Raw genomic sequence first — 72,089 nt, forward strand, 5'->3', positions numbered from 1 at the left:
TTCATTATGATGGTGACATAGTATATGACGAAAAAAGTTCTATCGTATTTAGGTCTGCTCAATCAGCGATTGTACACATGACATCAGAAGTTATCAGTTTAACCGCATTGAAGAATTTAAGAGTAAAACTCCTCCCCGGTCCCTAACCATTTACGAAATTGACCTGGTGCCCCCTCACTATTGGAAATTAACAACGTAGTCCTTAACCATTCTCTTTGTGTGACCAAAAAGACTCTCTTACCGGTACTTCCAGTTAAGAGGGTCCTTTCGGTCATACAGAGAGAATAGATAAGGACCGTGTTGTTATTTTCTAATAGTGAGAGGACCGGGAAGGGATTTTACTTAAAATTGGAAAATAAATAAATAAAAAAAAGCATTGTTTTAAGTTTTGCATCTAATGCATTCTGCCATATTTTACATGTGAACGGAGAGCAAACAACGTCAAATTTAATAGATAGCACGAAATCATTAACAACGAGAGTTAACACAAAAGTGATAATTATTTGGGTTGATTAAGCATTATTATGTCTTGGATTTACGGTTTTAAGAACGACATGTATGTTCTATATTGTTGAACCTAAAAAAAAAATTAGTTCAAGATTATTATTCCATACACCTTTTTCTAGAAAAATTAAATTGCTTTTCTTATTAGTGAAATTAAATTCATCAACCATAATTTTAATAGTAGAGTTACACGTAGAGACTAAATATTCTTTTTAGATTTTTAGAAGTGATATTTGTTTCATCCAAATGTTCGTGATATGACTAATTAATTTTAATTTAATTTTACGTATTTTAATTTTGTTTATTTAGTTACTAATTTGAATTTTATGTCAGAGGATTTAGAGTTTTCTTTATTTAATCTAAAGTTGAGTGAGTTTCTTCGATTTAATTTCCAAACCAGTGAACAAATTATATTGAGGTATTTCTTTCTTGTTGCATCAAGTAATTGAATACAAAGAGAATTAGTTGATCTTTTATTCAATTTCTTGATGCAACAAGAAAGAAATACCTCAATCTAATTTGTTCGTTTGGAAATTAAATCGAAAAAACTCACTCAACTTTAGGTTAAATAAAGAAAACTCTAAATTTTCTGATATAAAATTTAAATTAGTAACTAAATAAACAAAATTAAAATACGTAAAATTAAATTAAAATTAATTCCTCATATCACGAACATTTAAATGAAACATAAGTACATTTGAATGAAACATACATTACTTCTAAAAATTTAAAAAGAATATTTAGTCTCTACGTATAACCTTACTATTAAAATATTTAGTCCCTAACCATCTAGAAAAGGACCTGGCGCCCCTTGACCATTAGAAAATAACAACACGATCCTTATCCATTCTCTCGTGTGACCGAAAGGACCCTGTTGTCGGTTTTTAGGTAAAAAATAACCGGAAGTACCGGTAAGAGGGTCCTTTTGGTCACACGGAGAGAATGGTTAAGGACCGCGTTGTTAATTTCTAATGGTGAGGGGGCGCCAGGTCAATTTCGTAAATGGTTAGGGATCGAGGAGGAATTTTACTCAGAATTTAACATTGAATGCTATTGGTCAACAACATACGAAAAGAATAAAAAAAAAATTACTACTGATATCCGTCCGAACTAGATAATATTTTGTTTTACAAAAGGTATGTTGTGGTTATTGCCATTCTTATTTTTGTATTTTTTGAATTATAGATGAGGTTTTTGAGAATATTTTATGTTTTTTTATTTAGGTTTGAGTGTGACATAACCTTTAGATAAATGTTCATCTCTTGAAATTATTCGTTATCCTAGTTGAGTTAGGTGGACGGGGATGCGATGAACTTGGTGAAGTTTCCAAAAAAAACATATTTTAAAATTTAAAGTTGGGATAATTTATTTTCGAAAATAATAATTTTTTTTATTTTGTTTCAAAAAAAAAATCTTACGATTTTGTTGCACATAAAAGAAAATATTTCATAGTTAAAAATTATATTGAAATTAAACTGTGAAAATTGGGCTATCTAATTTTATTAAGTTGTTTGAAATCTTGTATTAAGTATTTAATTGCTAGAATGCAAGATATATAAACTTAAAAAACTACTTAAAGTAAAATTAAAACCATCTTTTATTAGTGAAGACAATGTAATTTTAATGGAAAAAAAATACAGTTCATATACTTTAACTAAGTTATATATCATGTTAGAATAGTTTCCGTTAATTAATAAAAGTTAAACATAAATGTTAATTTTGTTTAACATGTTTAATCATTCCCATGTAAAAATAAAAAGAAAGCAAACTAATAAAATGTTAAAATGTTTATAACAAATTAACAATACACATTATAATTAATTTTTTAATATATACTTATAAATGAATATTTAACAATTTTTTATATATCATACGAATACTATTTCTTTATAATTATCATTTAAAAAGTTGTGAATAAAGACGTAAAGAAGAAAAAATAAAAAAATGTATTATTATTGTTTAAATGGTTATACATGTATTATTTTACCGTCATATAAGTAGAAATTATTTAATTTAGTAGTATATTATATTAAGAAAAGAAAAAAGAAAATAAACTTGAGTCGATAGTCCAAAAAAAGCTAGGATCATTGTATTGCTTGAAAGCTTTCTTTGGTGCATCTGACTAATAAGAAAAAAGAAGCATAATAAATCTTAGAGAAATTATCCACGTACAAGTGTTTTATTATATAAGTATTTATAAGTGTACCTTTTTCTTCTTGCGCACGTTCTTCTTCCTCTTCCTCTTCTTTTTCTTCTTTTTTTTCGTTTCTTGTCTTCTCTTTCTCCTTCTTCAACCATTACTGCACGTTTTCATTGCACCTTCTTCTTCTTCTTGCTGCACGTTCTTCTTCCTCTTCCTCTTCTTCTTCTTCTTTTCTTTCGTTTCTTGCCTTCTCTTTCTCCTTCTTCAACTGTTACTGCACGTTTTCACTGCACCTTCTTCTTCTTCTTCTTCTTCTTGCTGCACGTTCTTCTTCCTCTTCTTCTTCTTCTTCTTCTTCTTCTTCTTCTTGCCTTCTCTTTCTCCTTCTTCATTTACGTATTTTTCTCTCTGTTTTCTTTCTTCGTTATTCTCGATTTCCATTATTTTTAGACATCAAGCTCTGAAATCGTTTTTGAAGAAGAAGCAGCAGAAGATGAGGAGGAGAAAGAGAAAGAGTTCTGAATTATGCATAAAGTGTACGAATTTTGGGTGTATTTCTTAAATCCTTTGGGTGTATTTCTATAATCCTTTGGGTGTATTTCTATAATCATTTGGGTGAATTCCTGTAATCGTTTGAGTGTATTTCTGTAATCGTTTGGGTGTATTTCTGAAGTTTCATTATCTTCAAATTTGGCAAGAAACTCGTTTTCATAGAGGAAGAAGAAGAAGAGTCGTTTATAATGCATGGTGAGTAGCGCGCTTTGGAAACAGGAAGTGGTTGAATAACGTGCGTTTATTTACTCTTGAATGTGAGAGTGTAATGCGTATTTTTTGTTGGGTTTGTGCCAACTTGTAAGACTTGTAAGACAAAAAGACTTATATGTGTAGCAGACTTTTAAATTTTAACAATTTTTACCTGCTGCGTCAACCATTTTCAAACAGAATTAGTAATTAATATTTAATAATTTGTAAATAATTGTATCGTATTACAATTACGGTCTTTATATTTATATTAGAACTCCGTATAATAGAAAGAAAAAGGACATATATCACTCATTTTAACTACAATATATTTATATAAAATCTGTATAGAGTGAATCTTTACACTAATGTGACCCAAATAAATAAATAAATACATGTTTCTAAGGAGTCATTAATTTGATGTTAATCAATAGCAAATGAAAGATTACTGTTATGCCACGTGTAGGTTGATATAACAAAAACAAACTAACTGTAACGTTTTTTTTTTTTTTGGACAGGCAACTGACTGTAACGTTTGACTTGGCATAATTTTACACCAAAATAAATAAGCCAGATGAAAAATGGATTTTTTTTAAATAAATTAAATAAATATTTTATTTACGAAAATAACGTTTTGCAATTTTTTAATGAAAATATATTGTATGACTTATTTCGTTTACAGTACAAACGAAATAATAGTATACATATTTTATTTAAATTGTAAATAAAATAAAGCTAGCATGCTTAGATGTGTGTATTTTGTTTATAGTGTAAATGAAATACTATACTATTATTTTTTTTTTGTACTGTAAACAAAATATGTGGAAAATTATAATATTTACAGTGTAAATGAAATACGTTACGACAAATTTTCAGCCACTATAAAAGGATGTGTAACCCTTTGTATTCTTTACAAAAATTTCACTACTTCTTCTAAACATTTTTCTTTCGCAAATTAGCCATAATGTCTAGTAGTAGTGGATATTTGGTTGTATGTGTGTATCTAGGAATGGATCAAAAAATATTATTATGGGGGGTCAATTACACATATAATATTAAAAATTACGTAAAAAATTATATAATATAAGATGTATTACAAAAATATACCGATAAAGAATATATTTTAAAGTACAAAAAATATGTGTGTACTTTTTACTAATGAAGTGGTCGATTCTTCGTATCATAAAATTCATCGATAATAGAATTTGTGTCAAATTTTTTAGCAATTTTCTTTTCATTATATATATAAAAGACAATTAGTAAGAAATTCATCTTTTATTTTATTTCTGAGTTATTTTTCACAATATTCATAGTTAAAAAAGATCTCTTAGTTGTAAAAATTGAAATATAGAGAACTAATACCAAATGAATAAAAAAAGACGGTCACAAGAAGAAAAAGAATTCACTTTATAAGATTTGAAAATTTTTATTTAATTAAAAAATATTAGTAATAATATATTTTTTAGATTTTTTTAATGTTGTTACTTACTTTTTAGATATTAAAAATCATTAATATTTAAATTGGACTGGACTTTTATTTATACTAGACTAAATATTAAATATTTTTTTAAATTAAATTATACGTAATAACTTATTACTATTAATTTTTTCAAAAAAAGTTGGGGGGTCGAGGCCTCCACTCGCCCCCCTTATATCCGTCCCTGTGTGTATCCCAATTACCTTATGAGAAATGGTGATAATGGAATCATTTTTTAGTGTGAAAATTTCGTTTGTTGCGTACACGGCAAGTTACGTCGTTGTCGGAGCTGAAGAGTTTGATATTGAGTAGCGTTTCTGGTAGTGTGTGGGAGAAAAGATATCGGACGGGTAGGGTATAGGCTGCTAGCACCGATGAGAAATGGAGTTTTTCGGTTTTGTCTGTTTTGGCTGCAAGGCGACAAGCATGTGCGGCTGATGTTTGACATTCATGGAAGAACCATGGCCGAACAAGTGATGGAGCTTTCTGCGGAGGTTGGTGATGTTAGTGGCGGTGGATCTGGACAGTCGGACTTTGTGTAGGATGACCCACCTTTCGCACCACCACCGATACACGTTGCTAGTATGTTGGATGACATGGACGTTGACGGTGAAGACTAAGATAAGGAGTATGTTGCAGATAGCAACGAGAGCGATTCGTCAGAAGATGATGACGAGGAGGAGTTTGTGCCGGAGATCCCGGTAGAGCCATCACGTCGATATCTTCTGCCTACCCCGCACCTAATTCCAGCGTTGTCGTCGGTACCCAGTCACTATCATACATTGGATATGGACGCGATGCAAGAGAAAAATATATTTTCCAACATGGGTGAAGACGATTACAACTTAAACGGTGGTTTGGAGTTCAGGGTTGGTCACAGATTCAAAAGCAGAGATGCAATACTGCAGGGTTGAAGAATTACAGCATCGCAGAAGTGCAAAGTACCGAGTTCTGGAGTCGGATCAATTAAAGTATCATGTGTGTTGCCGACAACACAAAGTAGGCTGCCCTTGAAATCTTCGAGTCGCTCTCCGACAGAATCTCGGATATTGATAAGTTCAAGTTTAATCGTGATCTATATTCTCAGTTATCATTTTTATGGTTGGTGTACATGTAAAACATGGTTGTTATACTTCTTTAGGGATGTCCGTAGGGTGGGAGACGCGCACACGTGTTTAGCACCCACCAAGTCTCAGGACCACCGACAGTTGGACAGCAGTCTCATCTGCCGTATCATCTTCCGTTTGATATAATCCACCCTGTCTGTGAGGATATCTACCCTACAAGATGCAGTTAGGCAAAACTATCACTTCAAACTCTCATACAGAAGTATGATCGTGCACTCACCCCACGGCATGTGAAATGTGTGGGTCTCTAGATGTCAACGCTCCACAAATGTTGTGATCATGGAGTTATCGAAGACGAAGTCTCTCAGTGACATGGCGTCGCCAAATCCAGCCTCCCTCAAGTAAGGGAGAATGGCGTCCGGTGATGGCAATCTGTGGCTAACTCTCCTGAGTAAAAGTAGGTGACCGAGCTGGTAAACAACAAAAAACTCATATCAGAAGTCTGTCAACCTATAAAGCTATAAAAACCTTAGTTTACATAATTCTAACAACAAATTTTTTTAAATAAATTAAATAAAATATTTATTTAATTTAATTTAAAAAAATTTTCCCCAACCAACAGACGTTTACATAACAACTCAAATTGAATTATAAAATTAAGTTAACAAATAACTAAACCTACATATAATCTACATTGTAAAATCATTTAAATAAAATCAGTTACTTATTGAATTCATAACTAAATTAATAAAATTATATATAATTAAATTTAAATAAAAACATCTTAATAAAAAATTCGTAACTAAATTGGCAAACCTCTATGTAATTTAAAGTAAATAAACACAATCACTTAAACAAATAACAACAATCTTCATTTTTCATCTAATTCATAAGGTAGATTATGTAAAACATTTACTAAAATAAGGAACAATGACTACAACATTCAACTTAGTAACTTAATCTAAGTTATAACAACTTCAGTATAAAAATTCATGAATTTTTTTATTGAATAAATATAAACCTCTACATATTCAGACGTAATTAAGTTTACCAAAGTTTTTTTATTACCCTTTTTTATAACTAAAGTCGTTAAAAAAAAACTTAATCACCTACATCAAAGAAAAACAAACCGAAATAAATATTTAACTACTAAATTCATGTGAAAGTATGCCTAACATTCCATCGGGTCGTTCAAACCACTTAGAACAATATATTCCTATGCCTAATATCTACTGCACACTACTTCTGTGAAGGTACCCACACTATGACAACACATTTCATGTTTAACATAAACATTAAATGAAGAATAAGACCAACCTCAAAGTCGGCTTCCGCGGCAACGTGCCATATGACGTTCAGCCTATTAATGTCTGCATCGTGCTGATCGGCACGCCATAATCTTCAAGTAACTCGTAAATTTGATTAGAGAAGGGTAAAAGTGGGAGAAAAGTGAAGGAAACAAACGGTTAAAGGCTCTGCCATGCGCTGTGAATGAAACTCTTATATATAGGGCACTCTTGGTCTTATTTTGTTTACAGTGTAAACGAAATAATTCTCCACGTATTTCATTTTTATACTATAAACGAAATAAGCTCGTTACACATCACGTGTGTAAACGTCATACGGCCACCATGTTTTCAGTCTTATTTTGTTTATAGTGTAAACGAAATACGTGGAGAATTATTTTGTTTACACTGTAAACGAAATAAGTCATACGATGTAATTTCGAAAAAAAATCTGAAAAACGTTTATTTTAATAAATAAAATATTTATTTAATTTATTAAAAAAATTCGATGAAAAATGATGTGAATGCTTGCGTCCTACTCCTTCCTGGCTCCTGGGTTTATGATATTCTCCTTTTAATTTCTCTATTTTTAAAATCTTTTAGACTTCTCTTTTTTCTGTTAATTTTCTATTTGTGCTGGTTTTATTATTAAATTGATTTTGTAGTATTTAAATTATTATTAATCCTCTGTTTGTTCTATTTTTTTTCTCTTTTTGTAATTGTAATAACCAGAAAAAGTAAATAAATAGATAAGACGGTGGAACCCACTCCTAGATATTTTTCTTCTTTCTCTAACCCTAGCCACACACTCACTTACTCACTCACTCACCTCTCACCACCGCACACCCTCACTCGCCTCACACCCTCTTCCTCACAGCACACACACCCAGACTCAATGGAAAAAGAAAGAAAGAAAAGGGAAAGAGAGAAGAAGGGAGACCGCGAGAAGAGAAGGGGGGAGGAAGGAGGGAGCTGTCCACGTCGAGCCACCACGTGAGGAGAGAGAGAGCCGTGCCTCGTCACTGCCGGCCTGGAGCTCGCCATTCGTGTCCCGTTGCGTCGCCGCCAGCCGCGTCCAGCTCGCCGCCGTCGCGTCGCCATCAGAGGCCAGAACCGAGAGAGATGCGTCCGAGAGAGGGGACGAGCGCAAGAGAGGAGACGCGGAAGAAGGAATGCCATCGTTCTGCCTCGTTGCCGTCAAACTACTACAGCCACCGTGCCTTATCTCCGTCGCCGCTGAGCTTCAACCGCCGCCATGCCAAGTCGTCGTTGCCATTGTTAAGAGAGAAGAGAGAGCTCGAAGAGAGAGAAATAGGATGTGCGAGAGTAACCGCCGTGAATAGAGGGATGTTTCGTCACCGCTGTTGCGTCGCCATTCAGGTGAACCTTGGTTGCTACTGGAGCTGTTGGTGCTGCTGGAGCTTAACTGTTCCTGTCACTAACCCAAACTATCACCAGCTCCACCTTGTCGCTACCCCCCAAATTCTGCGCTCATTCGTTCCATTCTACTTCAATCCTCCTCACCTTAGATTTTGGCACTCTCGGTTCGGTATCTTCGGTCCTTTGGGACCAAGTTGTGAGTAGACTTTACATTTATAATTGTTTGATTGTGCATCTATAATTATTTTGACATATATCTGTTATGATATTTGAATTATACTCACTATATTTGTCTTGAACGATTTTAAATTGATTAAAATAATTGATTTATTAGAATTAAATAATTCGTTTTTATGAAGTTTTGCATATTCTAAAATGTTTGATTTTACTTGAATATTTGTTTTGAAGCATTGAAATATTTGTTGGTACTCACTTATTTTAAAGATTGTGAAATATGTTTGGAATTTCTTATGATTGAAAAAGTATTATTAGAAAAGATTTTTTACGAGAAAGTATTATCTTATTTGATTTGATTTGATACCTTATATATTTAAAATAACAAAGATTTTTTGTATTTGAAATCATATGTTTTGAATTGATTTGGGAGACTCGTATTAGAAAACCGTAGTTAACGGCGGTTATGACGTTAACTTAGATGCATCTAACTCAGACCCCAGCTAGCAAGGGTGTTGCTAGCCTAACGTGTAGGCCATGTGTTAGATCTGTTATTCTGTTAGGACACACAAGAGGAAAGGGCTACTCATAGAGGTGGAACCACCCAAGTGTGGACTTTTGATTTGATTTCTGTATGAGAACTCCCTTATTGATTCACTTATTATTATCAACTACTATTTTCTAATTAAAGTTACTTTAATAATAATGTTTATATGGTCTCATGTCGATTATAGATGTATTGTCTAGTCACTGAGTTGTAAAACTCACCCCGTTTTTCTAAAAATATTTTTCAGGAACAAATACTTGACTATGTGAGACTTTCTATTCAAGAGTAACGATCTGCAATGAGTATCTAGTCTTTGTCGAGTTCCTAGATGTATATGCTCCATATGTCACAGGTAGGATCCAACCATTCTTAATTATCTTAATTTTGTTAAAAATATATAATTATTTATTTTAGAATTTGTATAATATTTGTAACTTTCTTATTCAACTTATATTTGAGCCGATTAGGCTTCTTAGGGGACTATTTTCTTGAGCACCGGTCACGGCTCATTAACAGTAATATTTAAATTTCTTTTGTTAGTTGTTTTTAGATGTTAATTTAAAGGTTTAACAATGTCAACATCATATCTTGTTAAAGTGCTTAATTTATATAGGAATTCTCTTATTCCAAAGACTGTTGAAATAACTGTTTTTCACATGAACTCTTTTCAAGTTCTGGGTCCTGATGGGTTTCAAACTTTCTTTTTCAAAGAATATTGGGATATCATTGGTCTTGAAGTTTGGAAGTTAGTTAAGCAGGCATTCTCCAGTGTTGCTCTTGATCCGAGAATGATGTGGACTTTTCTGGTTCTTATTCCAAAGATTGAATCGCCGGTATCTATGAAAGATTTCAAGCCGATTAGTCTCTGCAACATAGTTTACAAAATCATCGCGAAGGTCTTTATTAATAAGCTCCCTCCTCATCCTGCGGGAGATTGTTGGCCAGCTTCAATGAGGATTTATTCTTGGATGAGGAACTCCTGATAACATCATTATTGCTCAAGAGGTCATCTACTTTATGAAGAAGACTAAATCAAAGAAAGACATACTGGCCTTTAAGATTGATCTGGAGAAAGCTTATGATAGAGTTGACTAGAGGTTTTTAGCTCATACCCTTAAGAGCTTTGGTTTTTCCAGTCCTACAATTAATTTGATTATGAATTGTATCACTGCTTCCTCCTTATCTATTCTTTGGAATGAAAATCGTTTGAATGACTTTACTCTTAGTCGAGGTCTTAGACAAGGAGACCATATGTCATCCTATCTTTTTGTGTTGTGTATGAAGAGATTGGCATGTTTTATTAGTCATCAGATTGATTTGGACTTGTGGGAGTCGGTTGCTGTTTCTAGAGGGGACCAAGAGTATCCCACTTAATGTTTGCAGATGACTTGGTTTTATTCTGTAAAGCTACAAAGAGGCAAGTACAAAATGTGATGTTATTTTTAGAGACTTTTTGCAAAGCATCTGGGATGAAGATTAATGTGGAGAAGTCTAAAGCGTTTTCCTCCAAGAATGTCTCTGCAACAAGGAAAGAGATTTTTACTGTGATGTCCTCTATCAGATTTGTCCAAGACTTGGGTAAGTATCTTGAAGTTACCCTTAGCCATTATATCTAGGGTGACCTGTTCATCTTTTAATGGTGTATTGGATAAGATTCGGTGTAGACTAGAAAGTTGAAAAGAGAGTTTACTCAATCGGACAGATAAAGTCTGCTTGAGTAATTCTGTTGCAGCCACTATTCCCACGTATCAGATGCAGGTCTCTATTTTTCCCAAAGGGATCATTAGTAGATTAGAGTCTATGATGAGGAATTTTTTTTTGGAAATGACAAGTTGATGGAAGAGGATTGAATCTTGTTAGTTGGAAGGTACTGGTTACTCCAAAAAAATATGGAGGTTTGGGGATTAGAGATCCTTATTGTGTGAATATTGCTCTTCTTGAGAAGTTAGTTTGGATTTTTTTCCATCAGCCAAACAAGTTACGTGTCTAATTATTGGATACCAAATACCGATCATCTCTATATGACTGTTTTAGTTGTCCTAAGAATAAGGCTCTCTCATTTGGAGGAGTCTTTGCAAGGCTTGAAAAGTGTTGAAATATGGGTTTGCTTGGTGTATTAAAGATTTGAACCAGAATTTTTTGTTTTCTAGTTGGAGGAGAGAAGGGCAATTATCTAATGAGATGGATTATATTCACATTTCTGATTTGAACCTCTAGATACAGGATATCTAGTCGGTTGGTAGGTGACATTTGGATACTATTTATTCCCCTTTATTTCAAAATCTAAAAGGTAATATTCTTTCTTACAATCTAGTTGAACAAGCAGGTCCGAAAGCATCTATTTGGTTGGGAAGAGCGGGAGAATTGACTTTGGCTTTGGCACCAGCTTGTTCCGGAAAAGCACAAGTGTTTAGCTTGGTTGTGTCTTAAGGAGGCTCTTCCTAGTGTAAATTTTTGCTTCAGAAGAGGGATGTCATTATCAAATAGGTGCCCAAGATGCTTTTTTAGCCAGGAATCGGTTTTACATTGTATTCAAAATTGTCCAAAAGCTCAACTTGTATGGCATAGGTTGGATATTTCTTGTCATCCTCTGAATTTGAAAAACTGGTTCTTGTATCATAGCAGAGAGCATCCGTTCAGGTTCTTTTTGGGACTTTGGTGGATATAGCGAATAAGGAATAATGACATCTTTAAAACTCATGAGACTTGAGCTCCAAAAAAAAGTGATTTGTCTGGCATTAGCTTCAGAAAAGGAGTTTAGGAGTATTCTTGAATTACAATGTATGTCCCTCTCCCCTATTCTAAATGATTCTTGGAATCTCCATCTATTGGTACTTTTAAGATTAATTGTGATGCTAGTTATCCCGGTTCTGATGATAGTGTTGGTTTTGCTTGTGTTATTAGAGATTGTAATGGGAGTTGGCAAATGGGGTGTTTGGGATTGATTGGGAGTAATAATATTATTTGTTCCGAGGGTTACCTGAAACTGGAGGTCGATCTCGGATGAGATCTTCGGTACTGGTCAGAGATGACGTGTCCGGCTGGCTGGTGGCGGCCGGAGCTGTTGTGTCCAACTTGTTGGACTTGCTGCACTGCTGATCCTTGGCCACCGGAGGGTGGGGGTACCTGCAAGAGACTCCGATGCTTAAGTTAGCATGGGTATTAAGCAGGTTTATTGTAGAATCAGAGTACGAGTTATACCTGGGTGCTCCAGTGTATTTATAATGGTGAGAAGTGACCTTCTTAGATAAGATAAGTTAGTTATCTTATCTTATCTTATCTTATCTTTGGGCGAGGTCAGCTTATCTTCAACGGAACCTCCCTTCTCTCTGTAGGCTTGAGCCGTCTTTGGATTGGGCTGTGTTCCTTCTATTTGGGCCCTTATTGGGCCTCTGTAGCATTTTGGCCGAGCTCTTTGTGAAGAGGTCGGTCGGCTTGTCGCTAAACATCCCGGGTCGGACATCTTGACCCAGGGTATGAACAGTGCCCCTGCTTGAGTTTGATCTTTCCGTGAGATCGAGCTTCGATCTCTTTGGAAGTCGTGCTCAAGCATCTGTCTGGCTTGTTTCTTCATTGCTTTGCAATTTTGGCAGATTTTCTAGAGGTTTGGTACTTCACAGTTCGTCCTCTTTTGAGTGGTAGTGTGGGTTTTCTACCCTTGCCTTCTGGATCACGCCTTGCTTTTGTGTTGACAACCCTCTGCTTTGGCGAAGTTATCCTTGCGGCTTGATATTCGAGCTTTTAGTGACTTGTCCGATGACTTTTTAGTGTTCTTTATATAGAACCTTTTTAGTCTCGGATGACGTACGTAGCCTTGTTTGAGATTGTGCCTTCTTTGAGTGGAGTTGTATCCCTTTTAGCTAAGAACATTTGAGCCTTAAGTTGTTTCTCAACCTTTTGGCTTGTTCTTTTTTGAGATCGTACTTGTGCCTCTTCTTAGCTTACGTCGACCTGTACGACTTTGCCCCTGCTTGAGTTTGGACCTTTCCGCGAGATCGTGCTTTCGGAGCTTCGATCTCTTTGAGGAACTCGTGCTCAAGCATCCTGACTTTGGTCGATCTTGAGTAGTTTCTCCTTTGTGCGAGTCTGGTATTGCCTTTTTTAGTTTGTTGAGAGGTCTTTTCAGCTTTTTTTCGACTTGTTTGTCTTCACTGTTCGGGCTTTTTAGTCATAATCCAACAACTTTTTAGGTATAGTTTGTTTGGACGACTTTTTAGCTCCGTCTTTGAGGTCGTGCTTTTCGCTTTTTAAGTAGTGTCTTTTTTCAAGACTTCGTACCTTTCGGCGAAGCATTCCTGGCCTTCCTTTGGCCGTTTGTGAGATGTCTTTGTCCTCTTTGTGGATCTTTGTAGAGTGTCGGTACTTTGTTGTCTGACCTCTTTTGATCACTTTTGGTTTTGTCCACTTTCTGTTTGGTCGAGGTGGTCCTTGGGGCTAACTTGTCTGACGACTTTTTAGTGTTCTCGTAGAACACTTTTTAGTCATTCTGAACAATTTTGATAGCCTTGTCGTGGAGCCGTGGCTTTTTGGGCGGAGCTATGTCTGTTTTAGCGCACGTTTTTCGTTGGTCCGACTTCTTCTTGTCTGTCCAAGCTGTAGCTTTCGTTGGTCCGACTTCTTCTTGTCGGTCCAAGCTGTAGCTTTTGTTGGTCCGACTTCTTCTTGTCGGTCCAAGCTGTAGCTTTTGTTGGTCCGACTTCTTCTTGTCGTCCTTTTCCAAGTTATTTTTGTAATCCTCTTTCTTGGACCTTGGTCAGGTCTCTTTTAGGGATTACTTTTATAACTTGTTTTTTTTTTGTAGGAGACCGACTTCGTCATGTCGATCTCTTCTAAGTTATTTTGTAATCCTCTTTCTTGGACCTTGTTTAGGTCTCTTTCAGGGATTACTTTTATAACTTGTTTGTTGTAGGAGACCGACTTCGTTATGTCGATCTCTTCTAAGTTATTTTTGTAATCCTCTTTCTTGGACCTTTGTCAGGTCTCTTTCAGGGATTACTTTTATAACTTGTTTGTAGGAGGTCGACTTTTTTGCGTCGTTCTCTTTCTAAGTTATTTTTGTAGTCCTCTTTTTTGGACCTTTGTCAGGTCTCTTTCAGGGACTACTTTTATAACTTGTTTTTTTTTTTTTTTTGTAGGAGACCGACTTCGTCATGTCGATCTCTTCTAAGTTATTTTGTAATCCTCTTTCTTGGACCTTGTTCAGGTCTCTTTCAGGGATTACTTTTATAACTTGTTTGTTATAGGAGACCGACTTCGTTATGTCGATCTCTTCTAAGTTATTTTTGTAATCCTCTTTCTTGGACCTTTATCAGGTCTCTTTCAGGGACTACTTTTATAACTTGTTTGTTGTAGGAGACCGACTTCGTTATGTCGATCTCTTCTAAGTTATTTTTGTAATCCTCTTTCTTAGACCTTTATCAGGTCTCTTTCAGGGATTACTTTTATAACTTGTTTGTAGGAGGTCGACTTCTTTGCGTCGTCCTCTTTCTAAGTTATTTTTGTAGTCCTCTTTTTTGGACCTTTGTCAGGTCTCTTTCAGGGACTACTTTTATAACTTTTTCATTTTGGGTTGACTTTGTCATGTCTGGCCCTTCTAAGTTAAAGTAATCCTCTTTAATAGGGTTGGCCAGACCTCTTTCCATGGTTTACTAATAACTTGGGTTGACTTGGTCCGACTTCTTAACGTCGGCCAGTCTTTAAGTTATTATTTTAGCAATCCGTAAGACCTCGTCAGGTTCTTTTTTGGATCACTTTCGATAACTTCTTACATTATTCTGTGTTCATCTTTGCCGATTTGTAGAAAGTGGTTGTCATCTCTAGATCGTCTTTTGGGTGAATCGCGTTTTCACCTTTATCGGACGATTGTCTTTATCGTGATCGTGCAGTGAAATTATTTTTCACTTTCTGCCGATCTGTTGCTTTATAATCGGACGATGAATGCTTCAGATTAATGCGTCTTGGTATAGTAGTGAACTTTGTTTTCACTTTGTCAACCTTTGTCGAAATCAAACGATGAATTCGGTTTCCATCGTGGTCGGGTGGTGAAGTTGGTTTTCACCTTGCCGACTTGTCGCTTTGTAATCGGATGATGAATTTGGTTTTCATCTTGCCGACTTTGTCGTGATCGGGCGGTGACTTTGGTGTTCACCTTGCCGACCTGCCATAGTCGGGCGTCTTGGTAGGAAACTTTCTAGGGAATCTGCAATCTTTTAAACAATAAAATGAAGATAAGAATGTGTACATGTTAGTACTTACCTTTCTAGGTCGGCAATCTTTTTGGATCTTGGCCTGGCGCCCTTTTTAGATTGCAGGCATGCCATGACCTTGGTAGCTCTTGCCTCTCGAGGTTGGACACTTTGTAGCAACCTTTCCCCAGTTCTTCTGAACAATTTGGTATGGTCCTTTCCAGTTGGCTGCCGACCTATTTTGATGTCATTTCGGATTAGGATGAGATCGTTGTTGTTAGATTACCTTCTGATTATATCTTGAGGCCATTTGACATTTTAACTCCTCTTCCTTGATCCGAGCTCTTTCTCGGGTTTTTGGAGGTAGGTCGAGTTCTTCCTTTTGAAGTTGGGAGTTGGCCTCTTCACTGTAGTAGATCACTCTGGGCGATCCTTCTTTGGCCTCCATTGGGATCATTGCCTCCATTCCGTAAGCTAATCGGAAGGGTGATTCCTTTGTAGTGGAGTGTGGGGTTGTCCGATATGCCCATAGGACTTGTGGGAGCTCTTCAGGTGGGGCTATAGGGAAGTTGGCATGTAAAGCTTTGACTTTGTATTTGCTCTACAGAGCTTTGGTTCTTTCTGCAAAAAGTTTGCATCTTTGATCGTTTGTTGTCACTTTTCTTTTGTCATTCGCCTTTGAGAAGAATGTGTGCTTTGCTTAGGGTTTGGTTGTTGTTCCTGTTTCTTTTCATCGTTGCCTGACTCCTTTTGTACAAAAGTTCTAGCTTTTGTTTTGAACTTTTGTTTGAGAGGTGTTCGGACTGTTTGGGTATAGATTGTAGACTTCTTTTCTCTGTGTTCTTGCCCTGTTGTTGCCTCCAAAGGGTGCCCCTGGACTTTCGTGTGAGTCCTGGGGTTTCCCTTTTACTGCCACGTCTGTCACTTGATGTTCTGCTACTATTGTCCGAGTTGTTTCCTTATTTGCCCGAGTTGTTTGGTAGTAATCCCATAGTCGACCTATGTCTTTGAGATGTATACTAAGATCCCGGACGGCATGTCTGATTGGCTGAATTCCATAGTTTTAATGCGTGTTACTGTGGCTGACCCTGAGTACATCCCTTATACTGCCTTCGAGATTGACTTGTTGTGGTCTTGTAATGTAGCCTGGATGAGGCTTCTGTTATTGCCCCCTGGTTTGGTGTTGGCTAGTTTTGAAAATGCATCAGCTCAGGCATTCTGCATCCGAGGCATGTGTCGGACCTCATATCCCCGAATTGTCCGAGCTGTTGGTGCTGGCTGGTTTTGAAAATGCATCAGCTCGGGCATTCTATGTGTCGGACTTCATTTTCCCTGATTTGTCCGAGCTATTTTCTGTTTTTGTCCAGGGTCCCCCGAATTATCCGAGCTGTCCTCTGTAGGATTCTTCCAGCTAAGTTTTTTTTCTGTAGGATGCCTTTTATGGGCTGGTTGGTCCGAACTCTGATAGTGTGAGCTTGAAAGTATGGGTGGAGTCATTGAGAGGTGAGTATGTGGGCTTAGGCAAACTTTTTCTATCTTTTGATAGTTTAGTTCGGCCCCTTGTAGAGCTTTGCTGATGAAGTAGACGGGTTCTTGCCCACTTCCGTCTTCTCTGACTAGTGCTGAGGCTATTGCCCGACTTCCCACTGCGAGGTATAATATGAGTTCTTCACTTTCCCATGGTCTGGAAAGAATGGGTGGTTGCCCCAAGAATTTTGAAATCTCGGAAGGCTTGTTCGCACTCCGTTGTCCTTTTCAACTCGTCTGACCTCTTTGGTGTGAGGTGGACGTTTAACTCGTCCGACTTCTTTGGTGTGAGATGGACCTTCAACTTGTCCGACCTCTTTGTTGTGAGATGGACCTTCAACTCGTCCGACCTCTTTGGTGTGAGGTGGATCTTCAACTCGTCCAACCTCTTTGGTGTGAGGTGGACCTTTAACTCGTCCGATCTCTTTGATATGAGGTGGACCTTCAACTCGTCTGACCTCTTTGATGTGAGGTGGACCTTCAACTCGTCCGACTTCTTTGTTGTGAGGTGGACCTTCAACTCGTTCGACCTCTTTGGTGTGAGGTGGACCTTCCACTCGTCCGACCTCTTTAGTGTGAGGTGGACCTTCAACTTGCCCGACCTCTTTGGTGTGAGGTGGACCTTCAACTCGTCCAACCTCTTTGTTGTAAGGTGGACCTTCAACTCGTTCGACCTCTTTTATTTTTGATTGGGCGAGGTGGTGGGATCTTCTCCGTGTTGCATATTTCTCGGTAAACCTCCACAAAAGACACCTGAAGAGGGGTGTAATTGCGGTATTTTCTAGGCTTCCCGGGTTGATCTTCTTTTTTCTTGGACTCTTTATCCTTGTCCTATGGTGGGTTAGGAGAATTCGGTTTCTGAGCTCTCTCCTAGTCGAGAGTTCTCCTCCATGTTGATGTGTTTCTTTGCCTGTTCCTGTACCTTGTTTAGAGATGTTGGGTGCTTCTTGGATATTGAGTGGCTAAAAGGTCCTCCTCGTAGGCCATTGATGAGACCCAAGATATCTGCTTTTGTTGGCAGACTTTGTATGTCCAGGCACGCTTTGTTGAATCTTTCCATGTAGTTGCGAAGACTTTCCCGATCTCCTTGCTTGATTCCTAATTGACTAGGGTGTTCTTAGCCTTATCTTTTTGAATGGAGAATAACGGATTGCATCTGAGGCCTCCGTGAGATACATCCTGCTTCTGAAATTGCTAAGATGATGGCTTGGATCTGATGTGCCGTCGTACGGGGTCATGTTGGGAGCTTTGAAGTCCTTTGGGACTTTAGCTTTCATGATCTCTTTGGTGAATGGGTTTTAATCTTTGTGGGGGCTGTCTTCGTGACTGGATCGAGTTGTTTTGGCCTTGAGATCTGCTTCGAGTTTTAGGAGCTTGTCCTTTAACTCGCGGCGTTGCCTTACCTCTCTTTGTAGATCCTTGCCAACTTCTCGTTGATGCTGGCTTTCTTTTTCAAGTTGCTTTAGGCGATCTTGAAGCGCTTCTGTTACTCCCGGATGTGATGAGTTTTTGTCTCCGTTAGATTCCGGAGTATCTTTTGGTGTAGCGTCCGCGTTTTTGTGCAGCGTTCTGTCCTCTAGATCTGAATCGTGGTCGTTGTCATGGTCGTCCGCCATGGTGATGGGATGACTTCCAGGTTCCCCGACAACGGCGCCAATGTTCCGAGGGTTACCTAAAACTGGAGGTTGATCTCGGATGAGATCTTCGGTACTGGTCGGAGATGACGTGTCCGGCTGGCTGGTGGCGGCCGGAGCTGTTGTGTCCGACTTGTTGAACTTGCTGCACTGCTGATCCTTGGCCACCGGAGGGTGGGGGGTACCTGCAAGAGACTCCGATGCTTAAGTTAGCATGGGTATTAAGCAGGTTTATTGTAGAATCAGAGTATGAGTTATACCTGGGTGCTCCAATGTATTTATAATGGTGAGAAGTGACCTTCTTAGATAAGATAAGTTAGTTATCTTATCTTATCTTATCTTATCTTTGGGCGAGGTCAGCTTATCTTCAACGGAACCGCCCTTCTCTCTGTAGGCTTGAGCCGCCTTTGGATTGGGCTGTGTTCCTTCTATTTGGGCCCTTATTGGGCCTCTGTAGCGTTTTGGCCGAGCTCTTTGTGAAGAGGTCGGTCGGCTTGTCGCTAAACATCCCGGGTCGGACATCTTGACCCAGGGTATGAACATTATTCAAGGAGAATTATTTGCTATTTGGAGAGGATATCTCTTAGCTTGGGATGTGATTCAACGAGATGTTATTTGTGAGACGAATTTTTGTGGAAGCGTTTAATCTTGTTACTAATCACCAAGATGGTTTTGGGTTTATTGATCTGTTGGTGTTCAAAATAAGGGATATCATGCATTGGAATTGACGTGTTGACTTTCGTTTGATTATGAGATATGCAAACACGGTGACAGACTCCATGACAAAGATGGCGATGAGATTACAACTTCATCAAGTGGAACTTCTTTCTCCTTGGAAGGAGTTTAAGAGTAATCTTAAATGGGTCTGTCCCTTTATTTAAGCAGTTCCTTTGTTTTTTTAGTTTTTTTTTGTTTAGTTTATTTAAGTCATAAAAAAATTGTGCATAAAATTAGTTTTGATCCACTTTTTTGCCAATTAATTTTGAAGAGTGCTTTGAAAAATTTGAAAAACTTGATAAATGTAATGTTTTTTATAAACTACTAATATTTATAGTTTAATTTTACTGCTTGCTAACATGTTATAAATTACTAATATTTATTGTATTTTTTTGTGTTATAGAATTTGGGCCAATTTCTAACTAATAGATGAGGAAGATTTTGGTGATGAATTTTATTAGTAAATGAGTGTATTATGTTGAATTTGCTTGTTAGATTTGTTAATAATTTTATAAAGATTTGTGATGAATTTGTTTTTGCTGAATTTGTGCTACAGCAATAGTTTTATATATATTAGAGGCTTATTTTTTATTTTTGTATTAGAGACTTATTTTTTATGATTTATGTATGATATTATTTTAGCATTTTATATTGAACAGTGAAAGTTTTTTCTTATTTAAAAAATCATAAATCTAAACTGTTTGTAATCGGAAGGAATTTTCAAAAAAAAATTATCCAATTCAAATTGTATTGCATATAAATTAAATGTTTAAATCGAATAACTTTTTATTTTAAAATTGAATCAAACTGCACCACAAATATCCTCACTAATTAGCCAACATAATATTATTGTAACATGCGTGTAGGGCTGAAAGTGAGTCAAGTCAGCTCATGAGCTAATTCGAATTCGACTCGTTAATAGATCGATAAGCTGAGCTCATGAGCTAGTGAGCTAAGTTTGAGCTTGGAATTGAGCTCATAAATTAAATGAGCCGAGTTTGAACTTGGATAAGCTCAGCTCATTAGCTCGTGAGCTGACTCGATTATATATATACACATATTCTATATGCATTTAATCTATATTTTTAATATATATATATATATATATATATATATATATATATATATATATATGAAATAGTAATATATATATATATATATATATATTAATGATCTTAATTATTTAAAATTTTATATTTATTTTTTACATATAATTTTGATGAAGGACATAAATAAAAAATGTATAATTTATTGATAGATAGAAATATATAAAATTGATCTTTTTAAATATTTTTTAAAATATATAAGTTATAATTTATTGATATGAAATTATAGATTACGTATTTATGTTTCTATAATTTGAGCCAGCTCGTGAGCTTTCGGTGAGTCGAGTTTGAACTTAAGAAATATGCTCGATTATTAATGAGCTAAGCTCAATTTTTGTGAGCCGAACTTAAACTTGGTCTAGTTCGACTCACTTTCAGCCCTACAAACGTGTAGCCTACTGATATTATTTTAAATTATCTCAGTTCAATAAACAAAAGTTCCAGCGACATAAACAACAATATTCCAATGTAAATATTTTTGCATGAGGCAAGATAAAAATTCATAATATTTTGAAGTGTAAAATGTTCCTAAAATTATTTACGCAAATATATTATAAAATATTGTTTTATTGATGAAAGTACTTAAATATTTTACCATCTCAAAAATTATAAACATAACAAATACAACAATAGAAATAAATATAATAAAAAAGAATTAGGTGGTAAAAATAAAAATCTAAATAGTAAAATAACCATAACGGGGACCATTGTTTAGGGAAGGTGTGAAAAAGATAAAATCATAATTCAGGATTGAGGAAGAAAGAAAAAAAAAAAAAAAACATACGCATTGCACGTGGCCGAGGAAACGTATATTAATACGCATAACGCATTGCACGTGGACAAAAATACTAAGGTTCAAGGGTATTTGTGTAATTTTGAAATTTACAACGCTCTTCTCAATTCTCAATTTCTCATGACTCATCCAGATCTTGGACCGGTTTCTCGAAGTAAACGCCCACCAGTCACCACATCCCTTTTATAATTTTTTGTAGAGAAAGTATTGAAACCAATATTAATTGTGTACAATGAATTAAAAAAAATTAAAATTAATATTCAAATCCATTTATATTATGTACGGTTATTTCTAATCTTACTGTAATCTCCAATACACGTTCAAAACGCACCGTCATTTTCTCCGGTTCTCATCTTGCATCACTGAATTTTTTGTCAGCCATACCGAGGCCGCTACATCCTCCCACCGACATGTCCTCACCTCCGCCAGTCAGCCCGATGCGCCTCGTCCTTCGACGCTCAGCCTAACGTTGCTATCGCTGTTTTCGTGCCTGTCTTTCGAACTGGCTTCGCTTTCTCCCATTCCTTCAAGCCTCGATGATACCACTATGCTCTTCTTTTTCGGATCCAAGCATGTTAGCTTCTTTCATGATTTGAGCCGTATGCTCACAACAGTGTCGCTTTTGTCATGATTAGTCCTTTAAAATTATGTTTCACCACAATAATAGTTTCTTTTGTTTATTCCTCTTCTTCTTCTATTTTAATGGTCAATTTAGGATGATTATTTTAGTAGGTATACAGATGGTTATTTTATTTTTATGTAGATAATTATTTTGATTGGATTGAGTTTAGTTATATATAATTAAAATATGTTAGATATTCAATTCATTAGGTATGCGAATGATTATTTTTATGATGGTTATTTTTATTAAGGGTGAGTGGCGTGTGGCAAGCTAAGTAGCGACGATGAAATAGGATGATTAATTATGAAGGTGGGGTGGCCGCCGGTTGAAAAAGAAGAGAGTATTGGAAGATTTCATATGGTTATTTTTTTTGAAATAACTAACTAAATTTTTTAAAAATTTAAAATTTGAAATTTAATGTGAAATAAGTGAATAAGAGTTTTTAAATTTATTATTTTGTGGGTAATTTTCATTTTTAATTTATATTGAGTTAAATAAGCAGCTCATTATATACATTGAAATACCCTATTGATTCTTAGCAGGACTCTTTTTTTGTAATTTTTTTTAGGATTTAATTTAATATTTAATACATTGTTGGTATTGTAGATATAGGAAAATGGTTATAAAATATATTTTACATTAAAAATAATTGCATTTATAAAAAAATTCATATAGTATTGTTAATATAAAATTTTTTATATAGATGAGAATAAAATGCTTGTTATTGCTTAATGGTTGACTAGCGACATTAATAATTTGTTCAAAATAAATTATATATATTATTGTAAAGAAAAATATCTACTTGATTAATTGTATTATTTAAAAATTCCTGTAAATATAAGTTATAATACATAATAGTATAAAAATCTTTTATATTCGTAAATTAACGATGCATAAAAAGTTACTTTCTCACAAAGATTTTATTCAAATATCTACAAACTTAAAAGTTATATTTTAAAATGATCAATTTTTTTCTAACTATAATGTATCTGAGAATTGAGATGGATGGTTTCAAATAGCAAAAGTTTGTTGACTTTGTTCTAACAATGTAAATATTTAAATTCTAATAAATTACAAGCCCGTTATTCTTTTTTTATTTTTTTATTTTGATGATTATCAAGATTGGTTCGATCCTAGTTTACTAGTTTAGAACTTGGGATTTAAAGTAATTTGATGTGAAAATGATAGTAAACTATTATATTATTTATAAAATTTAATTATATTATCTATAAATTTTCTGTATAAAAACACGAATAAAAGTATAAAAAATAATATTAATGTTTTTGTTTATGAAAAGTTGGTTATATTATTTTAAAATATTTATTTATGCTATTATATAAGTTTGATATTTTCATAATTGATCACTTGACTAGCTAGCAAACCAAAAATATATGAAACATATAAATTATAAATTATATACAAATAATAATAACTTAGATTCATTTATTTTAGTTCATAGTACATTTTTATTTTAATATTAAAATATATAACAGAAATCAAATAATTATTCATAATTTACTATAGTTTTTATTTTTCAAAAATATAGCAGCTTCCACTTTCCTCCCCCCTTTTTCTTAACCTTTATTAATAAAGAAAATATCCGAGGTATTTTCTCTTGTCAATTCTATTTGTTACAAAAACTTCAAAATATATCCATGTTCATACTTAGCTATGACTTATCTTTTATTATGGGATATGGAAAAAACTCGTTAATGTGAAGAGATTGATATTTGGTAGGAGGACAAAGAATTTTAACCACCATTAAATTTATAATTTTAATATATGTATAAATTTCATTATCTTAATTTAACATAATTAGACCTTTATTTATTCATTTTATTAATCTTTTATTTTAGAAAATTTGATCCATGAGATACATAATTTTTTAAATAAATCAAAAATTATATATTTATCATTTTGTACAAAATATAACTATTTACTATTTTACATATTATTTCTCATTTTCGCAACAAGTGTAAGCGAAATTGAAAATATATATTTTCTATTCTAATTTCACAATCACTACCAATGAAATTGAGAAAAAAAAATTACAATTTAGCTAACAATATCGATATAATTTGAACAACAAAAAATCTATCAATTATTTTAAACATCTTCCACTATTTTCAACTGTTTATTTATATTTTTTAAAAGCATATATGCTATTCTAAGATTTATTTTAAAAAAAAAGTCTATAAATTAGTGATATTTTTATTTGTAGAGATGCTACACATCCATGTAACCATGTAATCAAATTGGTCCAAACCCAAAACAACTCACACGCTTCCAATCTTATTAAATAAACGTGACTTCCACGCGCCCTATACACACGAAACCACTATCTTCATTCGCGCTTCATTATGAAAAAACGTTCTTTCTTCTTTAAAACGCACGAAATCGCTCCTTTTCTTCGAATCTCTCTCAAAATCACTCAAACTTCAGTCACGTTCTCTGCGAAAACCACTACTGCAGAAGAATCGCGAGAAGATTTGGCAAGGAACTACCACAAACGAATGAAAACAGCAACAGAGACTACTAAAGGTATGAGAAAAACTAATGTTCATTTGAAATCTTACAATGTCACGTTTCTCCTAATTGCATTTTAGGTTTACTGGATTGATTTGTTTCGTTTAGTAGATCGAACTATTGTGAATGCATTTTTACAGTATAACTATGGCTTGGAATGAAATTTGTTATTATTTTCATTCAGTTCAGTGGATAGTGTAACTAGGGCTTTGAAATTGGTTGTTACTCTGTTCAGTACTTCTTTTGCATGGAGAAATACTATTTTTGATGATTAAAAGTTGAAAACAATTTATTCTTCACATGAACATTGTTCAGTTCAGTGGCATTCTTTTTCTTTGTTTAGGGTTTAGGATTACTGTGATTGAATTTTTACAATATAACTAGGGTTTTGAATGAAATTTGTTGTTATTTTCATTCAGTTAAGTGGATAGTTTAACTAGGGCTTTGAAATTGGTTGTTACTCTGTTCAGTACTTCTTTTGCATGGAGAAATACTATTCTTGTTTATTGAAAGTTGATCACCATTTATTCACCACATAAACGTTGTTCGGTTCGGTGGCCTTTGTGATTTTTATTCACCAAATGAATGTTGTTCGGTTCGGTGGCCTCCTTTTACTTTGTTCAGTGTTTAACATTATTGTGATAGCATGCAAGAATCATTTCCTAGTATTTTCATTATTTATGATGTTTGATTCTGTGCATGAATGAGTTTCGGTTCGGTGGCTTGTGGCATTTTAATAGACTTGATTAAGATATACATGCTTGTGCTTATCGGTGTATTGAGTGAAGTATTAATCAAATTTTTTCAGTGTTTAAGATTATTGTGATAGCATGCAGTAATCATTTTCTAGCTGTTTCATTATTTATCATGTTTCATTCTGTGCATGAATAAGTTTCGGTTTGGTGGCCTGTGACATTTTAATTGACTTAATTAAGATATACATGCTTGTGCTTATCGGTGTATTGAGTGAAGTATTGACCAAATTTTTTCATTACAGTAAAACAGAACAAGACAATGGTGACAATGAAGGAGAAATCGCACTATAACGTAAGCACATTAACTGATTCAGGAATTTGGAGCAATAAGACTCGCAAAGCCATCTGCTGCCTTCTCCAGCCCTTATTGTAAATTCTCATCTGGGGATTTAGATAGTAAATAGGACATACTATGATTAACTGGTTGTAATTAACAATATTTTGTTTAGCTTGTTTAAAAAAACAAACAATGCTTCTTTCAAATGTATATATGTCAATATTAATGTAAATGTTAATGTATATATCTATTCTTAATATCAATGTATATATCAAATATTAATATTTATATCTGATTCAAGATGGATTATTCCTTGTTCTGTCTGTTGGAACTGTCTGGTTGCTGTTTTGTTCCAGGTTCTCCAGCGATTGGAATCAGTGTATTTACCAATACATTAAGAATACCAAAAAACACAGTGAACCGAAATTAATACACTGGTCGAACCGAAAATTGCAAACACACTGTACAGAAATTCAGAGAGCTAATTATAAAAAAATGTTTCTATCAGTATTCAGTTTTAGAAACACCTAAACTCTATGACATAGCACCATAAAGAAAAAAATTGACTTTTGGAATAAAGGATTTCACAAAAAAAAGTGACTATTCATTAAAGACTAACAACAGTCAGAAATTAACTCACCTATAACTTCGGTGAACCGAAATTAATACACTTGTCGAACCGGAATGTGGTCATGGGTGAACAGAAATATCTATTAATAAAAACTAAAACTCGTATAATCCTCTCTTGGATAATTCATATCTGGTGCATTGTAAAGACTGGAGCTTAACTGAATCGATGATCCAGCGTCTAAAATGTTCAACTACAAAAAAGACATAATTAATTGTATATTAGCAAAATGCACAACTGAATTTTTACCTAATCGAAAACAAGTTAATTTTACCTCGCTTAGAACTGTCTTTTTCTTTTTTTTTTTCATGACATTTGAGATCTTTTTTTCCAAGTTTGATCCAAGTCTGTTCTTGGACTGGCCTCTTGTTTTGACGCGTGGCGGGCTTTGAAGGTCGTTCACATCGCTCAACGTCGCTTCTTCGTGGGATAACAAACTTTTTCCTCTAAGTTTTTTTATAGACTCCTTTCTGCATACCGAACCGAACACATGCTCATGGTGAAACAACTATATAATACTTACTGAACCGAAAAGTTACTCACAGTAAACTAAAGATAATCCATTATATAAAACCAAATTCGAAACAACTCTGTCTACAATTTAGATATTATCAATTCAATTCAGATTCAGATCACCTCCGTCCCTTCAATTCAATTCAAATAAAATTAGCAATTCCATTCCATTGAATTCGATTCAAAATTCAATAATCCAAACCTCATCAAATTGATGCGTTCGGAAGAATAATCCAAATCGCACTCGTTCAACTGATTTGTAGTTGATTCATTCATTATTTCAATTCAGAAGTCCAGATCGAAGAAGAAGAAAAACGACGAAGCTAATTACGTCAAACTCAATCCAGATCCATAATGCAGAGAAGAAAAACGCGAACAGAAGAGAATAAGAAATTTTATTAGGTTGAAGAAGAAGAACGAAAATGCGAGAAGAGAACAAGGTTTACATTGAGAAAGGTTTATCACGCATCAGAAGATTTACGTTATATACGTTATATGAGGCGCGTGTATAACAAACGACTGAGGTGGAAGAACGCGCGTGTGGAGGAAGTTACTTGGATAACATCCATGTATTTTTTACATAGACTTAGAATTTTTCTCTTTTATTTGCAAAAAGTTAGGTAAATTCAACTTCAAGATTATGATCTAACTTCTATTTTCTATCTATTTTGCAGAAAATCGCAATTGCCAAAAACCAACCATATCATAGAAAACCCCATAGTAGCAAAATATGTTGCTTTTAATTGCAATTGCCAAAAACCAACCATATCATAGAAAACCCCATCGTAGCAAAATATGTTGCTTTTAAGAAACAAAACTTCCAACTTAGACAGAGCCCAAAAAAGTAAAAAACTAAAAACAACAAATAAAATAAAATAAAATAAAGAGCACCTAAAAAACATAGACACAGCCAAAATTGTAAAACCCAGAACCCTTTATATATTATATATTTTTTTTTCTTTATCGCAAATAATGGAAGAAAATAATTTCCATAAAACAAAAAAAAGCAAAAATAAATCCTTAAAATAACACTGTCAAGAAAAACGGAAGTCCTACCTTTTTTACTGTGAAGAAATTCAGGACAATAGCGATCTACGCTGCTGAACGTGAAACAAAAATCTTTACTTTTTTTTCTTTTTAATTTTTTGGATATAAATATAAATAGTTAAAAAGTGTAAATTGTAAAAGATTATAGTCTCTCTCTCTCTATATATCTTTATATTTCTTTCTCTCTCTCCTTCTCTCTGTATTTTTCTCTCTCTTTAACTGGTTCTTCGTCGCAGGAAGAGAGAGGCTTGTTTGGGTCCGAGGTAGAAAAAAACAGAGCGAGATCTGAACTTTTTGGAGAGACCCTTTCTCAAAAGAGGGTCTTCTTCTTCACTGTCTGGTATTCTCTCCATCTTTTTCTGGTGCAATTTTTCTTGCTCGTTCTGTTTCTTTGGTTTTGGTTTTTCTGTCCATTTGCTCAAAGATTTTGTCTTTTATGTTGAATAAATTCTGGGTTTGATTCTGATCATTCAAATGTATTCAGATCATATATAACCTTGTCGAAATTTTCGTGCTTGTAGCTCAGTTTTCTGGGATTTGGATTTGCATGTCAAGTTTTCCATTTTGATGAGGCTGTGGTTTTGGATGCATAAAAAGATGATTTTTATCGTTTATATCATCTGGGTGTTTGTGATTTGTTTCTATTTCATGTTAAAGGTGGAGATGTTATAGCATTTTAGATCCCTATGTTGATTTTCTCATGCTCTGATCAAATTTGATGGAATTCATGTACTGATTGATGAAGTGAGGTGTTATATCGTCATCGTTCATTCGACTTCGGCCTGCATATATTTTTCATTTTTTGAAATTTGTTAGATAATTAACAATCTCTGTGAATTGTTTGCAAAAAGGATTTGTTTTTGATTCGTGGTTTAAGAATTTTGTGCCTGGTTTATTGATCATGTGGATCAGAATCACTGAATTATTATACGCTTGCTCCGTATTTGATTTCCCTCAATAGTGATTTTCTCTCCTAATATTTTTATGTTCTTTTGGGAATAAGTTTCTTTAGTTTTGTGAGGGTGTGTTGTAATTGGAGCCATGGCGGTCGAGGTTGTCGGATTTGAGATGGTTCAAGGACCAATGGATACTGGTGCTGAAGGAGGCAAACCTATTTTGAATGAAAAGGAGCATGGCAAGCTGGAAAAGGATTCCAGCGCGGCCATCAAATTCGGCTCACATGGAGATGAATCTGCTAAAGGGGAAGGGAATAAAGCTTCTGATTCGAGTGTTCCGAAAGAGGCAGCGGAAGAGTGGCCTGCACCTAAGCAGATTCATTCCTTCTATTTTGTTAGGTGCCGGCCTTATGAGGATCCACATATTAAATCTAAGATTGATCAGCTTGACAAAGAGATTACCAAGAAGAATCAAGCCCGGTATCAGGTCACTGAAGCACTGAAAGCTAAGCGGGTGAGTTCTAAATAATCTGTCACGGCTACTTGTCTTTTAGTTGTTGTTTATCAAAATTTGAAAATGACAAGAGGATTCAAGGTGAGAAGTAGGATGTGTTCGAATATGGGGTTGGTTTCGGTGTCTGAGCATATGTGTTGTTCCTAATGTTAATAACTGTGATGGCAAGGGTGATAAAAAAAAAACTGTTCATATGTTTCAAAAATAACTAGTTGCTGATTTTTCCGCTGTTTACTGTTGTTTCTTTTGACAGAAAATCTTAATTTATTGTTCACCATAAATCTACGCTTGACTAGCTTTGATTTTACATGGAGCACTATTGCAAGGGAGTCAAATATTTATTCTTTTGATAATGCATGTCTTTATTGAATTGCGCATATTCGGGCATTTATTCTGGATTTATCGAGTCAAAACAACTTTTGCTAATATTAGAATAAAATAAAATAGAGAAGTATGTGACAAATAGCATTACATCTATTTATAAATTGAATGCACAAACACCAAATTAGTAGCAGAATATATAAGATTATGAGGTTCAATTTACAAACCCCACTTACCCTATTGCCCTACACTGCTTTCTTACACGAGAGTTAAATTATGTCTATTTTATCCCGTGTATCACAGATGACAGGTCACATCACTCTTCTTTTTTATTTTATTCATTTATTTTTTTTATAACTCTAGATTAGTTTTCCCAAATCTTCAGGATGTATTATTGAGTATGTTCAATTCAATGACAGATGATGAGAGCTTAATGCAAATTTGATTTGGTCTTACTCTTGCAGTCGGAACGGGCAGAGTTAATTTCTCAGATCAAGGCTCTAAGAGGTGACAGCAGGCAATTCCAGAGTATTGTGGATGAGAAAATAAAAGAGATCGAACCTCTGCAACAAGCACTGGGCAAGCTTCGTACCAACAACAATGCTGGTCGCAGTGGTTTATGCTCATCGGAGGAGGAACTCAATGATATTGTGTGTTACGAGTTCGATTTCTTTGAATTGCATATTAATTCCTCCATCTATTGTCTATTAACTGACCACTTCTTTGTGCTTCGATTGATGCAGATATATAGCTTGCAATACCGCATACAACATGAGAGCATTTCTCTAAACGAGGAAAAGCAAATCATGCGAGAAATCAAACAGCTTGAGGGGACAAGGGAGAAAGTTGTTGCTAATGCTGCCATGAGGGCCAAGTTACAGGATTCTATGGGACAGAAGGAAGCCATTCAAGACCAGGTTAAGGTAAGATAATTTTGCTTTATTGTTCTGTTGAGCTTCTTTTTATGGAGTGTCAGGGTGCTTTTGTTATAGCTTTTTCTGGCAAAAGATCGCTTGTTTTAACCGAAAAACTCACTTTCCATATATTTGTATGAATATAGAATAATCCGAATTTTTCAAATCTATCAGTTTTCTGCTTTTTCTCTTCAAAAAGTTGAACAAGTAACATTTAAGAAAATCATTTTGTAGCTTTTTCAATTATATAGAAGAATCAAGTTTTCAAAACTTTTTTGAAGGTGAAAGACAAAGGCACCCTGAATATACTTGAAACGTTTACTATTCAATGAGTTCATTGGAGATTAATTGCCTTCGAATTATTGCAGGCTATTGGTGGGGATTTGGATGGAGTGAAGAAGGAGAGACAAGCGATTCGGTCCAAAATCAAGCAAATTGATGATGAACTGAAAGTCATCGACAAGGATATCCAGACTCTGCAGGACGAACTGACAGCTATCACTCAAAAGAGGGAACAGGCTTATGAGAGTATTCAACAGCTGAGAAAGAAGCGTGACGAGGGGGTATGTTTTGCATTTTAATACTAGCATTTTCTAGCCCTCACGGCGATTGTCTAACATGAATGACCACCACTCGGCAAAAGTAGAATTTTGTCATACTGTTTCTTAATTAACATGATGTTTTGTCAGTCGGAATCGGTTCTAGTAACTACAATCATGATTTCTTGGCTGAATTGTTTTCCCAGTCTCGTGTTTGCACTTGATTGTTAATTTTATTTATACTATCTTTCTCAGAATTCCCATTTCCACCAATCCCGTATAATTCTGAACAAAGCAAAGGAACTTGCTGCAAAGAAAGATGTTACTGCTATCGAGGAACTTTCACAGACAGAGGTTTGTACTCATGATATTCATTCTTTAAAGCACCGTGAGATTATTTAACAATGACATTGAAATTTCTCTTGCATCTGTTTATTTTTTTTCTGGGTTATGGATGCGATCTTACTTTTATTTTATATTTTGTTATTTGCGTTTTTGGTTCCAGGTCGAGAAATTTATGTCACACTGGAACAGTGACAAAGCTTTCAGGAACGATTATGAGAAAAGAATCCTTCCATCATTGGATATGCGTCAGTTGAGTAGGGATGGGCGGATGAGGAACCCTGACGAAAAGCCAATCCTGGAAGAGCCAAAGGTTGTCGAAACTGTTGCACCGGCAAAAACAGTTGCAAAACAGCCAAAGGAGGAGCCTAAGCCTGCTCCTCAGGAAACCTTGGTCACTCAAGCAGTTCCAAAAGAAGCCAAGAACAAAGGGAAAGACTCAAAATCCAAGCTGGCAAAGGATATAGAGGAAACTGATGAATATGACTTCGCGATACCCGTAAAGGAGACTCCCAAGGAGCCCAAAGTTGATCCAGCAAAGCTGAAAGAGATAAAGAGAGAGGAGGAAATTGCGAAGGCAAAGCAGGCCTTGGAAAGGAAGAAGAAGCTAGCAGAGAAAGCTGCCGCCAAAGCCGCTATCAAGGCACAAAAGGAAGCTGAGAAGAAGCTCAAGGTAACTGCCACACAATTCTTCTTTCGATGTATGTTTTTCGAATAAAAACATTTTAGTATTTCGCATATATCTAAATATGTTGATATCTTTAGGACCGCGAGAAGAAAGCAGCAAAGAAGAAAGGTTTGGCAGCAACTGACGCGAATCCCGAGGAACAACCAGAAGATTCATCAGCAGTGGAGGCCACAGAGCAAGAAAAGGAGGATGATGTTGAAGCCCCAGCTCCAGTGGCAGTGAAGGAGAAGGCCCTGAAGGAAAGTAGTGTTAGATCCAGGAGCCGTGCCGCGAAGGGCCCTGAATCGATTCCAAAGGCCATTCTTAAGCGGAAAAAGTCTACCAACAATAACATGTTGTATGCCTCAATCGCCGCCTTTGTTTTGGCAGTTCTGGTGTTGCTGATTATTGCATACATCTATCTTATCTGAAGAAAGAGAGAAAAATAAAAAAAAAACCAAAGGTTTAGATCTAGAAGAGAAGGAAGTGTATACCAATTTTCCTAGTGGCTGGCTAGGTTTGTTGAGGGGTAGCCTTTTAAGTTACTAAGATGGATCATGCAAAACTCCTGTGCTTTTAGCTTCTGCTTTTGTGGGGGGAGAAAACTTGATACTTTTTTAGTTTGACTGTACCTTTTTATCAAATTTTGTTCAGCTATCTTTTGACATGTTTATTACTGGATTCTTGAGTTTGTTTCTATAGTTTAAATTAACTTGGTCAGAGGAATGGCACCATGGTATGGTAGGCTTTCAAACTTAATCTTGAGAGTTTTGCATTGCTGGTTATGTAGTCTTGAATCTTTTGATGATTTAGAGCACTATTCCTTCCAAGTCCGAAGTGATTGACTTGGCTTCAAAATCACTCTCTTTTCATAAATATTTTATGTACTTTATAAAAAAAAGGCTTATAAAGTCTTGGATTTTGTCATTATAATAGTTCACTTTTGTAGTGATAGTTATTTCAAGATCTTGTAGTTCATTATATTAGTGTTTATATTAAAAGGAATTATGTTAAGTGTATATTATAATCAGTCACTACAATAAAATGCACATTATAATGTTAAATATACATTAAAAATAAATTAAATTATACATATATTTATACATAAATATATAATAGTTGATTTATAATTGATTTAAGTGTATAAATAGCATTTGTATTAATAGTTAGTCAATTGAAAAGGGTTATTCACGGAAAATTGTTACTATTGGTTATTGGAGGGTTTTGACAAGGTGGTCTAGTGAAGTGTTGTAGAGTAGAACTATTGAGATGGCAGAGGATGATATATTATGAGTTGGTGAATTTTATGGTGTCTAAATTGTTTAATTTATTTTTAAAGGTAAAAAATAAAATGTTTAAAGTATAGTTATTAAAATCGGATCGGATTGACTGATTTACCGTTTGAAATTTAAAATTTTCTCAAAATGCTTGATGTGGGGTTTAAACCCCTCTCCTCAACAAAAGAGATGCCATTCACAACCATCAAATTGTCATACTTATTAATATATATGCAAATTATAATACATATAGATATCTTTTATCAAATAGTTTATTTTTATTTAATTTATTTTAATTTTAGTTATAAACTCACTCATTCTTAAATTAATTATATTTTTATTTAACAATAATTATAAATTCACTTATTTTTTCTTTTCATAATTATATAATATCTATTAATATTTTTTTCAATAAATACTTGTAGTATATAATAGTATAATAGATATAAATTAATTAATAAATTATTGAAATTTGAAATAGTTATTTTAATATAAAAATAAAATAAAAATATTTATGATAGATTAAAAATAATAAAATACTTATATATTGTTTTTGTTCCATATTATTTTAGAATAGCTAGATATTCTTAAAATATTAGTAAAAATATGTATTTTAAATTTTAATTTTAAATTTTTTACTATTTTTTATTTATATAGGATCAGGTCAACCGGTTCAACCCGTGATCCACCGGTTGAACCAATAACCCAGTGATCTAATAGTCTGATCGGTTTGATCACCGGTTCGATTCTGACAACTATGGTTTAAAATAAAAAATAAAATATTTAAAATTTATTAAATATTATCTATTTGTTTTTTAGGAAGTTAGACACAATGTTAAAGGCACTATAGCATTCATCTTATGAGTTTTGAAAGATCAATATTTGAAAAAAAGTCATATAAAACTTGGAATTTTTTTTAAATAAATAAAATAAATATTTTATTTACCAAAATAAATAATTTGTAGCATTTTTACAAAATTGTATCGTATCTCTTATCTCGTTTACAGTGTAAACGAGATAAGGCACGAAGCACTAGACGTGTTTATTTCGTTTACACTGTAAACGAGATATGTGAAGAATTATGACGTTTACAGTATAAACGAAATACATTACGACAAATTTTTAGCAGCTATAAAAGGATGTGCAACCCTTTGTATTCTTCACAAACATCTCACTTCTTCTTCACTTCCGTTTTTTTTTTCGAAAAATAAGCCAAAATTTCTTGTGGTGGTGGATATGTGGTTGTAAGTGTGTATCCCAATTGCCGTATGAGAAACAGTGACACCGAGGTCATATTTAAGTGTGATAATTTCATTATATTGCACCTGGCGAGTTAGTTCTTTGTCCGAGTTGAAGAGTCTGATATTGAGTAGCATTGGTGGAAGTAGGAGAAAAGGGATTGGAAGGGTAGGATATAGGTTAATAGCACCGATGGAAATGGAGTTTTTCGGTTTCATCTATTTTGGCTCCATGGCGACGAGCATGTGCGCCTCATGTTTGACATTCATGGGAGAATCATGGCAGAAAAAGTTATGGAGCTTTCTGCGGAGGTTGGTGGCGGTGGATCTGGCCACTCGGATTTTGTGCAGGACGACTCACCTCTCACACCACTACCGATACACGTTGCGAGTCCAGTGGAAGATATGGATGTGGATGGTGAGGAATCTGACGAGGAGTATGTTGCGGATAGCAACATTAGTGGTTCTTCTGAAGATGATGAGGACGAGGAGTTTGTACCCGAGACGCCGGTGGAGGCATCAGTTTGGTATCTTCTTCTTGTCCCGCACCCAATTCCAGCCTTATCAGCTGTATCCAATCACTATCAAATGTTGGATCTGGATGCAATGCACGAGAAAACTCTGTTTTCCAACACGGATGAAGATGATTACAACTTAGACGATGGTGTGAAATTTTGGGTTGGCCACATATTCAAAAGTAGAGATGTAGTGATGCAGAATGTGAAGAATTACAACATTCGCAGAAGTGTTGAGTATCGAATAGTGGAGTCGGACCGATTAAAGTATCATATTTATTGCCAACAATATATAGCTGGATGCCCGTGAAGTCTCTGTGTTGCCCTTCGACAAAATCTCAGATATTGGTGATGCCTCGTTTAATTGTGGTGTAATTAATATCATCTATCACTGTTATATTATGTGTAAATTATTTCGTTAAGGAGGTCTGTAAGATTGGAGGAGTGCATACGTGTTTAGCACAAGTAATAACAAGTAAGCCATCAACTTAATAACTTAATTTAAGTAACAACAAATTTAAATAAAATCATTTATTTAAATAATTAATAACTAGAATTATAAACATCTTCTTACTTAATTAAGTTAACCAAAAATATTTAGTTAAATAATTAATAACTAAATTAATAAACATATGCTTAATAACATAGTTTAAAGAAAAACAAACCTAAATAAACATTTAAATAACAAATTCATTTTACTAACATCTAAAATCATACCCTATTATTTCAACCATTGCTAACAATATATTCATTTGTCTAATATATACTACACACTACTTCTATAAAAGTACTTTAAGTATAGCTACACATGTATGCTTTAACATAAACATAAAAAAAAAATAACACCAACCTCAAATCGGCTGTCTCAGTGATGTACCATGTCACGTTTAGTCAGTTGATATTCGCATCATGTGCATTGGTGCGCGCCATAATCTCCTAGTAATTCGATAATATGATTAGAAAATGGTAGAAGTGAGAGAAAAGTTGAAAAAATGGATGTAATAAGGACTCCAATGACGCTGTGAACGAAATACATATATATAGGTCTTCTCCACTCTTATCTCGTTTATCGTGTAAAAGCAATAAGAGTGCACGTATCTCATTTACACTGTAAACGAGATAAAGCCGTTACACACCACGTGTATAAATGTGATACGATCACATTGTTTTGTGTCTTATCTCCTTTACACTGTAAACGAGATATGGTAAATTTTTGTAAAAATATTATAAATTGTATATTTCGGTCGGAAATTATTTTTCTTTTGGAAAAGAAGTTGGTGTTTTGGCAGGATATTGGAGAGTAGGGTGATTTACCAAGCGGTGGAGCTGCCAGTCAACACGCAGGGGGCGTGGTGTCCCTGCTCCTCAGCAGCGTGTCAGCATCCCAGCAACACGTCGGGGGGCGTGGTGGAGCTGGTGTCGCAGATTCCCAATGTGGCCTACACCATGGGGTGGGCGTGTTGACCGCTGCCTCCATGCAGGGAACATGTCTCACCCCAATAAACAGCAAGTGTCGCCTAAGTTGCTCTATATAAAGAGCCTCCCCAAGTTCAATCTGATATACAATAGTGTGTTAGTGGGAGAGAAGAAGAGTTGCGTTACACCATCAGAGAGGGGAAGGGGGTTGCTGCTCCACAAAGAGGGGAAGGGGGGTTGCAGGAAACAAAGAGAAAGGGTGGGAAAATAGGGGAAAAAAATATATCACTTTGTATTTATTTTAAAAAATGGTTCGTAATTATAGTGCTACGGAGGAACATATTATAAACTATTTGGATCATCCAATTTATGTAGGTTGGTAAATTATATTTTTATTGTGTATTTAAATTTCTGTTATTTTTTGTTATTTAACATGTTAGAATATAATTTTTTTGTTAATTTTAGATTAATTTTATGTTATAAAAATACTATAATAAAATATATATTATACTACACAATATAATAAAAATTTTATAAAAAAATATATTTTTTCTACGATAAAATATAAAAATACTAGAGTAAAATATATATTCTGTAAATAAATATATATGTTGAACATATTCAAAATTTTAATATATAAATATTAAAGTAATAAATAAATAAATATTAAAAAAATAATACATTGTTATTAAATATTAGAGAAATATATATATATATATATATTTGACTCACGAAAAAAATTATTTTAACTATGGTACTGGTACTGGTAATGCACGTCAATTATTTTAACAAATAAAATATTAAAATAAATAAATATTTAAATATTATTAAATGAATACATACATTTTATAAATAAATATGCTAATATTTGTTTATTAATAAATGAATATTTATAACTAATATAATAAATATATTTTTCTTGATACAGCCTAACAAAAATTTGTTGGTGCATAAGCTCGATCTGCCACAGACGTGGAATTCGATGGTCGAAAACTACTTACGCGCCACGGGATTCTATCACGTATCTAGGATTGGGGTGATAAGAGGATTTCACCCCTTATTAGCTGCTCTGGTTGAAAGGTGGAGGCCGGAGACTCACACTTTTGTGTTGCCGATGGGTGAAGTTACAGTGACATTGGAAGATGTCGCTCATATATTTGGCTTACCCATTGATGGAGAGCCTGTTAGTGGATGGACTGACAGTAGTAGTGACTTCGTTCAGAGTCAGAGCATGGCAATATTCGGACGTGAACCAGTACTCAGTGGTAATTCAAAATCCTATATAAAGCTTGGTTGGGTTCAACGTATCAGAGATGCGGAGCCGTTGGACACTGAAGAGTCCATAAGGAGATACGTGAGATGTCAGATTTTCTGTATGTTAGGGTCGACCCTATTCACAGATAAGTCGACCGCATACGCCCATGCAAAGTATCTACCGTTGCTTCGCGATTTCGAGCAGCTCCATACTTATAGTTGGGGGTCAGCATGTCTCGCACATCTTTACAGAGCACTATGCTGTGCATCACGATATGATACGAAGGAGATGGATTGCCCTCTTAATCTGTTGTTTGTTTGGGCATGGGAGCGAATGCCGTGTATTGCGCCCGTACCGAGACATACCCTTCCACCTGCTGAGATACCAGTTGCCATGAGGTAAATATTTATGGTTCTTGTTGGAGATTATATTTACTATGCATGTTTAATTTACGGTTACTTATGTAAATTTTTTCAATGTATCATGTTTCAGGTGGAGTCATTCGGAAGGGACCACAGCGTGGTTATCGAAGACCGTAGCGAGATTTAAGCGTGGTTATTGAACGGACCACAGCGTGGAAAATGCTACATGCAGGAGGTAAATATTTATGGTTCTTGTAAATCCTAGTTCCAAACATTAATGTTAGGGTTATGACATACGAATTATATGTGGCAGTTTGAGTGGCGGCCGTACGAAGGAATGATCATATGTGTGTGATACCGTTGCTCCGTTGTTGTCGTTCGAGTGTATCGAATGGCACCCTACGGACCGAGTGATGCGTCAGTTTGGGTTCGCACAGCCTCCCCCGCGAATAGCAAGGGACATTCCACTGGACCAGCATTGCATGGCTCTTCGCAGAGTGCAGCTTCATGACTGGACAATTTTGCATGGGGTATGGATAGCGGAGTAGGGCAACAGGCGAAACACTCGGCTGTGGGATTTGCACCCCCTTCCGACCTGGGACTTTATACCGATCATGGAGTATCAGGATTGGTACGTGGGCTCGTTCAGACATATGCTGAGATTGTCGGAGTATGTTTCTGAGGGCCCAGTTGCACCTTAGCCACCTGCATCTCAGGTCCAACCTCAGCATGCAATGTTTGAGCCGTTTCCTTATTATGTACCACAGCCACTGGACCAGAGTCATGGTAGCCATCACAGTTATCACAGTGCGTCCAGCCACCACTCTCAGCACGCTCAGCATAGCGACCACTCTCGGCACAGCCACCACTCTCAGCACTCTCAGCACAGCCAGCACCCTCAGCACAGCCACCCGGGCCAGTCCAGCCAGTTGCATAAGCCCATACTGATGATTCCATCCGGTCATGATTGGTTTGACTTTTCTGTCGGCGGTCACAGAGATCAGCAACTACAGAATTGGGCCAATGCTAGTTTGGGTGGTTGGTCAGATTTTAGTGCTATGCATTCACCGTCAGGTTTGGCTGATCCACATGGGGCATCAGTCGGTATGAGCCATGGTTTGCGGGGTCCTGCTTCTGACCACACGTCAGAGGGTGTGTCGTGTGATAGTGGATTCCTTCAGCGGACATACACAGTTGTTGACGAGTACAACCCCGGTGCATCCGCTCCAGCAGAGGCAGGTGGGTCGGCCCCTCCGGTAGAGGCGGGTGGGTCGGCCACTCCAGGTGTGGATGACTCAGTTCCAGGTCACCCATATGACCTACGGACGGGGCGAAATCTGCTTGATAGGTATACTCCGTCGCGACTAGGTCAGGGCATGATGGGTTAGGCACTAAACTGGATGGCTCGTAGGAAGTGAGCATTGGGTTGGGGTTTTTAGATTTAATCCTAAGATTTAATGTAATTCGTATTTAATGTTCTGTATGTTGGTCGATGTTATTCGTAGTTAAAAATTTGTATATTTGCTTCAGGAAGGCAGTAAATGTTAATATTAACCTGGTGTTAAACAGCAATGGATAATCTCAAATTTAAAAATACAAACACGACTAAGATAAAAAAAATTCAACTAACAAAATGTAAATTTAGAAATACAAACACAATGAAAATAAAAGTCATTCCCCCGCATCACTCGGTCTAGCACGCTGAGGACATCGACTCCGACTATGACCCTAAGCACCACAGAGACGGCATATCCGAGGACCACGCATGTCACGTGAGTCCATTTCATTCAAGTATCTGGTCAATTTCGGGTGACCTTTCGACGTTCGCCTCAAGGCGGGATTAGTGACCAATGTGGGGCATCACCTAACGGTGTGAACTCGAATCTATATACCTTACGAACCTCTGTTATCTTGTACACGTCATGCACATACAGCTGCCAATCGAAACGCTGGTTAGCACAGCAAGCAATAACATGGCGACATGGTATTCGTTCCACCTGAAAGTGCCCACACTCACACGTCCGTCGCGCAAGATCAACAACTAACACCTTTCTGCTAGTCATTTCGCGCACCTCAAATACCTCATTCCATCTGTCAAAACGGTGCACAACTATATTCCCAGCCTGTTGCATATTTGCCTCTATCCGCTGTTGTGCGAATACAGAATAAGTATATCGAGCACGCTTGCGTTCGTGAGTCTCGGCACTCTTCCGCATAAAAAGTTCATTTAACCGATAATATGTTGCTCAAACTAGTGCCAACACAGGTAAATTACGGACACCCTTCAACACTGAGTTAATGCACTCGACAAGGTTCGTCGTCAAATGGCCCCATCGATGTTCCTCGTCGAATGCCAATACCCAATGTCTAAGTCCAATGGCGTTGCACCACCTGGCATATGCCTCGCCTCGCTCTTGGAGCCTCTTATAGTTGATGTTATACTCCTCCACCGTTCTTGAATACCCAATGTTGACCACAAGCTTTTGCAAGTGAGGGACTTTGAATACTCGTAAGAAGTTGCTGCCGATGTGCCTTATACAAAATATCCACCATGCTCTTGGAGGTTGCCAGTTACCTCCGGAACGATTTACTGCTGCCCAAATTGACTCACGCTGGTCTGAGATCATTCCCACACCATCTTTTCTGACAACATACATTCGCAGATTCCTAAGAAAGAAGTGCCACGCATCAGCTGTCTCCCCTTCCACCAAGGCAAAGCGATAAGCATAATGTTCTGGTTCCCATCCTGTGCAACAGCGACCAGAAATGTACCTTTGTACTTTCAATATAGGTGTGTGCCGTCAACTTGAACTAGGGACTTGCAATACCTAAATGCCCTAATGCATGGATTGAAACTCCAAAATATGCGATGCAGTATTTTTACCCCTTGCGCCTCCTCATTCCCATTGTACAGTGGGCGTGTTTCTATTTGGACAACTAACTCAGGCATCTTCTGAACCATAACCGAGAGCCACCATGGCAAGGCTTGGACACTCTCCTCCCAATCATCAAAAACTTTTGCTATGGACTTCTGCTTTGCCAACCAAGCCTTTCGGTAACTGATGGTATAGTTGAACCTTGACTGGACTTCGGCTATTATATATTTCACCTTGATGGACGGGTCAGTCTCGACCAATGGCCATATAGCCTCAGCAACTGTATCCGAGTCCAACATGGAATGATCTTGCGAAATCACTCCCGTTGTGCACGTGTGCCTACCGTTGTATCTGTGTATCTCCCAACAACCTTTTTTCCGTATCAAGCTAGCTCGGATAAGCCAATCGCACCCATGCCCATACATCTTGCATTTTGCATAGAACGTCTGTGGCTCAGACTCATACACGTCGTAGTCAACTCCTCTAGCGATAGTGTAACTTCTAATTGCTACCACGACCCACTTTCTAGAACTGTATTCCATACCAATCCAAAATTCTCCGTCCTCAGGATCAGCAACGCCTACAGAAAGTGCCCATCATCATTTATTAATCAATCCAAACTCCAAAGTATAGATAAAAAAAAATGTATTATTCAGTCATCACGTACCTATGTTTGAATATTCGGAAACTCCGGTGCATGCATGACGTCGAGATCCAACTCACGCATAAAAGGTGGCACGTTCATCGGTTGACTAATCGAGGGGTGAACCACTACATTATCCACTGCTGTCTCAACTCCCACATCACCATCCTCGTCTTCGTCGCCGGCTTCATAAGTGGCTTTGAAGTCCTCTTCGCTGTCACTATTCATTCCCTCGTATACTGTAGCTTTATCATCCTCCACCTCTAAATCATTTTGAATCCCTTCCGCCTCTACGGTTTCAAATTCAACATACAGCTCAATCTGTGGCTGTCGCATCTGAGTCTGCCGGTGAATTTGAAACATATTCTGCATAGTCACTTCGTCAGTGATTGGCATGGTATCAAACTATATTAGACCACCAAAAACTACAATCGGATTCTAGTACAGAATTCTGTTCACTCTCATTAACGTACCTTTCTCAATACTTTGACAGAGATCGTTTTGAAGCTCCATTAACGTCATGGTGCATGGAACCACATACGAAAACGGATTCTGGCACACAAACCTCACTCCCTCATGAGTATTACGTATTATCTCACTGTCGTGATACACCACCAAGTTTGCGGTACCCTCCATTACACTAGAAACACACTCAAAGAACACTCACACACTCTTCCTCAGAATGAAATGGACCCGAGCACTTCCTTATATAGAGAGAAGCATTCACTACGCCCCCCCACGTGTTGATTGCCTCAGCCAATCACATTAAGCCACGTGTCAGCACGCCCCCCCACGTGCCACGTCAGCACGCCCCCCACGTGATGCCTCCGTGTGCCACTCAAGCTATGCCACGTCATCTCGCCCCCAGTGTGCTGAGTCATCACGCCTCCCGCGTGGTCCATCTCCGACGAATCAGATGGCGCCACGTATCTTCTCGCCGCCACTTGTAGCAGTCAACACACCCCCTGCGTGTTGACCATGCATCTCAGACGTCCACAATTGGGTAATACACATTGTTCCCCCATTTCTGGCCAAATCACCACCTTCTTTCCCATATTGAAATTCTTGAGCCTATTTCGGTAAATAAAATATTTATTTTATTTATCTAAAAAAAATCCTAAGACTTGAGACTTTTTCACTATAATAGCTTAGCCTTTTAGGCTATGATTTTTCGAAGTCTAGCTTATTACAATTGACTCTGGAATCACATGGATGGGTGTTACACTTATACCTCTTTCAAAAGTAAAGAAGTGTGTTAACTTGAAATAAAAACAAAAAATGCCTTTTGTTTTGATATTGTGAATTTCATATTGGTGAATGCTATGGTGTCTAAAAAGTGATGTCTATCTACTAAAAAGGGTTAAAAATCAATATTTAATTTAAAAGATATAAAAATAAATTATTTTTAAAAATTCAAAACTTACCATAAAAGGTAAGCTAGGCAAAAATTAGGCAACAATTGATAGGCAGCATAGAATTTCCCATTTCATATTAGCACTTTGATGTCTTTAAAACACGGCACTTTCATGAACCTGTGGTGCAGTGACACGCTCACTCCATAGCAAAAAAATGGGTGCAGTGACATTACCAAAAGCAACAAGCTCGCAATGTTTGTGTCATACCACGTCGAATGTGAATATCGTGTTGATTCACGTCGTTCACCATTTGTCTTTGATGCAGTGTGTTATATCCAAAAAGAAAAATAGATAAAAGTACACCCGAATTTTATATGGTGGACAGATATACTTCTAAATTTTTTAATGAGTTATTTGTACACACCAAATTAAAATTTTGTTGTCAATTCTACTCTTCCGTGATTTGAGTAATTTTTCCGACGGTGGGGAGGCCAGGTGGCGCGGTATTATGTAATGTGGCTAATTTGGGGTGACACATTAGAAAATTGAATTATTACATTATTAAATTTGTTGAAATAAATATAAGAAAATGGCATAATAGAACCACTGTTCATCCTCTTCATTATCCAATTCCTTCGAATCCTAAGAACATACTGCATCTATTTTTTAATGCTCTTCAACTCTTGATTAATCCCATCAATTATCTGCAACATCTTCTTCATTTCTTCTTCTACCTTCCAGTTGTTTTCTTCTGCAGACCTCCATTTGCTTTCTTTACTCTGCTCCTGAATCCCACAATCTCTTCTAACATCAACAACTTCATCAGCCCAAATGAAATAATCACACCTCAATTCAACTTTCTGCATCATGAATCTGACGATAATTTCAACCATTTCACATAAGATTCACAGCATTTGTCATCATAAACAAAATCAGAATTCACATACCTCCCATAACGGACAACAAAAAAATCTTCCAGGGTTCTACTCTGTAGCAGATTCAAGCACCACTGCGTCAAGTCCATGCAGACACTTGTCATTGTTGTAGTTGAACTTCTTCTTCTTACTATTTTTTGGCACAGAAGACAAACCACCACAACCACTGGCACAAACATGAGGTATATTCTTCCTTCGTTGAGAGTGTGATATTTTGATACATTAGAGTTTTCAAACCCCTATTACGATAGACAGGAAGAAGATGTATAAAGGAAAATGAAGAGAATGAAGGAAGAATTTTTTTTCACCGGGTTCTTAGGGTTCGAAAGAATTGGAGAAGGAAGAGGATGAACAGTGGTTCCATTATGTCATTTTTTTTATATTTATTTCAACAAATTTAATAATGTAATAATTCTATTTTCTACTGTGTCACCCCAAATTGGCCACATCACACAATACTGTGCCACCTAGCCTCCACCACCGCCGAAAAAATTACTCAGGCCATGGAAGGGTAGAATTGACAACAGAGTTTTATTTTGGTATGTACAAATGACTCATTAAAAAAATTTAGGAGTACATCTGTCCACCATGTAAAAATCCAGGGGTACTTTTGTCTATTTTTTCTATCCAAAAGGATATTTTTTTTAGGAATGATGGTCAAATTTGTTCTTGAAAGATCATTCGCTCTTCAAATTAGTTTCCAAAATTTTTTTTAATCAAATTCGTCATTTAAAATTTTTAAATTAATCGAGTTAGTTCTTCTGTTATTTTTTTGTTGATGGTGCCAAAATTTATTAATGTGGCACGTTAAGTGATACTACAACACACACATAAGAGTCTTAATTGACTATTAACATGATAAGTTTATGAAATGAGATCAAATCAAAACCTAATTGAGAGAAGAACTTGAGGCATTGGAATCCCTCAATTTGGGATTAATTTGATGTAATTTTATAAATTAATCATGTTAGCCGCTAGTTAGGACTATTAGGTGCGTGTTGTGGTGTTACTTAACGTGTTATGTCAACAAATTTTGACATCATTAGCAACGAAAGTGACGCAAGGACTAAAATGACTAACTTAAAATATTTGAAGGACGAATTTGATTAAAATAAATCTTTCGGCGACTAATGTAGAGAATGAGTGATTTTTCGAGAACTAATTCGGACTAAATTCCCAAAGTGGTCTCCTAGATTCGGCTTGTGCACCAATTGTACCTCTGAGTTCCTAATTGCACTATTTTGGACCACGAAATTGAACTCCGGACTCCATAAAAGTCCTTAGACCCATTTTCGACATGACTCAGCAGATTGGAGAGCTGATGTGGCACAACGAAAATGGATCCTCTCAATTTTTTTCTCTCAATTTTTTTGTAAAATGTGATCTCTTACCATACACTCTTTAAGTGGGACCAAGAGAAAACATATGAGAAAAGATATTAAATGGTGACTGGTGAGAGATCACACTTTACAAAAAAATTGAGAGGAACCTTTTTTGTGGCACAGTCACTCCACGCTAGATGTAAGGGACGACGTCCTTTAGGGTTTTGGCACCCAACAAGACCAAAACGTTGCCGTTTAGGGTGCATGAGGTAAACAAAACGTGAAGGCATATGTATTCAGATCATTCACAACTCTTTTCCTTCTTTTCTACAACACTCAATACCTCGTCTCTCTATTCTTCTAACAATGGCGAAGGATTAGTATGGTGATGTGGTTGGCGATTTCAAGGATCTGTATGTTATTACTGGTGTCTCCATTGAGTTTACTGAGTGCGTGTGACAAGAGGAGGCAACACTGTCATCGTTAGCGAAGTTAGTAAACAGTGGCAATTTTTTTTATTTTTATTATTTTTTACTAACCATTGATGATTGAAGGGTGCTTGTTGGTTTTTATTGTTTGTTGGTAGTTGGAAATTTTTCATCATTGTTAGAAGGTTTAGGGTTTCATTTGTTGTTTTGTTAGGATGAGATGCTCTATTTTTAGTTAATGGAATAGGGGATAAACTTTTTCTTCACTATACATGATATGAAAACTGTTGAATTTTGGAAATAGTGATGCTCATTGAGTTAACGTGTGCAATTGTACTTGATTTGGATGAAAATTCTACTTGTCCAGTTCGTGGTTGAAGACAAGTGGCTCGAGCTCCCTGTTGCGTGACTAAGCCCCTATCATTTGGCACATGTTTGCAAAAGTTTCGTTGAGACTTGGAAAAAGAGTAAGAAGAACAACAAGAATATAGAAGAAACAAATTAGAAGAAGAGGTATAAGAAGAAGATGGGTTCTAGGGTTTATAAATGCTAACAAGGACTGCTATGGAGGATCAACACCTCCTTTCCACGTCACCTAGCCGTTATTAATGCCAGAGTGGTAGTGACTGTGCCAGCTCATCATCTCAGCTGCCGAGTCATGCCAAAAATGGGCCTGAGGACTTTTATGGAGCTCAGAGTTCAATATCGAGATCCAAAATAGTGCAATTGGAAACTCAGGGATATAATTGGTGTACGAGCCGAATCTGGAAGACCACTTTGAGGATTTAGTCGACTAATTTGACTATTTATTCATACTTTATATGTTTGAAAATCAGTCTTATTTATATGTCTAAGGTGAGAACTTATCTGTTCTTAAAAAAAATTTAGTAAATACTCAAATTACTCCTAAAAAAATTTTATATTTGATGCTTGTATCCTAATAAATTTTTATTCTATTCAAGTTTTTCAAAATTATTTGCATCAGATATATTAGAGTTAAGCTCAAAAGTAGTATAACTAGATGTATCTTTTTGAATATGAGAAATTAAAAGTAGTGCAATCTACACTTGATTGAGTTGTCGTATCCGCATATCAGACACATTTCAGACACGACGTTCATCGTCTGACATGTGTGTCTTTTGTGTTCAACCGTGTTTTAATAAAAAATAAGAAATTCTTTTCCAAACACATTTGGACTGTTGGGCCACTGTGGGGAGCTCTTGACCACCGAAGAGATTTCGGAAAAGAATCAAGTGAGAGAACATAAGATGAAAAGACACCACATCCAACTCAAAACCTTAAGGTAGTAAGTTATTGGGTCTCTCATCTTATAAATTCCTCACTCTTCCTTACTTTCTTTAATGTGGGACTCACTCTATCTCTATCTCTTATAAAAATTTAAAGTATGTGTATCTATATTTCTGGATATAATATTATTTTTTGTATCCGTATCAGTATCTATACAACACAAAGTAGAATGAAGATCTTTTGGACCAAATTGCCAATTTGAAGGCTATTTTTGGGAGTTAATATTTAAAAAGGTCTTTGAAATTTCAACTCCTATTTAATTTAGCTCTTCAATTTTTAATTGACCCAAATTGTACCCTGAAACTTTAAGGCGTGACTCAAGTTAGTCTTTCCATCTATTTTCGTTACTGGAGAGATGACATGGCACGATAAAACGACGTGATTTTACAGTTTGTGTCTAAACGACACCGTTTTAAACAAACCCCCTTTCTTCCTCCTCCTCAATTTGATTATCACTAAATCCCCCATCCCCTTCTTCCATCTTTCTCTTTTTCTCACCCTAGTTATTAGCACAATCACCACTATCCTTCTCCTCACTTTCCCTTCATCCACCAATCCACCGCCATCCCACTGGCCACTACCCCCTTCTCCATCTCCCTCCTCTTCCATCTCCTTAACCAAAGAATACCGCAAAGAAAATTGGACCATCCAAAAAACTCTCATCTTCATCACATCCAAAAAATTCGACGACGAGCGAAGACTCAAAATCCCATTATTATCATCGTCATCATCATCGACTTTACCTACATGTTCCACCGCCCCAAAAAAGTAGAAGCAGCGGTGAGTTAAGGCAAAAGTGGGTTGAGAACTATTGTTGGAGCCATGTGATGCACCGCTATTTGGGGGTGTATCCTATGCTGAATTTAGGGGATTTTATCACCCTTTTCCACATTTATCAACTAAAATAGCATGGTTTCATGATTGTCTCCTAATTTGCGCTTAAGAGTGAAAACATGCTTTTCACATTCATACATTTTCCCGAGAGTTGTGTGGTGCACGAAATCGTGATTCACACTTTTCACAACTCGTACCACTAACTAGCAAGTGCACTGGGTCGTCCAAGTAATACCTTACGTGAGTAAGGGTCGATCCCACGGAGATTGTTGGCTTGAAGCAATCAATGGTTATCTTGTAAATCTTAGTCAGGAGATTAATAATAAAAATTAATTTTGTTATGAAAACTAAATAACATGAATTAAAGGTTACTTGTTGTGCAGTAATGGAGAACAGATTGAGGTTTTGGAGATGCTCTGTCTTCTGAATCTTTGTTTTCCTGCTGTCTTCTTCTTCACGCACACAAGACTCCTTCCATGGCAAGCTGTATGTTGGTGGATCACCGTTGTTAGTGGCTACCATCCGTCCTCTCAGTGAAAATGGTCCAAATATGCTGTCACCACACGGCTAATCATCTGTCGGTTCTCACTCATGTTGGAATAGGATCCATTGATCCTTTTGCGTCTGTCACTACGCCCAGCACTCATGAGTTTGAAGCTCGTCATAGTCATCCCATCCCAGATCCTACTCGAAATACCAGAGACAAGGTTTAGACTTTCCGGATCTCAGGAATGGCCGCCAATAATTCTAGCCTATACCACGAAGACTCTGATCTCACGGATTCGAATGCTCTGTTGTCAGGAGATGCAATCAAACTCGTGAACCAGGAATCAAAGAGATACACACTCAATCTAAGGTAGAACGAAAGTGGTTGTCAGGCACGCGTTCATAGTTTGAGAATGGTGATGAGTGTCACGGATCATCACATTCATCATGGTTAAGTGCGAGTGAATATCTTATAACGGAAACAAGCGTATTTGAATAGAAAACAGAAGTAATTGCATTAATTCATCGAGACACAGCAGAGCTCCTCACCCCCAATCATGGAGTTTAGAGACTCATGCCATAGAGATACAATGTAAAACGTGAAAATGTCATGAGGTACAAAATAAATCTCTAAAAGTTGTTTAAATACTAAACTAGTAACCTAGGTTTACAGAAAATGAATAAACTATGATAGATAGTGCAGAAATCCACTTTCGGGGCCCACTTGATGTGTGCTGGGGCTGAGAATTGAGCTTTACATGTGCCTAGGCTGTTTTTGGAGTTAAACGCCAGGTTATAACCTGTTTTGGGCGTTTAACTCCAACTTGTAACCTGTTTCTGGCGTGTAACGCCAGAATGCAGCATGGAACTGGCGTTGAACGCCAGTTTACGTCAATTATCCTTGAGCAAAATATAGACTATTATATATTGCTGGAAAGCCCTGGATGTCTACTTTCCAACACAATTAAGAGCGCGCAATTTGGGTTTCTTTAGCTCCAAAAAATCCATTTCGAGTGCAGGGAGGTCAGAATCCAACAGCATCTGCAGTCCTTTTTCAGCCTCTGAATCAGAATTTGCTCAGGTCCCTCAATTTCAGCCAGAAAATACCTGAAATCACAGAAAAACACACAAACTCATAGTAAATTTCAGAAATGTGAATTTTGCTTAAAATCTAATAAAAATATACTAAAAACTAATCAAATCATACTAAAAACTATGTAAAAACAATGCCAAAAAACGTATAAATTATCCGTTCATCACAACACCAAACTTAAATTGTTGCTTGTCCCCAAGAAACTGAAAATCAAATAGGATAAAAAGAAGAGAATATACTATAAACTCCAAAATATCAATGAAACTTAGCTCCAATGAAATGAGCGGGACTAGTAGCTTTTTGCCTCTGAACAGTTTTGGCATCTCACTTTATCCCTTGAAGTTAAGAATGATTGGCATCTATAGGAACTCATAATTCAGATAGTGTTATTGATTCTCATAGTTCAGTATGTTGATTCTTGAACACAGCTACTTTATGAGTCTTGGCCGTGGCCCTAAGCACTTTGTTTTCCAGTATTACCACCGGATACATAAATGCTACAGACACATAATTGGGTGAACCTTTTTAGATTGTGACTCAGTTTTGCTAAAGTCTCCAATTAGAGGTGTCCAGGGTTCTTAAGCACACTTTGTTTTTGCTTTGGACCTCGACTTTAACTGCTCAGTCTCAAGTTTTCACTTGACACCTTCACGCCACAAGCACATGATTAGGGACAGCTTGGTTTAGCCGCTTAGGCCAGGATTTTATTCCTTTAGGCCCTCCTATCCATTAATGCTCAAAGCCTTGGATCCTTTTTACCCTTTCCTTTTGGTTTTAAGGGCTATTGGCTTTTTGCTCTTGCCTTTTGGTTTAAAGAGCTTTTGGCTTTTTCTACTTGCTTTTTCTTTTTCTTTCTCTTTTTTTTTCGCAAGCTTTTGTTTATTCACTGCTTTTTCTTGCTTCAAGAATCAATTTTATGATTTTTCAGATTATCAAATAACATTTCTCCTTTTTCATTATTCTTCAAGAGCCAACAATTTTAACATTCATAAACAACAAATTCAAAAGACATATGCACTGTTCAAGCATTCATTCAGAGAACAAAAAGTATTGTCACCACATCAAAATAATTAAACTAATTTCAAGGATGAATTCGAAATTATGTACTTCTTGTTCTTTTGTAATTAAAACATTTTTCATTTAAGAAGGGTAATAGATTCATAGGACATTCATAACTTTAAGGCATAGACTCTAATCTTTATTTATTATTTAATAGAAATAATATAAAATAGGCATAAAAAGTAGACAATTAGTAATAAAAGAAAGGAAATTAAAGATATAAAGACAAATGACTCTAATTCTAATACTCATGTACTTATAAAATAGATAAAAGGTTATCACAGAGTTAGGACTCAACAACCTTTGCTTTGGGAGGTAGATGCCTCTTTAGTCTGTGGGGTGCTTGGCTCTTCAAGAGATAGCTTCTGGCGCTTCAGCTCTTTCAGTTCATGCCCTTGCTCTTCTTGTTCCCTAAGCAGTTTGCAGAGCATGCTGTTTTGATTTTGCTGCTCTTCCTTCAGTTGGTCCACAGCTTCTTGCAACTTGGTGACAGATGCTTCTAGGTGCTCCCAATATTCAATTTGAGGAATTTCCGGGAGGAACTCCTGTGCTCTCCTCTTGATGGGGTCATCCTGCACTTGTCCTTCCATTGATTTTTTTTTGTGATTGGTTGCTCAACTGAGATATACTCATCTACTCCCATTTTTACCCCAGCATCTTTGCATAACAGAGAGATCAAGCTTGGATAAGTCAATTTGGCATCTTTGGAGTTCTTGTTTGCAATTTTGTAAAGCTCACAAGAAATCAGCTGATGAACTTCCACTTTTTTTCCAGCATAATGTAATGAATCATCACTGATCTTTTGATGGTGACTTCAGAGCGGTTGCTAGTGGGCAGTATAGAGTGCCCAATAAAGTCCAGCCAGCCTCTGGCGACTGGTTTGAGATCTCCTCTTTTGAGTTGGTTTGGGACACCCTTTGTGTTGGTTGTCCATTTGGCTCCAGGGAGGCATATGTCCTCTAGGATTTTATCCAAGTTCTGATTTGGTCTCATCATTCTCCTATTAAAGGAGTCTGGGTCATCTTGCAGTTGAGGCAGCTTAAAGATCTCCCTTATTTTGTCAGGGTGGGTGTGAACAATCTTCCCTCTGACCAGAGTTCGATAGTCGTAGAATGCGGTTCCAGCTATTCTCTGCCTGTCTATTTGCCACAGATTAGAGTAGAATTCCTGGACCATGTTTCTTCCCACCTTTGTTTCAGGATTAGCTAGGACTTCCCAGCTCCTGTTTCGAATTTGCTCTTGGATCTCCGAATATTTGTCTTCTTTCAGATCGAATTTAACTTCCGGGATCACTGGCCTTAGACCCATTATTTTGTAGTAATGGTCTGAATGTTCTTTGGTTAAGAACTTCCCTTGATTCCAAAGTGGTTTTGGAATATTCTCTTTCTTGCCTCTTGAGTTGGTTTGTTTTCCCTTAGGAGCCATGATCTTGGTGGGTATTGGCCGGATAAACACACCAAACTTAGAGGTTTGCTTGTCCTCAAGCAAAAGAAAAGAAAGGGGAGGGATAGAGGGAGAGCCAAGTTCAAATTTGTGGATGAAAGGGGGGAGGCCGAATGAAGATTTAAAGGAGAGGGAGGGTGGGTTTTCAAAAATCTTTTAAAAAGATGTGATAGAAAATGTGATTTGGAAAAGATAAGTAAGATAGGAAAAGATGTAAATTAAAATTGAAAAGATATGAAAGATAATTGAAAAAGATAGATTTGTTCTAAAAATATTGTGAAGATTTGAAAAAGATATTGATTAGTTTGAAATTTTTTTTGAAAAAGATAGATTTGTTTTGAAAAAGATTTAAGAAGAGGTTGAAGAAGAATTGAGAAAGATTTAATTTTAGGATTAAGATATTTTAAAATTTTTTGGAAAAAGTTTGAAAAATGAAAGTATGGGAACATGTTTATGCAAGAAAAATGGATGGAGATATGAAATTTTGAAAAAAAATCAAGTTGGGAACAAAAACCTCCTCCCCTCCACAATCCTGGCGTTAAACGCCCAACTGCTGCTTGTTTTGGGCGTTTAACGCCCATTTGTAGCCTGTTTTGGGCGTTTAACGCCCAGCTGTTCCTTCTGGCTAGCGTTAAATGCCAGAAATCTTTCGTCACTCGGCATTTTTCTAAACTCCCAGGATGCTGCAGGTATGGCGTTAAACGCCCAAAATGGTGCCTATTCTGGCGTTTAACGCCCAAATATACCTCTTACTGGCGTTTTCTTGCCAGTGAGCTCTTTCTCCCTGTTTTGTATTCTGAATCCTTCTGTAACCCTGTGAACTTATGCAATTGATTCTTTACCTTGAAGATTATTTATATTAAACTTTTATAATTAAAAATAAATAAATAAATAAATAAATAAATAAATAAATAAATAAAAAGCTTTGCTAATGGCTGGGTTGCCTCCCAGCAAGCGCTTCTTTATTGTCTTTAGCTGGACCTTGCTGAGCTTTTAATCTAGCCTCAACCTTGAGCACCCTTGCTCAACATTGCCTTCAAGATAATGCTTGATTCTCTGTCCATTAACAATGAACTTCTTATTATAATCAATGTCTTGAAGCTCCACATAGCCATATGGTGACACACTTGTAATCACATATGGTCCCCTCCACCGGGATTTCAGTTTCCCGGGAAATAGCCTGAGCCTAGAGTTAAACAACAGAACCTTCTATCCTGGTTCAAAGACTCTAGATGACAACTTTCTGTCATGCCACCTTTTTGCTTTCTCTTTGTAAAGCTTGGCATTTTCGAAAGCAGTGAGTCTGAATTCCTCTAGCTCATTCAGCTGGAGTAATCTTTTTTCTCCAGCTAATTTGGCATCAAGTTTAGGAATCTGGTTTCCCAGTAGGCTTTGTGCTCCAGTTCCACGGACAGATGGCAGGCCTTACCATACACAAGCTAGTATGGAGAGGTCCCTATAAGAGTCTTGAATGCTGTTTTGTAAGCCTACAGAGCATCATCCAAGCTTCTCGCCCAATCCTGTCTACGGGTGCTTACAGTCCGTTCCAGGATTCTTTTTAGTTCTCTATTAGAGACTTCAGCTTGCCCGTTTGTCTGTGGATGATATGGAGTTGCCACCTTGTGACTAATGCCATACCGGACCATAGCAGAGTAAAGCTATTTGTTGCAGAAGTGAGTGCCCCCATCACTAATTAGTGCTCTAGGAACACCAAACCTGCTGAAGATATGTTTCTGGAGGAACTTCAGCACTGTCTTAGTATCATTAGTAGGTGTGGCAATGGCCTCTACCCATTTGGATACATAGTCGACTGCCACCAGAATATAAGTATTTGAGTATGATGGTGGCAAAGGCCCCATGAAGTCAATACCCCATACATCAAACAACTCAATCTCCAAGATTCCTTGTTGAGGCATGGCGTAACCATGAGGCAGATTACCAGCTCTCTGGCAACTGTCACAGTTACGTACAAACTCTCGGGAATCTCTATAGAGGGTAGGCCAGTAGAAGCCACATTGGAGGACCCTGGTGGCTGTTCGCTCACCTCCGAAGTGACCTCCATATTGCGACCCATGGCAATGCCATAAGATCTTCTGTGCTTCTTCTCTAGGCACACACCTTCGGATTATTCCGTCTGCACATCTCTTAAAGAGATAGGGTTCATCCCACAAGTAGTACTTTGCATCAGTAATTAATTTTTTCTTTTGTTGCTTGCTGTACTCCTTGGGTATGAACCTTGCAGCTTTATAGTTTGCAATGTCTGCAAACTATGGTGTTTCCTGAATGGCGAACAAATGCTCATCCAGAAAGGTTTCAGAGATCTCAATAGAGGGAAAGGACGCCCCTTCTACTGGTTCTATCCGGGACAGATGATCAGCCACTTGGTTTTCTATCCATTTTCTGTCTCTTATTTCTATATCAAACTCTTGCAGAAGCAACACCCATCTTATGAGCCTGGGTTTTGAATCCTGCTTTGTAAGTAGATATTTAAGAGCAGCATGATCAGTGTACACAATCACTTTTGATCCTACTAAGTATGATCTAAACTTGTCAATGGCATAAACCACTGCAAGCAATTCTTTTTCTGTGGTTGTGTAATTTTTCTGGGCATCATTTAAAACACGGCTAGCATAATAAATGACATGCAGAAGCTTGTCATGCCTCTGCCCCAATACTGCACCAATGGCATGATCACTGGCATCACACATTAGTTTGAATGGTAATGTCCAGTCTGGTGCAGAAATAACTAGTGTTGTGACCAGCTTAGCTTTCAGAGTTTCAAACGCCTGCTGACACTCTGTGTCAAACACAAATGGCGTGTCAGTAGCTAGCAAGTTGCTCAGAGATTTTGCAATTTTTAAAAAATCCTTTATAAACCTCCTATAGAATCCTGCATGCCCGAGAAAGCTTCTGATTGCCTTAACATTTGCAGGTGGTGGTAATTTTTCAATTACCTCCACCTTAGCTTGATCCACCTCTATTCCCTTGTTCGAAATCTTGTGCCCAAGGACAATCCCTTCAGTCACCATAAAGTGACATTTTTCTCAGTTTAAAACCAGGTTAGTCTCTTGGCATCTTTTCAGAACCAGTGTCAGGTGATCAAGACAGGAGCTGAATGAGTCTCCATCTACTGAGAAGTCATCCATGAAGACTTCCGGAAATTTTTCCACCACATCAGAGAAAATAGAGAGCATGCATATCTGAAAGGTTGCAGGTGCATTACACAGCCCAAATGGCATCCTTCTGTAGGCAAATACTCCAGATGGATATGTGAATGCTGTTTTCTCTTGATCCTGGGGATCTACTACAATTTGGTTGTAACCTGAATAGCCATCCAAAAAGCAGTAATAATCATGACCTGCTAGTCTTTCTAGCATCTGGTCTATAAATGGTAAAGGAAAATGATCCTTTCTGGTGGTTGTATTGAGCCTTCTGTAGTCAATACACATGTGCCACCCTGTAATCGTTCTTGTAGGAACCAGTTCATTTTTTTCATTATGAACCACTGTCATGCCTCTATTTTTGGGGACAACTTGGACAGGGCTCACCCAGTGGCTATCAGAAATAGGATAAATAATCCCAGCCTCTAGTAACTTGGTGACCTCTTTCTGTACCACTTCCTTTATGGCAGGATTTAGCCACCTCTGTGGTTGAACCACTGGCTTAGCATCATCCTCCAATAGGATCTTGTGCATGCATCTTGCCGGGTTGATGCCCTTAAGATCACTTATGGACCACCCAAGAGCTGTCTTGTGTGTCCTTAGCACTTGAAGTAGCGCTTCCTCTTCTAGGGGATTTAAAGCAGAGCTTATGATCACCGGAAAAGTGTCACCTTCTCCCAGAAATGCATATTTCAGGGATGGTGGTAATGGTTTGAGTTCGGGTTTAGGAGGTTTTTCCTCTTCCTGAGAAAGTTTCAGAGGCTCTTTCAATTCCTCTGAATCCTCCAGATCAGGCTGAACATCTTTAAAGATGTCTTCCAGCTCTGATTCGAGACTCTCAGCCATGTTGATCTCCTCTACCAAAGAGTCAATAAGATCAACTTTCATGTAGTCTTTTGGTGTGTCTGGATGCTGCATGGCTTTGACAGCATTCAACTTAAACTCATCCTCATTGACTCTCAGGGTTACTTCCCCTTTTTGAACATCAATGAGAGTTCGTCCAGTTGCTAGGAAAGGTTTTCCTAGAATGAGAGTAGCACTCTTGTGCTCCTCCATTTCCAACACTACAAAGTCAGTGGGGAAGGCGAATGGCCCAACCCTGACAATCATGTCTTCAATCACGCCTGATGGATATTTAATGGAGCCATCAGCAAGTTGGAGACATATCCGGGTTGGTTTGACTTCTTCAGTTAAACCAAGCTTTCTGATAGTGGATGCAGGTATTAGGTTGATGCTTGCCCCAAGATCACATAAAGCTATCTTGGTGCAATTGTCCTCTAATATGCATGGTATCATAAAGCTCCCGGGATCTTTAAGCTTTTCAGAATGACTGCACTGCATTCTTCAGTGAGGAAAACTCTTTCAGTTTCTCTCCAATCCTTCTTATGACTCAAGATCTCTTTTATGAACTTGGCATAAGAGGGTATTTGCTCAAATGCCTCTGCAAACGGAATCTTTATTTCAAGAGTCCTGAGATAGTCTGCAAAGCGGGCAAATTGCTTATCCTGCTCCTCTTGGCGGAGTTTTTGAGGATAAGGCATCTTGGCTTTGTATTCCTCAACCTTAGGTGCTGCAGGTTTATTTCCTACAGAGGTGGTTGGAGAAGCCTTTTTAGAGGGGTTGCTATCAGCACTTGTGTGTGTCTGATCCCTCACTGGCGTTTGGATGCCAGGGTTAGAAGCTTGATTGGCGTTGGACGCCAACTTCTTACCTGTTTCTGGCATTTGAACGCCAGAACTGAGCTTCCATTGGGTGTTTGACGCCAGCTCCTTGCCTGTTTCTGGCGTTTGAACGCCAGAGTTGTTCCTCTCTGGGCTCTTACTATCCTCAAAGGGATTTTGGATAATATTTTGCTCATCCTCTGTCAGTTGTTCTTTCCTTGGCTTTCTGCTGCTCTGAAGTGAGGTATTTAATGTTTTCCCACTTCTTAATTGAACTGCCTGGCACTCTTCTGTTATCTGCTTTGATAACTGCTGTTTTGTCTGATTCAATTGTGCTTCCATATTTTTATTAGCATTTTTAGTGTCTTGTAGCATCTCCTTGAATTCTGCTAGCTGTTTTGTTAGAAAACACAATTGTTAATTGAGTTCAGCAACTTGTTCTGGAGGACCAAGTTCAGTAGACACTGCTTTGGCTTCTTCCTTTATGGAGGACCCATTACTTATGTACAGATGCTGATTTCTAGCAACTATATCAATAAGCTCTTGAGCCTCTTCAATAGTTTTTTTCATGTGTATAGATCCACCAGCTGAGTGGTCTAGAGATATCTGAGCTCTTTCTGTAAGCCCATAGTAGAAGATGTCTAATTGCACCCACTCTGAAAATATTTCAGAGGGGCATTTCCTTAGCATCCCTCTGTACCTCTCCCAGGCGTTATAAAGGGATTTATTATCCTCTTGTTTAAAGCCTTGGATGTCCAACCTTAGCTGTGTCATCCTTTTTGGAGGGAAATATTGATTCAGGAATTTGTCTGATAACTGTTTCCATGTTCCTATGCTTGCTGTGGGTTGGTTATTTAACCACCTCTTAGCTTGATCTTTTACAACAAACGGAAATAGTAATAGTCTGTATACATCCTGATCCACCTCCTTGTCACGTACTGTGTCAGCAATTTGCAAGAATTGTGCCAGAAACTCAGTAGGTTCTTCTTGTGGAAGACCGGAATACTGGCAGTTTTGCTGCACCATGACAATGAGCTGAGGATTTAGCTCAAAACTGCCTACTTTGATGGGAGGTATACAGATACTACTCCCATATGCAGTAGTAGTGGGATTAGCATATGATCCCAGAGTCCTTCTGGACTGTTCATTTCCACTTAGATCCATGATGGATAAATGGAAATTGATATGAATTGCAAAGAAAATATATTTTTGATTTTATTTTATTGAAGTAGAACAAACCAAATTATTAAGATAAATAAAAATAATAAGATAAAATAAAATAAAATAATTAGAAATTAAAATGTAAATTTCAAAAACCTAGAGAAAATAAATTTGAAAATGAAAATAATTGCTTTAATTGAGAAGATTTGAAAAACTTTGGATATGATTTTTTGAAAAAGATTTTGAATTTTGAAAAGATTTTATTTTTAAAATAAAAATCTGAATTTTTAAAAGTAATTTTCGAAAATTCAATTTAAATTAAAGAGAAAATATATTTTTGAATTTAATGAGGAAAGAGAAAAACAATAAAATGATACAAGACTTAAAATTTTTAGATCTAATGCTCCTTGTTTTTCGAAAGTTTTGAAGGGAAAACACCAAGGAACACCAAACTTAAAGATTTTAAGATCGAAACACAAAGAAGCCTCAAGAACACTTTGAAGACTCACAAGAACATAAAAAGAACACCAACTTAAAACTTTTAGAAAACTAAAAATAAGTTTTCGAAAATAAAAAAAATAACAAGAGAACACCAAACTTAAAAGTTTGACATGAGATTTAATCAAAGAAAAATTATTTTTGAAAAAGTTTTAAAAGGAAAATTCCCAATTACCAAGAACATAAGCACACCGCTCTAGCCAATTGAGCTATAAATTTAAAGTGTTTTAATAAAGGTATTTAATGTATAAAATTTTTTGAAAATTGATAAGTTAAAAACGCACAAGAAAAACAAGAAAAGACACAGGACAGGAAAAACTAAAGATCAAACAAGAAAAACAGCAAGAACAACTTGAAGATCAAGAAAGAACAATGAACACAAATTCGAAAATTTAAAGGAAAATAAAAACATACAATTGACACCAAACTTAAAATATGAAACTAAACTCAAACAGAAAAACTCTAAAGATTAATAAAGAAAAATAATAAATTTTTGGAAAATTTTTGAAACGAAAATAAAAGACTCTGACCCAAAAGACAAAATTTTCCTAATCCAAGCAACAAGACGAACCGTCAGTTGTTCAAACTCGAACAATTCCCGGCAACAGCGCCAAAATCTTGGTGCACGAAATCGTGATTCACACTTTTCACAACTCGTACCACTAACCAGCAAGTGCACTGGGTCGTCCAAGGAATACCTTACGTGAGTAAGGGTCGATCCCACGGAGATTGTTGGCTTGAAGCAAGCTATGGTTATCTTGTAAATCTTAGTCAGGAGATTAATAATAAAAATGACTTTTGTTATGAAAACTAAATAACATGAATTAAAGGTTACTTGTTGTGCAGTAATGGAGAACAGATTGAGGTTTTGGAGATGCTCTGTCTTCTGAATCTTTGTTTTCCTGCTGTCTTCTTCTTCACGCACGCAAGACTCCTTTCATGGCAAGCTGTATGTTGGTGGATCACCGTTGTCAGTGGCTACCATCCGTCCTCTCAGTAAAAATGGTCCAAATGCGCTGTCACCGCACGACTAATCATCTATCGGTTCTCACTCATGTTGGAATAGGATCCATTGATCCTTTTGCGTCTGTCACTACGCCCAGCACTCGTGAGTTTGAAGCTCGTAACAATCATCCCATCCCAGATCCTACTCGGAATACCACAGACAAGGTTTAGACTTTTTGGATCTCAGGAATGGCCGCCAATAATTCTAGCCTATACCACGAAGACTCTGATCTCACGGATTCGAATGCTCTGTTGTCAGGAGATGCAATCAAACTTGTGAACCAGGAATCAAAGAGATACACACTCAATCTAAGGTAGAACGGAAGTGGTTGTCAGGCACGCGTTCATAGTTTGAGAATGGTGATGAGTGTCACGGATCATCACATTCATCATGGTTAAGTGCGAGTGAATATCTTAGAACGGAAACAAGCGTGTTTGAATAGAAAACAGAAGTAATTGCATTAATTCATCGAGACACAACAGAGCTCCTCACCCCCAATCATGGAGTTTAGAGACTCATGCCGTAGAAATACAATGTAAAATGTGAAAATGTCGTGAGGTACAAAATAAATCTCTAAAAGTTGTTTAAATACTAAACTAGTAACCTAGGTTTACAGAAAATGAATAAACTATGATAGATAGTGCAGAAATCCACTTCCGGGGCCCACTTGATGTGTGATGGGGCTGATACTTGAGCTTTACACGTGCCTAGGATGTTTCTGGAGTTAAACACCAGGTTGTAACCTGTTTTGGGCATTTAACTCCAACTTGTAACCTGTTTCTGGCGTGTAACGCCAGAATGCAGCATGGAACTGGCGTTGAACGCCAGTTTACGTCATTTATCTTTGAGCAAAGTATGGACTATTATATATTGCTGGAAAGCCCTGGATGTCTACTTTCCAACGCAATTGAGAGACGCGATTTGAGTTTCTGTAGCTCCAAAAAATCCATTTCGAGTGCAAGGAGGTCAGAATCCAACAGCATCTGCAGTCCTTTTTCAGCCTCTGAATCAGAATTTGCTCAGGTCCCTCAATTTCAGCCAGAAAATACCTGAAATCACAGAAAAATACACAAACTCATAGTAAAGTCCAAAAATGTGAATTTTTCTTAAAAGCTAATAAAAATATACTAAAAACTAATCAAATCATACTAAAAACTATGTAAAAATAATGCCAAAAAGCGTATAAATTATTCGCTCATCATTGTGCCTGCATCGCGCGAACATTGTGCCTTTGGCACAAAGCTACTCACGTGTACGCATACACGATGCGTATGCGTGGCTCTCCAAAAAAGCCATTGACGCGCACGCGTGATATACGCGTACGCGTCGCTTCCACTGCACCATTCCCACGCGCACGCGTGATGCACGCATACGCGTGGATGCCCTTATTTATCCATCTTTTTTTCTCATCATCTTTCCATTTCTTCTCTTCTCCTTTCTTCCTCCCTTCTCCTATACCTCATCCAACACTACCATACACCATCAACCATTAGTTAGTTTAGCTAGTTAGCTATTTTGATGGTTTAAATTTTGTTTAATTTTCCATTTTTTCATGATAAGTGTTGGATTATTAATTTTGTTTGCTATATCTTGCTGCTTATTACTAATTGAATACTATTTTAGCATAATCCTTGTGTTAATTGTCGTTGTTGGATTTTATTGTTGAGGTTATATTTTGTTACTTGGTTTTGAATTTTTCATGCTTAACTTTTGTGAATACCAAGTACATCTTACATTGCCTTCAAGCTTCTTAATATTTTTTTGAATTGCATGATTTGGCCACCATGTGATTTGAATCCTTCTCTTTGATTAGGCAATTTATTGATGGATGTTGTGCATTTATCTTAATGCATTGTGTTTCATGATCATATGCATCCATATGTTGTTTTTGGCTTGAATGCTTTCATGCTTCTTTATTGCTTGTTTGGTTGTTTTAACCCACAAGTTTAGAGCATCTCAAGCACGCTAGGATGAGTGAAGTGCATGCTTCTTTTGTGACATCGCCTTTCATGCTAGTGTGTGTTAAACCGCGCACAATTTAGAAGTCACACACCTATTTTTCATTAATGTCACACTAATTCACCCACTTCATTCTAGTGATTTACCTCATACCAACAATGTCTGCTTCCTTGCTTTTGTATTTTCTCATCTTACGGTGTTACTTTCTATTTTTCATGAACGATGCACCACAAGCAAACACGGAAGCGGGAGAAAGAACACGCAGCACCGGTTGACCTACTAGCTGAAGGTAGCAACTCAGAAAGTCGTCGTACCCCCTTGCTCATCTTTGAATGCATCGAGGACGGTGCAAACTTTTAAGTGTGGGGAGGTCGTCCGACCAGTCGGCATTTTGGGTGACAAGTTTTTAATCCCGACACTTTTGCATTTCATTTTTTAGGTCTTTTAGGATTATTTTTAGCTGCATTTTCTTATTTTTGCATATATATGATAAGCTTAGTCAAAATAATGAAAATTTTCAAGAAATTTATTTATAGGGCACCTCAATTGATTTGAGTGAAAACTTTTCATCAAACTTGCTTGAATTATACATTGTGGAACATGATTTTTGAGCTAAGAACACAAGCTTGTGAGTTTTGAGCCTAATGGTGTGGTTACATCTTATAACCACTTATTTTCCTTTCTTGTGTGCATTGTTCTCTTCCTATGATTGTAATCTTTGATTTGTTTAATTCTATATGTCCATTATTCCTTGTATTCATGCACTTATATGATTGAGGCCATTGTTTCATTAGCTCACTCACCCAAATAGCCTACCTTTTATCAACCATTGTTAGCCAACTTTGAGCCTACGATTAACCCACTTTTTTCTTAATTTTAGCACATTACAAGCCTTGAAGCGAAAAACAATAAATGTCCTTAATTTAGATCTTTGATTAGCTTAGGCTAGTGTGTGTGTGTGTGTCATTCAAGTGTGGGAAAACTTGGGACATTGGTTGAGAGAAAAGGGTGTTTTTGTTTTGTATTTCTATATTTGGGAATCGGGTACATGCTCATATGTTAATTAAATGTAAAATCGTATGCATTGATGCTCTTGTATATATTTTAGTTTGAAAAGAAAAAAATGAGAAAATAAAAAGAAAAAAATATATATGAAAAGAAAAAAAATAGAAAAAGAAAAAAAAAGAAATAAAAAGGGGACAAAATACCCCAAAGTGAAGCAATAACTATCAATGCATATGAGTTGTGATCAAGAAAAGAATGCATGAGTATGTGAAAAAGTGAAAAATGGGTAGTTAGGTTAGCTTTGAAATTGTATAGGATGTCATAGGTTAGGTGGGAAGTCTAAGCTTATCAAGGATTCAAATTTCAAGTTCACTTGACCAAATATGCATCCTACCTTGACCCTATCCCCATTACAACCTATGAAAAGACATCATGATAATTGTATGCCTGCATAAAATATTTGTTAATTGTTAGATGAAAAACAAATCTTGGAAAGCATGATTAGGAGAGAATTGAGTGGATCAACCCTATACACTTGAGCGACTAGAGTGCAAACACTTCCGGTGAGGGTTCGATTGCTCAATTACGTGTTTTCAACTATGATCATCTCTTCTTGCAAGTTTATAAAAATATTTAATAACTCAATTCAATTGTAGATTAGATTTGCTATTGCCTTAGCCCTTGTGCTTATATTGACTTTCTTGGAAATTGATTTATTTTGACCAAGCAATCGCATTCATTTAGATAGTTGCATATAGATAGATTGCATTTAGTTAGTTTATATTTTAATCAAGGTTGCGAGAACTAGACCGGTCAATAAACCGATAAGATCACTGGTTTAATGGTTTACTGGTTCGATCGGGATTCAACCGGGGTTCAACCGGTTTAATTAAATATTAATTAAAATTATTAAAAAACTTATATATAATTTTAAATATATAAATTCAATAATTTCTAACTTAATAAAATTAAAAATTTCACAATTTTAGATGATAAATTATTCATAATTTAATATTAGAAGTTCACAACCAACAAATTATTAGTATACAAGGGTAAGTATAAATATCACATCTCAATTGTTATTAGTATCTATTACAAAGAATATAATAAAAATCAAACAGTTGCAAAAAAGGCTAACCAAAGAACTGTTTAGATTAGCATTCTTTCAATGTACTGTTCTTGCAACCAAATATGACACCACCAAGTTGATTCTTCCTTAGATTTCGACAGAATGGAAAACTGGCCTCTTATTCTGGTGGGCAACAGGCTGTGTTTTCCTACTAGGAGGAGAAAAGATTTTTTTCACTAACAAGAATCAATGGCATAATCAAGTGCACAAAAGATATGTATCATTCAAATGAGCAAAGGTTCAAACACCTTTAGTGCATTATGTAAGTGTAAGTTATCAATTATCAATAATCATCTGGTGGCTGTTGACCACTTTGTGATTGTTCCATCTTTAACATATAACCAAAAAAAATCTTGAACAAAATTAACTCAGGAAAAAATATTGAACAGAATCATTCAACAACTCACAACTCAGACATTCAATAAACGACTAAATTCAAAATCCAAATCCAAATCCAGAGAATCTAGAAACAGAAAACCTAACCAAAAAAATCCAAACTTAACCTCCAAACTAAATTCAAAACCACATGAGCAGTAATTCAACTCAGAACACAATCCCAATTTAGAAGCCAGAATCTTAGAAATTGAAACTGAAGAAGCAGTGGCTTAATTATTACCAGAGACAGGGCGAAGGAGGAACGGCGGTGACAGAGTAAGCTCGGAAGAGGATCATTTTGCGACGGCGAGTCCCCGAGCAGTGATTTCACGGCGAGGCTCTGGGCAGAGATTCACGGAGGAGAGATGCACTTGAAGAGGATTGAGTAACCGTTTGCGTGACATAGAGGAAAAGAAGATCGACGACGAGGACAACGACGGCACCCTCTGTCACTGCCAACGACAACGATCACAGAAGCGGGCTTTACGACAAGCACAGAGACGGTGAACACAAGAGTGGCGGCGGCTGGAGGGGTTGACGGTGGCTGGGGGGACTAACAGTGGCTAATGGGACGGTGGCTGGGAGCTGATGGTGGCGGCGGTGTTTTCTCTCAAAGGTTAGGCAAATTAGGGATTTGTTTGGAAGTGAGAGTGAGACAGAAGGGAGATGGTCGGGTGTTTTAGGGGGTGGGTTTTTTTTTTTTTGAGAGAACCGGTCTTTTGACCCGGCCGGTTCAGCTGGTTCACCGGTTAACCACCGGTTTGGCCAGTTTTTAAACCAGTTTTTTGCAAGGCGGTTTTGCGCATCAACCGGACCGGCCATAAGACCGGTTCCCGGTTAATCTGGTCGAACCGGCCGGTCCGCTCCGGTTTTCAGAACCATGATTTTAATAAATGATGATACCCTTGTCTATCTCTTGGTTTAAGCATGAGGACATGCTTGGTTTAAGTGTGGGGAGATTTGATGCACCGCTATTTGGTGGTGCATCCTATGCTAAATTTAGGGAATTTGATCACCCTTTTCACACATTTACCCACTAAAATAGCATGGTTTCATGATTGTCTCCTAATTTGCGCTTAAGAGTGAAAACATGCTTTTTAGGCCTTAATTGGTTAATTTTAATTCACCTTTGATTCCACTAGATGCCTTGATGTGTGTGTTAGTGATTTCAGGTTGAAAAGGCTAGGAATGGATCAAAGGAATGAAGAGAAAAGCATGCAAAGTGGAGAAATCATGGAAAATCAAGGATGGAGAGAAATTCATTCCACGCGTACGCGCACGCGTGAAACGATGAGGTCGCATGGCAACGCGTACGCGTACATGACGTGTACGCATGGATAGCAATTTGTCAAGTGATGCGCACGCGTGATGTACGCATACGCGTCGGTGCTCGCACATGACTCACTTAAAGGCAATCCGCTAGGGGCGAATTCTGGGCTTCCTAGGCCCAAATCCAACTCATTTCTGATGCTATTTAACCCAAGGAATGAAGAAAGATCAACCATCTAGTCATAGCTTTAGTTTTAGTTTAGTTTTGGAGGGAAAGTTAGTTTCTAGAGAGAGAAGCTCTATCTTCTCTCTAGAATTAGGATTAGGTTAGGTTAGAATTTCTTAGATCTAGATCTACTTCTTCTCTTGCTTCAATTTTCCTTTTGCTTTATGAATTCTTATGTAGATTTCTATTTCTCTTTCAATGCAATTTATGATTTCCATGTCTTTTCATGTTGCTTTGATTTTCTATTATGAATCTATTGCCTTTGTAGTTAGATCTCTCTTTAATTCTTGCAATTCATGTTGTCTACCTTTATTGCCTTCTATGTGTTTGTTGAAATGCATCTTTTAGTTATGAGTTAGATTTTGTTCCTCTTGGCCTAGGTAGAGTAATTGGTGACTTTTGAGTTATCAAACTCCTTTGTTGATTGATAATTAGAAGTTGCTAATTAACTTGAATGCCACTAAAGCTAGTCTTTCATCATGATTAGGCTAGGACTTGTGGAATCAAGTTAATTCATCCACTTGACTTTCCTTCATAGTTAGAGGTTAACTAAGTGGGAGCAATGGACAATTCTCATCACAATTGATGAGGATAACTAGGATAGGACTTCTAGTTCTCATACCTTGCCAAGAGCTTTTCTAGTTGTTAGTTTATTTCCTTTGCCATTTACATTTCTTGTCTCTTAATTCAAAAACCCCAAAACATACTTCATAACCAATAACAATAATACTTTATTGCAATTCCTAGGGAGAATGACCCAATATTTGAATACTTCGGTTATTAATTTTAGGGGTTTGTATTTGTGACAAACAATTTTTTGTATGAAAGAATTATTGTTGGTTTAAAAACTATACTTGCAACGAGATTTCATTTGTGAAATTCTAAACCACACAAAAATTCTCTCATCACCATGGCTGCTTGAGATCACAAAATCAATGCAATGATAAATGAGATAATTTGCTTTATGATTACAAGAAGGTTCATAACTATAAATCCAAATCACAATCATAACAAACTATGTATCAGTGATATGCAAAACAAAAAGAACCTCTCTTTATACTTGAAAATCCTTTCTTATATGAGCGTGAAAGCAATAAATAACACATTTATTGTTGAAAGGTCACCAGAAGATCTAACAAGAATCAAACCATCTTGGTATCAAAGCAGCATAAATTTAAGATAATCATGGTTAGATAAAAAATTATTTTGTTTATCTTAGGGTAAAAAAAAGAAAAAAAAAAAATTTACTCATCTAATTGAAGAGAAAAAAAAAAGAAGAGAGAAAAAGAGAAATAAAACAATATTATTTTGACACAAATAATAAAATAATATTATTTAATCATATCATATTATTTTTTTTGGTGACGAAAATAGATAAAGAGATCAACTTAAATCATTTTTTAAAAATTTAAAGTACAATTTGAATCAATTTTTAATTGAAGAATTAAATTGAGTGGAGGTGAAATTTAAAGGTCATTTTGAATATTGACTTCTACTTTGGGTTTAACGCTACGTATTATTGAACCGGATGATATCCACATTCCACACGTAGCGGCATGCTTCTTAGTTCTTACTCTTCTCTTTTCTTCCCCTCTTCATATGCTCCTCTCTCTAAAAACACCAGCAGCAGAAGTTTCTTCCTCTCTTTCGCTGGCTTAGATTCGTTTCTGTTGCTGCCATGGCTGCTGCCACTGCCAGTATCGTCGGAACTTCTTCATGGAGTCTTCGAAGAGCAGCAGCACAAGCTTTCGCACTCTCTCAATCCCATTTTCTCTGCGCTACCAATCCCTACTTCTCTTTCCCAAGGACCCTTTGCACTCTGCCTCTCTCTGTTTCTGCTTCTTCAGGTCCCATTTTTATCTCTCTCATCCTTTTTTTCTTTTTTGGATATTTCCAGTGCCATGTGCAACTCAATGATTGTTTTTTTTTTTGCGTACCCGTTATGTTAAATTGTGTAAAAATGCAATCTTTTTGGGGATTGGAATTGTGGGGGCAGTGATAAACAAAGGATATATGTTGTGGATTAAAAAAATTATACCTAATAATAATAGAGTTCAATTTCAGAGCTTTACACTGTAGAGTTTAATTGATTGCATTTTCATTTATATGACTTTTGAAGTAGAGGATGGTTAAACATGAATAACTTTTTTCTACATGTTCATTGGTGATGAAGGAGTGATCTATACTTATAGCATTAGCATATGAAGGTTGAAACTTCAGCCTTTAATAACAATGAAGTGCTTCACTTGCATATTAACCAATTGAACTATGGCCAATATTTTCATCAATCTAATCTGAAGTGAGAAAGGAGCTGAGTAGTTATACATAAATAGCTACAAGCCAACAATTATGATCCAAGTTTTCACATTTCTAAGTAATGCCTTATGGTGTAAAGCTTCAGATGTAAGTCACACAGTGCAAGCTATAAAGGGAGATGTCGATGAGCTACTGAATGGAGTGGTAGAGAAAAGTGTAATAAAAGAAGTGAAGCATATTCTTGAGATGGTACTTCTTTCTCTGGTCCACATATATTTTCATTTTGTAATTACATTAATTACTCATGTCGTGAACAACCTTGCTGCTCTGCCTTTTCCTCTCATGAAAATCTGATGCTCATTGCTTCGTTTATTGTAGGCTAGACGTGCATCATTAAGACGAGAGATTCTCCATACAGATTTTCTAACACCTCCAGTGCTTAAAGAATCTATGAAAGTTTTGGAGAAATTAGCAGACGTGAAAGCAATTGCTCAAGGAGGTTACCCCCAGGTAAATACACATAAAAGTTTGCTCCATTCCTTTGATATGCAGGTTATTCTGTATGTGTACATAGGCATTACGTATATCATTTATTCTCTAGGCTGAACGTTGTCGAATTTCTGTTGGACATCCAGAAGAACTGACAAGCGATCCAGATATCATTTCGGCATTGAGGTAAATCTTGTATTTTCTAATTTATGTTATCAAGCACACCACATCCATTGGTGGTGCTTCTAGACCTCCATTCTAATGGTTGCATAAATTTGCTCTTTTCAGTGTCTCTGGGAACTTTCGATTTGAATCTTGTTCTCATGGTGACTTCCTTGGCTCAATTCTTGGTACAGGAATTACTAGGGAGAAAGTTGGAGATATTATATTGCAGGTATTCTTCTTGTCTTTTCTTTTCCTTTTCTTTTTCCTTTTTATTTTTAATGCCCCCCCCCCCCCCTTCTCTATTTATTACATACATGAAGGTCTACTTGAAATGGGGCTCTATCGCTTTGTACTGAGGAGTGTGCAAATGGTAATATGGCAGAATTTAATATATAATTAGTTAACCAGATTCACATGTTGTTTCATAAATTTGTATTACACTGTTTAATGATTCTTTTACATTTCAAAAGACTTCATTATCCAGTCCAACGATATGAAGATTCTGTCAAAGAAAAGCCTGATTATAAGCTATATGGAAATATAATGAACTTCAGTGGCAATATGTTACATTATGATCTGCATTTTATTACCTCTTAATAAGAATTTTCCTGTTCATGAGTTCTCTATTGTTTATTTGTTTTAGATACATCCCTCTGGCCTGTGCATGTTATAACATTCTTGTATAAAGTTGCTGTTATCTCTAATGTTTTAACGACATCAATTTGTTATTTGTTTACGTGTTTCTTTTATCTTATGCTTAAATAAACAAATCAGGCATTGTGGATAACATCATAAAAGAACAAAAGAAAAAATAAATACAGTCAAATCTGTTTATAAAGCTATAGTAGGTACGACACATATTTGAATTGATTTTGTCACCTTTTCTACCCAGGGAGAACAGGGTGCTCAGATACTTGTCGTACCAGAGCTTGTTGAATTTCTAATGTCGTCATTGGATAAGGTATCTCTATTTCACATACTGCTTTTTGCAATTTACCTTTCTTGATAAGCATCTAATTATCAGAACAAGAGACAATTTTTCTAAGTGCAATGTTACATATTTGATAATTCTTTCATTGATATGGATCAATCTTGTTCCAAACTAATCTAGGCCCTAGGATGATGGACCATCCAAATTCCAAAATATATCTAACTAGGGTATGGCACCATATGAAAGTATCCATCCTTATACAAGATGAATTTATTTACCTTTTCACTGATGTTATGGTAACATAAAGTTTGGCAATTTAATCTACCTTTCCCTTTTACTCCAAAGCATTCTTGAATCTTGTCCATATTTTGATTGAACAAGCTGGGCTTATTTACTAATGTGCCACCTTTTTCAAAACTTATTATCAAAATACCACCTTCTTGAAACTAATTACCCAAAGCCACCTTTTGCTAAGGTGACAGCTGATTTGCTATTTTATTTTTAATTATGATCAATTATCATAATATAGGAAGAATGACATCTGGCTAATTAGTTTCAAAAGAGTAGCATTTTGATATTAAATTTCTGAAAAGGTGGTACGTCGGTAAACGTTGGAGCCCTGAGGCAAAGTGATTTTCCGTATAGATTGCTGAGGTAAGTTCTATACTGTGTGATTTGATAGGGGACCTAAACTTTTTTATTTTATTCTTATGCAGGTTCGTAATGTTCCTGTAAGTTGCAGTAAGATACCATTAATTTCTCTTGATTACGAGCCACCAAGGTGCATCTTTGATCCTGGTTTCAATCTCATATTTTCATGAATGTTTATTTCTGGTACTGAGACTATCATTTTGACTTTTCCCCCTTGTGCAGAACAATCACGTTTAAAACTATAGAAGCATCGCTCAGAGTTGATGCCTTGGCTAGTGCAGGTTTTAAGATTTCACGTTCCAAGCTAGTTGACTTGATCAGGTTGGCAACTCCAGCAGCTTTACTTACATATATTCAAACTCTGTTAAAATATTCTAAATTCTTGTTTGCCTAAATTGCAATGGTCCCTAAGATCTTTTTGTTTTGTTTTATGTTTTAATTTTGCTTGTGAAATATAGTTAATATGAATCTTCCACAAAAATGTACTAAAACATATGCATAAATTCAATGTCACCCGAATTCAATTAGCTTTAACCACATCATGTGTAATTTAGGGTAAAGTATGCTGTTTGTCCCTAATGTTTGTGATTTTCTTCAAAAATACCCCTAACATCCAATTCATTCAATTTTGTTTTTAACATTTTCAATTTGTGTCAAAACTACTCCTGAACGTTAACTCTATCTAAAACTCTGGGGACAAAATTAAATGGAATTAAACATTAGAATAATTTTGAAGAAAATCGCTAATGTTAAGGACAAACAACTTACTTTACCCTACAGTTTAATCCCTAAACTTTGAAATACTGCAAATCGACCCTCGGGAATGTTAAAATTGTGGATAATTGGTTATCAAAGTAAGGAACATGATTTTGTGCATATTTCATGCATTCCCTGTGTTCTTTCTGGACTTATGGTTGATTATATTGATGCCTTCTTTTGTTTTTTTTTTTCTTTATCACAACTTTGTCATCTTATGCTACGAGCATGCTTAGATGCTTCTTTTTAGTATTTTCTTAGGACGAACTGAATTTTCAGTAAAAAATAATGTGATGCTGTTTGTAATTTATATTATACCTTTTCATCAATAAGTCTTACTATATAGACGCTGGTAAGATTTAGATGACATTAACAATGTGATTGTTAATATATGATAGTTTTGTTGTAGCAATGGTGATGTGCGTATAAACTGGACCCCTGTTACTACCAAAGGAACCACACTGAAAAGTGGAGACATTGTATCAGTTAGTGGAAGAGGTAGATTAAAGGTAACTTAGCATCACATGAATGACTTTAGATACTGTTACATAGCACTTTCAGTTATGTTTTATTTTATGCATTAACAATGTTAAAAGAGTCTTACATTGATATCCAATCGAATACTTGCATTACATATGACTTTTCGGACAGCGGGTGGTTGAGTCGAATACTTTTGTCGATGTAGTAATATATAATTGGATGTCTGTGTAAGCTGGCGCATACAAATTAAGATCCTGATTTTGTTTCATCTTTATGTTGGGTGCAGATTGGAGAAATTAACTCAACAAAGAAAGGGAAGTTTGCAGTGGAGCTTATTCGGTATTTATGAAACTTTTTACCTGGAGTTACTTTTCTAGCAGCTTCATGTAAACATTTTCAGGAATTAAAAAAAAAGGAATGAACTATCATTTTTATCCATGAAAAGTGAATATGCTGATGAAATTACCTATGAAAAAAAAAACTCAGCTTGATGTACCCATGACAAAATGAGTTTCTTTTGACCAAAAAACAATAATGATAAGCTACTATTTCTACCTATTCAATTTCCAAATTATCCCCTCCTTCATCTTCAACATCTTTCTGCTTCATCTTCTTCAACACCACCATTTTCCATTGCAACATTCATCCAGCTCAAAAATCATCCTCAACCTTCAACCAAATGCATTTAGATAGAATATAGGCACTGAAAATTTGTCCGGAAATTGAACTTTTTTGGGGCAAAATATACAAGGTCCCTGAGAAATCAAAAGGGATATTAAAAGTTTTTCTCTGATAGCACCACCAAATAAAAATGCATCAACAGTAAATGAATTACGGGGGGCACTGTTGGCGACTGCAAGATGCGGGTATGAGAAAGAGGAGAAGCACCTTCTTAAGCTGTGGCTCATTTGTGACTTGGACTGAGATTGCGAGTGCGAAAGGCTCAAAGTAGTGCTCGTTAGCAGCCTTGCTCTGCACCGGAACAACTCCGGAAGCATGTAATAAGACAAGTCCATATCTGCCTTGAAAAGGAAAGAAGGCATAGCAGCGCCTCAGGGGTAGGCGAAGAGGAATGAATGCGGCAAAGATGAACAGAGGCAAAGGAGATCAAGAGGGGAAAGGGTGGTGGTTGGGGTCCAAGGGAAACTCGGGGTGATTAGATGGTGAGAGTTTCCAAGAGGTTGAAGACGATAGAAGGATAATTTAGGAGAGTCTTTTAATGGA

At 36.4% G+C, this 72,089-nt stretch overlaps 3 protein-coding genes across 7 annotated transcripts in view; 2 read left to right on the forward strand and 1 right to left on the reverse strand.

The window, feature by feature from the left end:
• The first annotated feature begins 27,656 nt into the window (after positions 1 to 27,656).
• On the forward strand, positions 27,657 to 32,601 carry LOC107612967 (proton pump-interactor). Of its 2 annotated transcripts, none has more exons than XM_088496854.1 (8): positions 27,657 to 27,989; positions 28,653 to 29,059; positions 29,845 to 30,030; positions 30,124 to 30,303; positions 30,663 to 30,857; positions 31,089 to 31,187; positions 31,339 to 31,848; positions 31,941 to 32,601. In XM_088496854.1, exons 2-8 carry the CDS (start codon positions 28,691 to 28,693, stop codon positions 32,271 to 32,273), a joined length of 1,872 nt encoding a protein of 623 aa, XP_088352980.1. In that variant the 5' UTR covers positions 27,657 to 27,989; positions 28,653 to 28,690; the 3' UTR covers positions 32,274 to 32,601. The 2 variants fall into 2 exon arrangements, with proteins under 2 accessions (XP_088352980.1, XP_016170259.1); XM_016314773.3 differs by having other exon boundaries at positions 27,784 to 27,989; positions 28,662 to 29,059.
• Positions 32,602 to 40,151: 7,550 nt separating this feature from the next.
• On the reverse strand, positions 40,152 to 41,820 carry LOC107610765 (uncharacterized). Its single transcript, XM_016312768.1, has 3 exons — positions 41,505 to 41,820; positions 40,762 to 41,361; positions 40,152 to 40,651 (listed from the first exon to the last, which is right to left on the reverse strand). The coding sequence occupies exons 1-3, from the start codon at positions 41,818 to 41,820 to the stop codon at positions 40,152 to 40,154; spliced, it is 1,416 nt and encodes a 471-aa protein (XP_016168254.1).
• A 24,832-nt stretch (positions 41,821 to 66,652) lies between these two features.
• Positions 66,653 to 72,089, forward strand: part of LOC107613817 (RNA-binding S4 domain-containing protein) — a 5,589-nt gene continuing 152 nt past the window's right edge. Inside the window, exons 1-11 of one of the 4 annotated variants that reach the window (XR_015896721.1) lie at positions 66,653 to 66,984; positions 67,539 to 67,642; positions 67,772 to 67,903; positions 67,995 to 68,068; positions 68,171 to 68,276; positions 68,940 to 69,008; positions 69,695 to 69,759; positions 69,852 to 69,950; positions 70,795 to 70,894; positions 71,152 to 71,459; positions 71,506 to 72,089. The exon at positions 71,506 to 72,089 is cut by the window's right edge and continues 152 nt beyond it. Coding sequence is in view for 2 of the 4 variants with exons in the window: in XM_016315978.3 (XP_016171464.1) it covers positions 66,816 to 66,984; positions 67,533 to 67,642; positions 67,772 to 67,903; positions 67,995 to 68,068; positions 68,171 to 68,276; positions 68,940 to 69,008; positions 69,695 to 69,759; positions 69,852 to 69,950; positions 70,795 to 70,894; positions 71,152 to 71,214 (987 nt within the window). In the remaining 2 variants the exon portion in view is untranslated. Of the gene's footprint in view, positions 66,985 to 67,532; positions 67,643 to 67,771; positions 67,904 to 67,994; positions 68,069 to 68,170; positions 68,277 to 68,939; positions 69,009 to 69,694; positions 69,760 to 69,851; positions 69,951 to 70,794; positions 70,895 to 71,151 lie in introns of all 4 variants that reach the window. The other 3 variants (XR_015896719.1, XM_016315979.3, XM_016315978.3) reach the window with 3 other exon arrangements.

This window comes from Arachis ipaensis, chromosome B8, assembly GCF_059453495.1.
Source record: "Arachis ipaensis isolate K30076 ecotype BB chromosome B8, ASM5945349v1, whole genome shotgun sequence".
In the NCBI taxonomy this organism is placed as follows: domain Eukaryota; kingdom Viridiplantae; phylum Streptophyta; class Magnoliopsida; order Fabales; family Fabaceae; genus Arachis; species Arachis ipaensis.

Coding starts and splice junctions, on each gene's coding strand:
- LOC107612967 (XM_088496854.1), top strand. CDS start 28,691: ATGGCGGTCGAGGTTGTCGGATTTGAGATGGTTCAAGGACCAATGGAT. Junction 30,304..30,662: donor CCATTCAAGACCAGGTTAAG/GTAAGATAATTT, acceptor GAATTATTGCAG/GCTATTGGTGGGGATTTGGA. Junction 30,858..31,088: donor GAAAGAAGCGTGACGAGGGG/GTATGTTTTGCA, acceptor TATCTTTCTCAG/AATTCCCATTTCCACCAATC.
- LOC107610765 (XM_016312768.1), bottom strand. CDS start 41,820: ATGCCAATCACTGACGAAGTGACTATGCAGAATATGTTTCAAATTCAC. Junction 41,362..41,504: donor GAACGTGCCACCTTTTATGC/GTGAGTTGGATC, acceptor CACTTTCTGTAG/GCGTTGCTGATCCTGAGGAC. Junction 40,652..40,761: donor ACTGCATCGCATATTTTGGA/GTTTCAATCCAT, acceptor GCTGTTGCACAG/GATGGGAACCAGAACATTAT.